At 40.8% G+C, this 72,089-nt stretch overlaps 2 protein-coding genes across 2 annotated transcripts; one reads left to right on the plus strand and one right to left on the minus strand.

The window, feature by feature from the left end:
• Positions 1–12,734: 12,734 nt before the first annotated feature.
• On the minus strand, positions 12,735–42,427 carry LOC128589204 (V-type proton ATPase subunit S1-like protein). Its single transcript, XM_053596144.1, has 7 exons — positions 42,272–42,427; positions 37,097–37,137; positions 36,779–36,837; positions 35,567–35,802; positions 22,877–22,927; positions 19,675–19,915; positions 12,735–13,085 (listed from the first exon to the last, which is right to left on the minus strand). The coding sequence occupies exons 1-7, from the start codon at positions 42,364–42,366 to the stop codon at positions 12,789–12,791; spliced, it is 1,020 nt and encodes a 339-aa protein (XP_053452119.1). The 5' UTR covers positions 42,367–42,427; the 3' UTR covers positions 12,735–12,788.
• Positions 42,428–56,207: 13,780 nt separating this feature from the next.
• RPS23 (ribosomal protein S23) lies at positions 56,208–58,095 on the plus strand. The gene is made up of 4 exons (XM_053587225.1): positions 56,208–56,466; positions 56,923–57,082; positions 57,649–57,769; positions 57,906–58,095. Exons 1-4 carry the CDS (start codon positions 56,463–56,465, stop codon positions 58,050–58,052), a joined length of 432 nt encoding a protein of 143 aa, XP_053443200.1. The 5' UTR covers positions 56,208–56,462; the 3' UTR covers positions 58,053–58,095.
• Positions 58,096–72,089: the final 13,994 nt, after the last annotated feature.

Here is a 72,089-nt window from a genome sequence, read left to right on the forward strand (position 1 = left end):
GTGGATAACTCTTAAATCATAAGGAAAGACAAAATGTCTTCCTGAGAGAGTAGGAAGACTGTTATCCTCTTTTATTATAGAGTGGTTTCCTTTTCCCACAAATAGCTCTAGTCAATATGTTGAGAACAATCTACCCTGTTTCCCCGAAAATAAGACAGTGTCTTATTTTAAGGTGTGCTCCCAAAGATGCGCTAGGTCTTATTTTCAGGGGACATCTTATCTTTCCTGTAAGTAGGTCTTATTTTCGGGGGATGTCTTATTTTAGGGAAACGGGTTAACGACCACAAGATTTGTGAATAAGTCTTTTGAGTCTCCCCTGCTTTCCTGCCGGCCGCTTCCCTACCCCCACGTCTGGCAGACCCAGGCAAAGGAAAGAGAAGGATAACTTGACTACTTGTAGATTCTCTGGCAAAAGGCTTAGTGAAGGACAAAGTTCAATCCAATTTCTAAAATAAATTTTTCAAGCATTATTGGTACAAACTCAGTCTGTTCCCCATTACCACAGATACCGGGAACGAAGTGTAATTTTGCTTCTATTTGATTCCCCATAAGGACAAAAACCACACTTTTAATACCAACACATGCACATTCTAACATTACAGTAAACGTTTTTCTGACGCATTTACTGATTCACGAAAAAAAAAAAGAGAAAGAGAGAGATAAATTGAAACATTTGGCTAAGGCTTAGTTACTTTACTGAGAATCAGTAATATTTCAGAAAGTGGTACAATGTAAAAATTACTAAATCCGTTCTTTAAAGACCCTCAGGTTAGAGTTTGAATTACTAGAAAAAAGAAAGAAATGCAAATTGTTTATTATATTCACATGTACAGTAAATTCAAAAAATTATACTTGTTTTCAAGAACCATATGGGACAGACTTTCTTTTCATCAGGAGTGGTTTTGCTTGTTGTGCCAAGAGCTAAAAAGATGTTTTTAATAAACAAAGCCAGTTTGTTATACAATCTGTCTGGATTTAGCTTGTAAGAGAGATGAAAATCCCCTGGGTAGGAAATAGAGGGTGATGGGGGAGTTGTCTGAAATGATAGAAAAGTAGTACAAAAAACACAGAGATGGTGATCAAAGATTCCAGAGGGAATCATCTAGAATTCATTTGCATAAATCAGTGAGAAACCATTAGGTGTTACTGGGGCTCCTTTTGTAAATGTGACCATGCTCTTTATGAGAGGGAATGTGAAAATGAAAGAAGTGTTGCAAACATGTTTCCTATATACCTAAATTTGGTGCAAGTGAGGAATTCACTTAATGACAGCCTGAGAGGATCTCAGAGAATGTGACTGCTTTTGAATGTGACTTTGAACTGAACCTGACTCAGAAGCGAGGTAAAAAAGAGTTCTAAGGACGGAGAATGATCCTGAGGGGATCACCCATGTGTTTCACTAGAACAGTTTTCAAAAAAGATATATCAAAAACTAATACCACACCATGATGGGGTTTTCAAGCCCATGATGAAATGAGAAAATCAAGGGAAAAGTAGTGCCCTTTTCATAAAGTTAAAGCAATTCATTTTAAGAGCTGGTCTTTTTTTTTTTTTTTTTTTTTTGCAGTTTTTGGCCCGGGCTGGGTTTGAACCCGCCACCTCCAGCATATGGGGCCGACACTCTACTCCTTTGAGCCACAGGCACCACCCTAAGAGCCAATCTTTTATGGTAAGATTATATGTGCCCTTCCTCTACAGGGTGGCCATAAAGTTCGTGTGTAATTTAAACTATTTAAAACTACAGTTTTTTTCCCCAGAATGTTCATTTAATAATGAAATCCTCCATAAACATCAAAAATGAATTATCATTATATTGTAAAGATGATCGATGTAAGTCTTAGAATATGAAAAAAAGAACACGATGCAAAGAGCAGCACAAGTCTCCCCTCTTTCAGAGCCTTGAAAAATAGAAAATCAACACAGAGAAATTAACAGACCTGCCCCGTCCATTCAACAAGATGCACAGCAACTGTTGTTAACAGGGATGGTCCCCAGAGTCACAGTCTTGAAAGGTAATGAGGTGCTTTGATATTTTCACTCGAAAATTTTGTGAAGGCTCATTAATTGTCCTAAAACTATAGTTTTTAAATGACAGAAAGCATATTTCAATTTGATATATGCTTTAATATATTAGGTTAGGCCAGAAGAAATTGCTACTATTCAACTGTTTTGACCTATAAAAGAGGGAATTTACTAGTTTTCAATCTAACATTAAATGATGATGATTTATGGATCTTATGTGACAAAATAAAGATCTAGTAACCATATGTCAGTGCCCAGATTTGTTTTTGAAAACATTTTATTCCCTAATATCCAGAGGAATAATCGTAACTATAGACTTCTACCACAGGGGGTCTTAATTGACAGCCTTCTAGATTTTGACAACTGTAAAATGAAAGGGAAAAATGGAAAACTGGCCCAGAACATTACAGACACTGGGAACTGGCTCCAGGAGAAAGAGAGGCTGGACTTCCTGCATCTTCGGGCACCAGGAACACCACAGACTTGTGAAACGGAGACCTGGGCTGAAAAGGTCTTCCCAACCCCCACCCCAGCCTGTCAGCTCAGGGGGAAAAGGACTTGCTGGCCAGGATCATTCATTTTCCTCCAAAAGAAGAATATAGAAATTGATCCCCCACTGGACAGCAAAGGTAAAAAATCTACTAGGAACTTGATAGGAGAGGAGACGCAGAAACTCAGAGCCAGTCCTCTGATTCTTACAAGAGGCAGATCCAAAGCCAAGAACAAGGTGTTTTCATTGACCTCGCCAATCACTGCTCAAGCGCCCCTGACGGTGCCACAGCAGACCAATCAGATTCTCTCAGACTTGAGTTTGGCTCCGTGGAACGTGAGCTGGGAGGCCCTGCAGAGAACGGGCTGCTGTTTTGGAATAGTCACAAAAAAAACGGTGCTCAGAGAACACAAGAGAGAGAAAAAATGATGCAAGTGAAGAAGTGCTGAGAGCTCTTCTGCCGAAGAGAAAAATATGGAAAGACAACGAAGGCGAGAAAGTCGCTTCTTCCAGACTATTCCAGGGCTGGATCCAGTCCCCCAGGAAGGCCTAGATGAGTCTTGGGATCCATGCCACAGCCCTGAGACTAAGTTTTCTTCGCTTACGTGAACTTGTGGGGTTTCTGAATCTTACAAACAAAAGATCTTTGCGAGTTATAAGGGATCTATTTAGGGAAAGAATAGTATTATAAGCAAAACTGGCTGAGGGTAATAGCAACCTGACTCCTTTAACTGGGACTCATGAATCTGGAAATCCAGGGACACAAACAGGGCAGCCCTCTCACTAGTACCCCCAGGGACTCACTGACAAAGGTTTTGCTTCCCATACCTGCCACTTTAACCTTGGCTGGTTTGGCTTTCCTATTTCCAAAGGAAGAAATGCTTCTACCAAGAAGAAAAACAATTCTATTCAACTAGAAGTTGAGATTGCCACATAGCCACTTTGGGGTCCTCATGCCTGTGAGTTGACGGGCAAATCCAGTGGTTCTCAACTGGGAAATAATTCTTTTGTCTCACAGGGGACATTTGCAATGTCTGGGGACACTTTTGGTCATTACAACTTGGGAAGGGAGTGCTACTAGACACCGTCTGTCTTGTGGATAAAGGTCAAGGGTGCTGCTAATGTCCTACGATGTATGAAACGTCTTTGCCCTCCCCGACTTTACATTCATCCTCCCTTCCCAGATGCGTACCCTTCACACTTCAACATCTACCATCAGACATGAAGACAACAAGCTCACAGAGACTAAGCAGCTTCCATAAGGGTGCATTATAGCAAACCTCTATTTAAAAGTTAATATATGCTTGCATGTTTAAATCTGTACACAGACACACTTATTCATACACACACATTTATACAGACTCATTCCATGGCCCTGAAAGGGCCCCTAGTGTATGTTCTCATGATTGTATATTTTTTGCAAAACTTGTAAAACTAAGCTATTTTGAACATAGGCAACTTTTTGAATTTTTAATTATAATTTGTTTTCACTTTCTTAATAGAAAATGACCTTCATGTTTAGTATATATTTATAATTTTATATCCATTTTCCTAAAGAGGGCCTTCTAAATAAGAAGTGCTTCAAAATCTACATGGGTCTACAAAGCTCCTCCTGCACTTGGGGTCAGTTTGGTGCTGTTTTCCTTGAAAACAAATGGGACAATTCTTTTGCAGCTGGAAGATGAAATAGATGCAAACTACAAACGAACGGAGAAGACCAGCGAGTTCCGAGTTCTTACCATAGGCATTTAAACACTAAGTGAATTTAGACAACTTAGTCTCCATCCTTAATGCAGTAAGGAATTGTCACTGTGAAGAGGGCTGTACTGCCAAATCAGGCTCAGGCTGAATATGCACATCCTCAACAAGAAAAGGATGGAACCGAGGGCACAGCAGCTGAAGAAAGAAGCTGAGGGCTAATTAAGGTCAGGACATTTATCAAAATCTTCAGAAGCATCTTTTCTGGACCCTGCACCCTCCCAAGAGCAGAAAAATTAATAATGCATAAGGAGATTCTCAGATCTCACTGGAATGATTTGTCAAGGTGGAAATGGAATGTGCCTTGTTTGAGGAGAAGGTTGAGACTGTTAGTAGGATTGTAGGTTCATGCCTCATACAAAAGTGGCAACAAACTTTTAAGGCCAGAGACAAATTTTGCTCTGAATGATGCCATGGCTGGATAAAGATGAACACCTTGGGAAACACTTTATCTCTGCAATATAATTGGAAATAAAATTTAGCACCTTAACCAAAAACTGTGATGATATGCATTCTATAGCCAAGTATTTTACAAAGAACAAAAAATTTTTCTTCATGTTTCTAAGCTTTTCTGTGATCACTTTTACTTTGAAGAACAAGCTTGTATCTGTTATGACCTAAACTTACAGATTTTTAAAAACATCTTTTATGTTTTTTTGACATGGTAAAACACTATCTTACACATATAACAGGATGGATGGATGGATAGAGAAAGATCTGTAATTAACCTGGCTGCAGTTTGAGCTGAATGGCGTTTTTTAAAAAAGGAATTCTTATAAGAGAGAAAGGCTCTGTTCTGTAAGAACAATACCAAAGTGAGCATGTTGGTCACGGAGGTTGAGATTCTCAGGGTCCAACCTCCCTAAGAAAGTTCCAATAAAGAAGAATCAAATCATTCTACATAATAGGCCAGGCACAGTGGCTCATGCCTGTAATCCCAGCACTCTGGGAGGCCGAGGCAGCTGGATTGTCTGAGCTCATGGGTTCAAGACCAGCTTGAGCCAGAGCAAGATCCCATCTCTAAAAATAGCCGAGAGTTGTAGTGGATGCCTGTAGACCCAGGTACTAAGGAGGTGAGGCAAAAGGATCACTTCAGCCCAAAAGTTTGAGTTTGCTGTGAGCAATGATGGCACAGCACTCTACCCAGGGTAATAAATTGAGACTCTGTCTCAAAAAAATAGAAAGAAAGAAAAAAATCCATTCTACATAAAAAAGAACATAGACTTTGAAGCCTCTCATTTTGGACTGTGGAGAGAAGGGCCTGTAGGTCCCTAAAACTAGGCAGAAACATAAAGAATTGGGGTGAGGGGAGAATAGGGAGGTCTCCAATATGCTAAAAGTTTAGGGCCAAAAGAGGAACAGGGCCAGTGAGAAATTTCCTGTGACGTGAATAAGCATTAAACTGCCATGAACAGAGAATGGGGGATTATTTCCCACCCTAGGCTGTAATTACCCTGCTATTCCTCCACTTGCAGTCAAAGTCTGTGACACTCTGCCAACTTAAGGCAGTCACTTCAGGAATTGAGAGCAAAAGGGGAAGGTGAGGCCACCAGAGGGTTGACTGAAAACTGCCAGAGGCAAGAAATCAGAACTAGAAGACCCAGCGAGAGTGTGAGTCGCCCACCTCAGGCCTTCCCAGCTCTGTTGGGAGCAGCCTGTTTCTCACAAAGGGCCTCAAGCCACTCTGCTGGGAAAGTCCACAAAAGGTAGAGCCCAGGAAACCAGAGGATTTATGGACATTTAGATGGCCAGCATCAGAGAGACGTGCACATCCACTGAATCTGACCACCTACACTTGCTCTATTTTTCCTCAATAAAAATATCAGAAGGTCCAAACCACATTTTAAATTCCATTTCTTTGGAACCACAGATTTTCCTTTAGGATTATTTGGTTCTTATAAAATGTTGTTGATCTCAGTAGCAAAAGTATCATGTAGCAAACCTTGTAAGTTGTATCATACAAAGAGAAATCTGAAATAAGAGCAAGTCGTTTCAAAGAGTCCCCTAGAAAACTAGGTCGATTTACCTCACTAATTATCTTTCCAGCCCTGAGGTATGAGGTCAGGGGTAGAGGTAGAAGGGACAGCTGTCCAGTGTTCTTCCCAGAAGGTTGTGCTCCTTTGTGTGTCTCCATGGAGGGAGGACAAGAGGCTTCTTTGTCCCTGTCCCCCCACCCGCTCAAGGGAATCCTGTAACACTATTGTGCATCTGAAAACTCAGCTCCCTGGTATGTACAGTTGAACCTTCGTAAGTTAACCACAAGGGACTGTAACAAATTGGCCAACATACAGAGGTGGTCAACATAAGGAACTAGAGCCACTGTACTGATACGTACAAGTAGTGCATGTCCGGTCTATGAAGATAAGGTCAACTTAAGGAGGTGGTCAGGGTAGGGAGATAGTCAACTACGGAGGTTTTACTGTATTCATTTAACCTTTCCCTATAGTCTGTTTCCTTCCTTCTATTCCACAGACTCCCAACTACAAAGGCAATCGACTTAGTGGAGTGCCCAGGCAACTTGTCAGCCATGATTTCCATATGCTGTTTACATAAATTAGTCTTCAAGAACTGCCCTATAATATCACTCTTACATTCTACTGGGCTTTATTGACTAAGAAAGCCCTAGTTCACTAGCTGGGACTTGTCTACAGTTACTAGCTGGGACATGTTTCGACTTCCCTGCTCTTGAGGGAAGATGGGGCTATAGATCTCTGGAAACTGGGATCCAGGATAACAAGGTGTGGGCCTTTCCACGGAGGTGTACTAGGTGTGTGAACATCATTGTCCATCAAGTTGCCCCAAGCAAAACAAACAATACAAATCTCAGAGCCCCTGCCTTCCCCTATGATCTGGTCATTTCTTCCCTCTTATTTAAATCTTATTAAAATTGTTACCTTAAGGCTAGGCGCCTATAGCACAGTGGTTACGGCACCAGCTACATGCACCGAGGCTGGCCCGGGCCAACGAAACAACAATGACAACTGCAACAAAAAAATGGCCGGGTGTTGTGGCAGGTGCCTGTAGTCCCAGCTACTTGGGAGGCTGAGGCAAGAGAATCACTTAAGCCCAAGAGTTTGAGGTTGCTGTGAGCTGTGATGCCACAGCACTCTACCAAGGGTGACATAGTAAGACTCTGTCTCAAAAAAATAAAAATTGTTACCTTAAGTCTTTTCTGAAAAACTGTAAAACTGCTATATGCAAAACAAACAAAGCAACGTATAAATTTCAGTTCGCCTAAACCTCTGTATAAGTCTGTTTCCAATAGGAAACAGATGGCACCCTCCACTTAGGATAATTTAAGGAGAGTTTATTTTAAAAGAGGCCATTTATAAAGCTTCCAGCAGGGCAAAGGAGAACATGAGGGATAGTGCAGTGACCTGGGGCATTATAGTATTGGGGTCAGCATCCCTGAGTCCATGGTGACGAGGGAAGAAGTTACTGAAATGCCCAAGAACATCGTGCAGAGAAGCTGTTTTGAAAGGAACAGAGAACCTCAGAGAAAAGGTGTGCCCAGTCCCCAGTATTCCCTCTGGGAGAGGATCAGGGGAATGAAGGCCCTGAGCTGGCTCCACGCCCTCCTTTCCACAGAGTGTGATGTTCTTCAGTGACCTCCTATTGGGAAGGAATGCAATAAACAATAAATACCGTTAGTTCTTTTCTTACTTGATCTCTCTCCAGCATCTGACATGGTTGGCTGCTCCCTTCATCTTGAAAGACTTTCCCCCACTTCTGGGCGCTATTTCTTCCTGGTTTGCCTTCTTCTTCTCTGATTACACCTACTTGGGCTTCTTTACAGATTTGCCTTCTCATCCTCCTCCGTACAGGACAGCGTTCCTGGGGTCAGCCCAGCCTTCCTTCTTGAGTGATCTCATTTATTTCTCCATCACTACTAACTAGTCTTCACCTTTCCCCATATGCCTATTAATACTTGTCTTAGTGTGGGTTTCCTCGGAAGCAGATCCTGAGACAGAGGGTTAAATGCAAGTAGTTTATCTTGGAGGTGATGCCCGGAAACACTGCTGGGGGAGCATGGAAATGAGACGGGCAAGAGAAGGGAGCCGTGAAGTGAACATTCATTAGCAAGATGCCACCATGGTCAAAAGACCTTAGTCCTTCTTCAGAGCTCCAGGAAAGAGTCTGAAACAGCCTCTAGAGTTACCCCAGGGAAAGGAGAAACGGGCTGGGCTTTTTATACCTAGTTACTGAGAGTCATTGTTTGAGGGCCCCTCCCAGAGAACATTAATTCCTCAGCACTTCCAGCCTGCCAGGAACTTCAAGAGCCCCTGAAGACAGTTACTGGCAGTGAAAAGACGGGCCAGAAGGCACTGAAATGGTTAAGGGCCAAAGAAAACAGGTGGGGCCTGAGCAGCGTCTGCTACATTTCTAAATAGCTGCCTTTTTTTGTCACAGATCCATACACCCAACTGCCTGCTTGGACCTCTCTTAGGATCTGTCCCTGGGGACCTCCGATTCCCATGCTCTGCCTTCAGAGACAGACACCACCATCCATCCTCACAGCCTTCCAAATCACATCCCTCGCAGTCATGCGTGACTTGCCAATTGGTCACTGACCTAGTACTTTCCAAACTCCTACCTCCTACTCCACTGTCTTAGTTTAGGTCTTATTATTTTGTGCCTAAACAATTGCAATAATTTTCTACTTGGCATTCCTATCTCTGTTCTGTTTACACCTTCACACCATGCTCTAAATCCTCCAAGAGGCTGTCCATTGCCTTAAGTCAAGCTCCTGAATCATTAGGTGAGTACTGAGCTCTGGTTCTGTCAGTTTCCAGCTTCTTCTTCACTCCTCAAAATGCCTCCTGTGTGTCCACCCAAATGCACAGTTCTCCATACCAGACCAAGTCCGGTCTGTGTATATGTGTTTCCATGTGACAAATCTGTCCTTCTCCACTCACCTGCCTGGTTAACTCCTACTCATGTCAAATGTTACTTTCATTTGGTTACTTGCCAATTTACTTGCCATTTAGTTCCAGACCTCCCAGATATCTCTTAGTCTACACTTTGGTAGCACTGACAATCACAGAGTAATGGTCCCATACCTATCCACAGGCACAGTGTAGGTTCTTTACCAGAAGATCAGAACATACCAGAAGTGATGCAAAAAGCAGAGACCCAATAGAAACACATAACATTGTTCATGATAATGCACGTTAGACATAAAGACCAAGGACCCTTTCCGAAGCAGATCTTCTTCATTCAAAGAATCTAAGTAATGAACAGATTCAGCTCTAAGAATCCACTATTAGGGCTCAGGTAAGGATTGTTATACCAACCTATAATAGATTAATCATCATAATTATTATACAGATCAAAGCACTTCAGTGGACTGTCCAGTAACGCATGTCATCCATCAGCTTCCTATTAACACATTTAGCCTAATCTGATTAACACTCTGCCCTCAGCCTTTCAAGATTCCTGCGTCGCTACCTGAGCTCTGCCACCCCAGGATCTCAGTATCCCTGTGGAGGCCAGGATTCTGTTTCAAGGGTGACATAGCCTGCCTTCATCTATAGCCCACAGAGGACTGCCACTAGAGTATGTTTCAAAAGTGCGAATGCTGTGTCCCTGTGTCTTCCTTAGTGCTATGACAAAGGGCATGTCCTCTGGGCCTTCACGGAGAAAAATGGTTTTGGGGCGCGAGAGCAGTTCACACATGGTAAACTCATTCCTACATCCCAATTCTCTAAGTTACTAAATTTATTTCTCTACATAATATCAAGAAATTTCTAATCTGTGTCTACTTCATTTTAGCGTATGCCCAAGCGAACTGTTAAACACTCTCAGGTGCTCTAGCCAGCACATTAAATCTAAAATCTCTAGTAAAAGAACCCAAACCAGAAAATTCAGCCCGATCTTAAGTGATATGCCTCACTCCCTGGGCTCACACCTCAGAATCCATTCTCACATATATTCTCCCAAATCTAGTGTTGTTATCAGTCAGCACAATTTTTGCAATTTTTATTTTAGTTTTTCAATTTCATTCCTCCAGACCCAACTCTGCAATTGGTTCCCTGGGACATGCCAGCATGTGCCTCTAGTTACCTAACAGTAATCAGGAAAATTGGTACACACTGGCAAGCTAACCATTTCTGATGAGGTCATCCCTGGGTCTTCAAGCAACACAGAAACAGCTTCATCTCACAGGAGTTGCTTCTACTAATAAGAAAAACTAAGCGAGGTTTGGGACTTTGATATTCTTTTTTTTTTTTTTTTTTTATCTTTTTTTTTTTTTTTTTTTTTTGGTTTTTTGGCCAGGGCTGGGTTTGAACCTGCCACCTCCGGCATATGGGACCGGCGCCCTACTCCTTGAGCCACAGGCGCCGCCCAGGGACTTTGATATTCTTAAAGTTGTCTAAATCCTCCCAGAAGTTCAAGGTTCTTCTATTTTGTAATAAATAACTTTATATCTTTGTTTATATAAGAGACCTGGCAAGGGTATGAATTTCACCTGCAGTGCAGGTCAGCAATTTGCAGGATCAGACCTGTGTCTGATTTTCAACTGTGAGTCCTTTGACAAGAGGTAAGGAATCCCTTTCGATCATTCATAGAAACTCTCCAGAATATGCCTTGAAATGTGAATGTAAAATCTTGAGCTATTATTTTGTTTCTATAAGCCATCCAGCAAAATGAGAAAGAACCAGCCCGCCTCCAGGGTATCTCTATACCTAGGATGCCAGTTTTCCTGGCACCTTCCTGGTTTTGTATTATTATTATCTTGGAATTATTCATGACACTCCCTTTCATTTGCAACCATGTCTCAGAACAATAAACTATGTTTACCCTTCATGTACCTATAACCTATCAGCTATTTATACAACCATTGGCCTCTAAAGGCAACCACAATGAAGATTTGCCCCTGCATGGCGTGGATTATCAGTTTACCTTCTTTATTGCCAACAGAGTTTCCATTGGTTTTAAGCTGAATAGAGTCAGATCACTCTCAATTTCCCATCTTCTTGAGAGTCTATTCCCCGCAGTCATCTTAGTACTAACAACTGCATAAATCAGGAGTCTTAATTGCAGCCTACAGAGTCAGCTGTTTATTGAAACAGAGTGGAATTTACTATAAAGTATTGGGATCTTATGAAATTCTAAGAGAGGTGGAACCACACCTACTTTTGCAGCCAAGAAAAATGAAACCAAAGGAATGCCCAACAAGAGATAGTTCTATCTGAAAACTTGCTGTCCTTATCATCCACTGCTTGCCACCTAAGACAGAACTGGACAGTGGACCCATCACGATAGCAGCTAGAAGATTCGTTTCTCTGTGTGTGGCCACCCACCCCACATTTCCCCCACCTGCCTTCTACGTTTTGTGTAGGAATATCATCTTAGTAGCATCTTGTCCATGTACAGAACCCTTGTTAGGAAAATGCAGTTATTTTTAAGATCCCTTTAACATGGAAGGCATTTTGGAAAAGCTTTAATGAGGATGAGGAGCGAACCATTCTTCTATATGTGGCAAAAACTAAAAAGGATCTTGGGGACTGCATGTAAAAGAAAGTGGTAGTAAGAACTTCAGTGGTGGCTCCAGAATTGCTATTAAGGAAGAGTGTAGGGAACACCATCTCACTGGAAGGGCTGGGGGAGGGGGGAGATTCTCTGAAAGCTGTGCTCTTACCTAGCTCAGATTATTGCCAGTGTACCTAGGAAAGGTGGTGGAGAGCTAAACCAGACAAATGAAACAAACACGAAGGCCTTTAAATTAGGTGTCCTGCCCTAATGGTAGGAGTCCTCCTTAAACAGTTCTGTGAGAGGGAGAAGAAAACTATTTTTTAAAAAACAAAATTGAAACAATTTCTGAAAAATCCAAATTATATTACAAAATAGTTTATATTCTAAACTTCCAGATAACCTTGGGTTTATTATTTCTTTTCTTTCTTTCTTTTTTTTTATTTTTATTTTTTGAGACAGAGTCTATGTCCCACTGGAGTGCGGTGGCGTCACAGCTCACAGCAGCCTCCAACTCTTTAGCTTAAGCAATTCTCTTGCCTCAGCCTCCCAAGTAGCTCGGACTACAGGAGCCTGCCACAACCCCTGACTATTTTTTTATGCAGTTCTCATTGTTGTTCAGCAGGCTGGGACTGGGTTGGAACCCACCAGAGTCAGTGTATGTGGCCAGTGCCCTAGTCGCTGAGCTACAGGTTCCGAGTGTGGGTTTATTATTTCTATAGTTACAACCATATGGGCACAGGCAAAGAGGAGCGAATGTGTTTTTTCACTTCACATTCCATCTCTCTCCCTGTCCTCCCCGCCCCCCCACCCCCACCCCTTTCTGCCCTTTTGCATTCAGTTTGGTTCGGGACAAATCATATTAACTATCTCTGTGGGATCCCTGCGGCTTTGCATTGCCCCAAGTCTAAGTAATCCCGAGGATGCTTTGAAAACGATTCGTTACATATCTGCTTTTTAAAAATCCAACTATTTGGTGGAAACCTTTAATTCACAAGTCAAACAGCTCAGAACAGAAGCAACTCCCGGGCCGAGGGCGTCGCCACTACACGTAGACTTTGCAGCCGAGCGGGCCTGCCAGCTCGTAGCCCTCGGCCCGGCTGCCCCGCAGCAGCTCCTGCTCTGCGGCCCGGGCCCTGGGCGGCGGGGGGTGCGCGGGCGAGCCCATGGCCTCGTAGCGCCGGTCCAGGTAGCGCAGGTAGAGCAGCACGTGCAGGGCGTAGGCCAGCACCAGCAGCAGGATCAGCGAGGTGACCAGACCTATCAGAACAGCCGGAGAGACCGCGGAGGCGCAGTCGCGGGCCTTGGAGAACCGGCCCCCATGGACAGCGAAGCCCTGGATCTGCAGAGGAAGAGAGGCCCGAGCTGAGGGACACGTGCCTCCCCTCTCTGGATCTGCAGAGGAAGAGAGGCGGGAGCTGAGGGACACGCGCCTCCCCTCCAGAGAACTGCAGAGGAAGAGAGGCCCGAGCTGAGGGACACGCGCCTCCCCTCCCTGGATCTGCAGAGGAAGAGAGGCCCGAGCTGAGGGACACGCGCCTCCCCTCCAGAGAACTGCAGAGGAAGAGAGGCCCGAGCTGAGGGACACGCGCCTCCCCTCCCTGGATCTGCAGAGGAAGAGAGGCGGGTGCTGCGGGACGCTGGTCTCAGCTCCCTGGATCTGCAGAGGAAGAGAGGCGGGAGCTGAGGGACACGCGCCTCCCCTCCCTGGATCTGCTCCCCTCATTAGCCAGACTTGATGTACTGTCACCATCTTCGCTGAATCGTTTAAAAACATGATGCGACAAATGTGACTGTGCTTCTGGGGACAGTGAAACTTAATCTGAAGTCAGAACTGATCCAGAAACTTGGGGATGTTGTCATAATTAAGAGACTCGTGAAATTCAACGCTCTGAAACAAAACCTCGTTTCATCTGATCCTCACAAATATTCTCGTTCTTGTGAAACCAGAACTGCTGCAGTGCCTCTAAAATTCAAAGCACACTCAAAATTTTATAAGTGTTGGTATAAATTTCACAAAGATTTTAAGTCTCGGTTCTTCTGCCTTTGATTCTACTGACAGAAATTAGCCAGGAAACATCTTTCAAGCGAGAATATCACAATCTCCCATGAGGTAAAATATAAATAATAATAAACGCTAACACTTAACACTTCTTAAGGCAGTATCAGACACTGCCTTAATTCATTTAGTATGTACAGGAGCCTATGAGTAAATTGCTATTTATCTTTATTTTATGGGTGAGGAAACTGAGGCACAGTTGAAGATGAAGCAACTTGCCCAGAGTTGCACAACAGTAGGTGTTGTGAAGATACAGTTCAAACTGGGCAGTCTACTGTCAGGCTCAGACTCAGCTTCTGACTCCACAGCTCTGGGTGTGTCCTGTCTCTTGTTCCTCCCAACCCTGCCTCGCCATCTTTACTTGACTTTACCATATAGACTTTGTACCATTTTGGAAGCACTATACAAAAGCCCCTCCTTGCGTCTTGCCCAGAGAATAGAAAGAAAAGCTTTCTCACATGCAAATGAAATGGTTTTATTACTTGAAACTAGGAGAGATTCAAATTGATAACTGACCCTTTTGTCTAATGCTGGCCAAGAGCGATTATTTTAAAACAAGAGTCATGACTGAGGGAGGGCAGCCCCCTGTTTAGCTGGCTTTAAAAATATGACACCCTACCCGGCATCACCTCATTCACTCACTTCCTTTTCAAAGACTACATCAGAAAATTGATTTATCCACAGTGCTTTACTGAAAATTAGTTGTGGTGCCCTGAGTGAGCATTTTAACATTTTCTCGGGGCTACCCACCCTGCCACAGATGTTAGTGGCCTTTCTCACCCAGTTGTCTATGCTCTAGATTGTACTCAAAGCAGCTACCAAAGGGACTCTGGTTCTGGCTACTGGGATCCTTGTTCTGCCTTTCCTATGAGGAAGTAGAGTGGCCTCCTCATCAGACTAGTACGTGGGAGACAAGTTCCTCAATCACAAAAGGTGACCTCCTTCAGTGCTGCAACTCCAGCCAAGAAAAATGTACTCAAATCAATTGCCACTTAATTCTTAGCAATTCCAGGTTGAGAACAGGAAGTGTAAAGAATGCCTGAAGGAGATACTGAACATCCATGCCCTGGACTAGAGGTTACAAACATGCTATGTCTCATTATGTGCAGTATATATAAGTATCCTTGGAACCACAGGTGAATTTTGTTTGGTCCAGTGTCTTGAATATCCTGAAAATTTCCTTTAAGAACCCCTATTTCTAGTCTCTATTGAAAAGCCAGAAGATCTAGTACTACTGACCCTGTATTTCTATTAAAAAAAAAAAAAATCTTAAACTGGATAGCCACATGGAGAACAAAATGGGATCCTTATTTCTCACCATACACAAAAATCAACTCAAGATGGATTAAACACTTAAATGGAAGACATGGCACCATAAAAATAATAAGGGAAAATCACATTAATGTACACAGCTATGATTTAATAAAAAAAAATAATAATAAGAGAAAATTAATGTCGGAAAAATTCTTCTAGACATTGGCCTAGACAATGAATTCATGACTAAGATCCCAAAAGCAAATGCAACAAAAACAAAAATAAATAAACAGGACTTAATTAAACTAAAAAGCTTCTGCACAGCAACAGAAACAATCAACAGAGTAAATAGGCAATCTACAGAATGGGAAAGAAATATTTCCAAACTACACATCTGACAAAGAACTAATACCCCAAATCTACAAGGAACTCAAACAAATCAAAAGAAAACAAAACACTATTAAAAAGTGGGCAAAAGACATGAACATTTTTTAAAAGATACAATGGCCCACAAACATGAAAAAATGTTCTGTATCACTAATCATGAGGGAAATTCAAATTAAAACCACAGTCAGATAACACCTTACCCAGTCAGAATAGAATAAAATGTCAAAAACAATACATGATGGCCTGGATGCAGTGAAAAGGAAACCCTGTAGGCAGGAGTGTAGATTATTATAGGCAGCAATGTAGATTAGCACAATCTCTGCGGAAGAGAGTGTGGTGATTTCTCAAAGAACTAAAAGTAGATTCACCATTAGATTCAGCATTTCCACTACAGGGTATCTACCCACAGAAAAGAAATCATAATACCAAAAAGTTCCCTGCAGTTGTGTCACAGTACAATTCAAAACTGCAAAGATAAGGAATCAACCTAAGTGCCCATCAATTGAGGAGTGAAAAAAGAAAATGTGGAACATATATACCATGAACTACTACTGAGCCATTAAAAAAAGAATGTAATGTTTTTTGCAACAACTTGGATGGAACAGGAGGCTATTATCCTAAGTGAAGCAATGCAAGAATGGAAAACCAAATTCTTCACATTCTCATTTACAAGTGGGAGCTAAGAAATGGGTACAGGGACATGAAGAATGGTATCTTGGACATGGAAGACTCAGAAGAAAAACTGTCAGGTGCAATGAATACTATACAGTCATGAGCACTAAACCCAGACATCACCACTGTAAAATCCAGCCTTATAAACAAAAACCTTTTATACCTCTAAATCTACTGAAATTTTAAAAATTGTTTCCAAGACATAAAAATATTTAAATCAGTAAATCTAGGCAAAAAGTAGATAGGTGTTTATTCATTCCTGCAACTTTTCTATAAGTTTACAATTTTTCAAAAATAAATCAAAGAAAGGGTGGCACCTGTGGCTCAAAGGTGTAGGGCGCTGGCCCCGTATGCCAGAGGTGGTGGGTTCAAACTCAGGCCTAGCCAAAACTGCAAAAAAAAATAGATCAAAGAACAAAGTTTTTCATGACTTTGCCACAATTTCCAACTGGCCACCCCATCATTTGCCCAAGGCATCTGAGTTTGCCAGGCATGTGACCTCACTCTATACTTTATTCCTGGAATAAGCTACACCAGCAAAGCTACATAAGTGGAGAGCAGCCATTTGTACACTTAGCTCAGCCAGCATCGCCACCTCCTCTTCTCCCCTGGACTGAGAGTGCATTCTGCCATCTGTTTCCATGAAGAAGGTTTTAACAAGGCCTACCTACCTCTGACACCCAAAGTTGTGTCACTGTAAGGATGCTGCTGAGGATGTATGCAGTGCACAGCACAAAGTATGAATATATGCATCATGAGCAAACTTTCAGCTGTCTTAGCGACCCTGTGAACATGTAACTGAGCATTTCTTTCTTATGCTGACTGCTCTTGAAGCTTCAGGGCCAAATTACTGTGCCACTTCCTACCAGTGCAGACCTGTGGGTTTGTGTACCAGCCTCACTCATGGCTCTAATTGATATTTTCTTCCTTTGTTTTTCTTCACTGTCATGCCTTTGCCCATGATTTTATTTTATTTTTTAGCTGTAAACTATACATAACATAAAATTTACCATCTTAACTATCTTAGATGTACAGTACAGTCCACATTCATATTGTTATACACCCTTCACCACCATCCTCTCCAGAACACTTTCCAACTTATAAACTGAAACTCTTGTGTCCACTAAATACTAACTCTCCATTCGCCTCTCACGTCAGCCTTTAGCAATACTCCTCTACTTTTTGCCTTTGTGAACTTGACTATGTAGGTACCTCATGTAAGTGGAATTGTACAGTATTTGCCCCTTTGTACCTTGCTTATTTTACTTAGCATAACATCTTCAAGGCTTCTTCATGTTGCAGCATATATCCAAATTTCCTTCATTTTTAAGGCTGAATAATATTGCATTGTATATATATGCTAGATTTTGTTGATCTGTCCACCCAGTGATGAACATTTGGGTTGTTTTCACCTTTTGGCTGTTGTGAATAATGCTGCTATGAATATGTATATTCGAGTATCTGTTCGAGTCCCTGCTTTCAATTCTCTGGGCCACATACCTAGAAGAGGAATTGCTGGATCACTTGATAATTTTTTGTTTAATTTTGGGGGAACCACAATACTTTGTTCCAAAGCATTTGCACATTTGCACATTTTACACTTCCACTAGAAATGCACAAAGGTTCCAATTTCTCCACATCCTTGTCACTATTTGTTATTTTCTGTTTGTTTGTTATTGTTTTTAATTTTAATTTTAATTTTAGAGACAGGATCTCACTCTGCTGTTCAGGGTGGAGTGCAGTGGTGCAATCACAGCTCACTGCAACTTCAAACTCAAGGGCTCCTATGTCAATCTCCTGAGTAGCTAAGACTACAGATTTGCATCAGGACACCTACAAATAAATTTGTCTCACTATGTTGCTTAGGCTGCTCTCAAGCTCCTGGCCTCAAGCAGTCCTTATGTCTTGGCCTCCCAAAGCATTGAGATTGGGGCGACACCTGTGGCTCAAAGGGGTAGAGTGCTGGCCTCATATGCCAGAGGTGGTGGGTTCAAACCCAGCCCTGGCCAAAAAAATCAATCAATCAATAAAAATAAATAAATAATAATATGCCAAAGCATTGAGATTACAGGTGTGAGTCACCATACCCAGCCTTGTTGTTATTTATGATAGCCATTCTAACAGGGTTGAAGTGGTTTGCTTGTTGTTACAAGTTGTTTTTCTTGTAGTTTCTGTAAGTCGCTTAAAGTCATTTCTGGAACAAGTAGATATATCAATTAATCAATTCCACCATCCTCATTAGGCAAGATTATATGTAAATTATTCCTTATTTTCATTATTACCTCTTCTCCCTTTTCTGGCTGGACTCTCTTTTTAAAGGGAAAGGTACGCATAGACATACAGAGACACATATAGAATATATAATATATATAACAGATATAAACATTTATATGTGTGTGTGTATGTATATATGTATGTCTACATATGAATATCCTTGGAGCTAAACCATCTAGAATTGAAGTTCTGCCTCTACCATTTACATCACTTTGAAAAAATATGTAATTATCAGAGCTTCAATCACTTCATTTGTAAAATAAGGATAATCACAGTGATCTTATAGCATTATGATGTGTTTTGAAGATTAACTACGTAAAATAACTACAACAGTGCCAACACATAGCAAGAATGTGTAAGCGGTGGTTGTTGCACATGCAACATGATCCTGGTGTTTCTGTACATATTGGTCATGTATTCTTTACATTCTTAAAGATAGCTCAGAAATGGAGAGAAGCTAAGTAACTTACCAGGGTATCTAAGAAGTAATTTGAAACCAAATCTGTCCGACTCCAAGATGCAAACTCCTCCCCACCCAAACTGCCCCCCATCAGCACCACACCTCACCATGTATGTGAACTCCGTGTATAAGGAAAAGATTGTAAAGTGCCCAAGAAAGGATAACACCAAGCCCTGCCAACTCCTTCAGTGAGTTAGAACAAGATAAGCTTTTCCCCAGGTGAACAGGATAGAGGAACTGGGCAGACTGTCTCTCAGCCTGAGAGTCTAGTGGTGAAAAGGAACCTCTCCCACCCCCATGCCTTTCCCTGACTATTGTCAAGAGGATCTCTGGGATATTTTTGACTCCGTGGCTGACGGTTCCAATCCTGAGCCGGTGCCAAAGCTGTCACTCACACTACAAATGTACTTCTTATCTGCCCTGATAGGATCAGTGTTCCATTCCCTGAAGGAAATAAAATAATTGTCTGGCAACGCCTCTCCCCTGAAAGGCCTCTCTGTCCAGGAAGTGTCAGCGAGCGGGTTTCACCCAGAGTCACCAGGGCCTAGGTGGTGGGCATTCCTCACTGATAATGACTAGTGACTGGATAAACCTGAAAGTAAAAGCAAGCATGGTGGGACGTGGGGCCACGGGAGAGGAAATTCTCTATCCAATTCCATTTCACACCATTGAAGGTAAAGGAAAGAGAATGCCATTATTATTTTAAAGGTATCCACTTCTCTTTCCCTGCAACATCAATATTTGTTTCTGGTGTCTTGAAACAAAAACTGCGTTTCTTTGGCACCAAATACGCAGGAGCCTTGGGCCTGTGTTTCAGTTTATTACCTGGAAATCAACAAAAGTGATCTCCCACAGGCCGGGGCCGGTGTCCGGGCGGTTGGGCAGCAGGAGGACGTGGGAGCGCTGCAGGCTGCTGACACGCTGGCAGCGATAGGAATAGCGCGAGGAGGCGTGGATGCCGCTGGCGTTGAAGACTGCCTGGACTGAATTGTTGAAGATAATCTCAACGCGATGCAAGCTAAACCAGCTCTCGATGGACAACTTGTTGTAATTGGTAAGGATGAACCTGAAAGTGGTGATAAAACACCGTTACTTCCAAAGCACTTTTGCATTGACTGACGCAGGACATAGTCTATGAACAGTGCGATGGCGCCCTCTATTGTCCAGTGACAGAACTGGTTTGGGGAGAGGCTCCGCTTTGGTTCCAAAGGACAGCCCTCTGGGTGAGGGGCTGGGAAAGCAAAGGACAGAACAGCCCCCCCAAAGTGAGCAATACAAATTTATAGAAAGGGAAAATCACAGAACGCTCAAGGTTTTTTTTCCTTTCTTAGAATCAGCATTTGATTATCATTACAAGAAAATAATTGAAAAACAGCTTAAATAAGACTGGGCAGTGTGGCTGACGCCTGTCATCCTAGCACTCAGGGAAGCTGAGGTGGCTGGATTTCTTGAGCTCAGACCTGAACAAGAGAAAAACCCCATCTCTACTAAAAATAGAAAAATTAGCAGGGCACATGGTGGTGCCTGTAAGTCCCATAAGTCCCAGCTACAGGGGAGGCTGAGGCAGGAGGATCCCTTGAGTTGGAGTTGGAGGTTGCTGTGAGCTATGATGCCAGGGCACTGTAGCCTGGGGCAACAAAGTGAGACTGTCTCCAAAAAAGAAAAAAAAAACACTTAAATAGATATCAATAAAGAACTAGCTAAATTGTGGCTAAAAATAATTCTTCTACTATGTGTCAGTCACCCTTCTGTGTTATTGGTGTGAATTTTATTTAATCATCACTTCAACACCTTAAGATAGACAGTGTTATTATCCTCATTTCACAGATGAGGAAGCTAAGACACAAAAGGGTTAAATAACTGTGCAAGTCTGCTGGGAGAGTGTGTTGGAACTGGGCTTCTATCCAACCTGTGACACCAGCGTCCTTACTCTCACCCATTTTGGAATGGCATGTTCCCCAGCCATGAAAAAGTTATAATGTACACATGTCACGATCATTTTACCATCATTTAGAAAAATGTGTGACTGCACAGGAAAAAACGTCTGGAAAGATAGAGATTAAAACACTGATAGTGGTTACATATAATACTTGGATTATTGGTGATTTTCGTTTTCTTCTTTTTATAGCTCAATATTTTCTGACTTTTCTGTTTTCAGTGGTTTGTCTTGTTTTAGTTTTCATTCCTTTGGAAGCAGACCCTGAGACAAAGATGTGAATACAAGAAGTATTGGGGAGAATTTAGTCATTCAAAATGTGTAGAGCAGAAAGAAGAGAAATGACAGGAGGGGGACGCAGCCAGAAACAACACTCGTTTAAGCAAGTTTCCACTGTTACCAGGTGAGGGAGCCAGAGAAGAGCGCGTGTTTCTGAGTTATCACAGCTAAGGGAGAGGGAACTGAGGTATTTATACATTTTTTTCAGTCATTGCTGAAGGTCTCCTGGCCTAGCAGTGGGAGGCTGTGGGCCCTTTTAGCCAGGGACAGCTTTTAGGCAAAGGGAGGCTAGCAGTTGGCAAGTTAGGCAGTGGGCTCTAGTGCTCTCAAATGGAAAGGCCCAAGTTGATACAGATGGGTTAGCATCAGTTTCTGCTACATACCTTTAGCATCAGAAAAAATAATCCTAATAGGGTGGTGCCTGTAGCTCAGTGAGTAGGGCACATATACCAGGGGTGGTGGGTTCAAACGCAGCTTCGGCCAAACTGCAACAACAACCAAAAAAATAGCTGGGCGTTGTGGCGGGCGCCTGTGGTCCCAGCTACTTGGGAGGCTGAGGCAAGAAAATACCTAAGCCCAAGAGCTGGAGGTTGCTGTGAGCTGTGACACCATTGCACTCTACTGAGGGCGACAAAATGAAACTCTGTCTCTAAAAAATAATAATAATAATAATAACAATAATCATAATAATAAAGCTATTTTCCTTTTGGTAAAAAGTGCAATCATGGATCAGAAATATTCCCCATTTCTCTATCAAACAGATATGTATATGTGTTTGGTCACCTGTGGGATTCCATTTACTTATAAAGTTTCTCTCAAAGGTGATGGCATGTGTTTTCTAAATTTGATCAAACACTAGTGTTCTGTGATATGTAGATAAGTGTTCTGAGGGAGAAAACTTTCTAGGGTTAAACATAGGGACACTAGGTTAAGTTACAAAGAGCAACAGAATTCCTTACGAACATGTCTTCTTAGAACCTTTAGAGTACAAGTTTATCCTGTGAATATCCAAGAGGAAGAGGTGGTTTGTAGTCATTCCCAATGTCCTACACATACTTGGTCACAGACTCTCTTCATTATGGGATCTTAGAGACATTTTCACAGAGCAGAAGTTTTCCATAGAGCATGGCTTAGGGAGACTGCTCTGAAACATCCTACTGGTTTGTTAAAGGCACAACTATTGTGCCAAGTAATGTTAAAGGCACAACTATTTATCACCACTTAAGGGTTTGTCCTATAGGAAGATAAACACTCTATTTTTATAAAAGAAAAAAAAATAATGATTTCAAATTGCCCCCCCCACCCACCCACCCAGGAGAAGTTCCTAACTGCTTGGATAAAACCACCGTTGGCAGTTGCATCCTTTTAAAACACATACCCAAAAAGCTGCTATGTTGATTGTCCGCAGGGGAAATCAGATAAAAGAGGCTTTTTCTCTGTAATTACATGGTCAGTGTGATTCATTGTGATGAGACATGGAAAATAATATCAAACCAGAGCCCCAGCCCTTGGCACTTCATTTATATTTTATTGTTTGCATAGATAAAAGGATATCCCATTTTCAGGTTGGTGAGTTTTCTGAATCCCTAATTGAGGAGAAGAGAACTACAGGTCTTTGGAAAAGAGCATTGTTACAGGCTCCTGTCATCACACACCACCACCTTTTCAGTGTCCTTAGGTAGATGTAGCATTTGACATGTGACAATGCTTAGGCACAGAGCAGCCCATGATAAAACCCATGGAATGAATAAACTGTAAAGAGCTAACTTGAAGTGCTGAATCTGTGAGACTCCACAGTGGCATTCTACCTACCTTATGTCAAGACCTTTGGGATTTTCAGCATCACCAAACTTCAGAGACAACCTAAAAAAAAAAGAAAAAACCAGAAACAGGGGGTGGAGATAAGATGGCTCGCTGAAGCCAGCTTTCCACAGAGGCTCCTGTACAGAAGGAGAGTTAAAGGACAGAAATTTAGCAAGTAATCTGGTGGATTAGAGCTGCACCAAGATAGAAGGTTGAAGAACACACATCAACCCGGCTGAGGCGAGCTGCGACCCCAAGGATACAAACAAAAGGTACAAAATCCATCACCAAGCAGACAGGAGTCCCCTCCCCCATGAGAACGGCTCGGAGTTCCCCACAAGCAACGAGCAGAGTTCAAACATCCTCCCACTACACTCCACGGAAGAGACCCTCTAAAAACTGGACCTACCTCCCCTACTAGGGTGCCACGTTCTCCTGCCAGGCATAAAACTGTATAAAACTGTATATATTCTCTACGTGCAATTCTGAGCTCCCAGTACTCCCCTCCACTCTCAATCTGACGTCTGGAGGCCTGTCCCCCAGGAGTCCAGATTCTTGGGTGATTTCTCGAGGGGTGTGGACAAGGCTTAGACTGGAGCTGGTCAGTGCTGATTCTGTGGCACAGGAGTGAGGAGAGGACGGTCGGCTGAGAGAGAACCACACCAGAGCAGCGGTGCTCCAAGGCGCACAGCAGTAGCTGTTTTTGGCAACAACAGGGCTCACTCCCGGATATTCCCAAGCCACACCCCCTGTCTCCCTGGGCAATCAGAGGAGGCGGGCATCTTCTCAGGTGGCAACCACTGCGGAACTGATCTGAGACGGAAACGCAGGCCCCGTGAGTAAAGGGTTTGCCTGAGGCGGTACCGGCCTGGGTGGAGTGTGGGGACTAGAAAATGCACGTGCAGAGCTGGGAAATTCCCAGGGCAGGGCTGAACCAGAGGACCACTTTACTGAGCCTAAGACGCACCTCACCCTCAGGAGATCATCAGCCTATAGACAAAGGAAGGCAGGAGACTAGAACTGACAGCTAACTGAATACAAACCTGCAGGAGCAAAGACAGGGCCTGAGGCGCAGGCTCTGGGAACTCAAAACAGCTTCTCTTCTGCAGGGGAATTTAGCAGGAACAGAAACAAATGCCCACAAAGTTATTCTGTTCTGTTCTGTCAGTAACATCAATCAGGGGTAGGGCTAGAACTGAGTGAACACCCCCCAGTCTCCATTAAGCGCCCAAGGTTGTCAGGCCTCATGTCCCCCTGCTGGATAGAGGCAGAGTGCAGCGGCCTGGCTGAGCAGATATAGATTTCCTTGAGATTCAGGCAGGTGCAACCACCTGGAGTATCTGTTAACGAGAGGCAACTGGGTCACAGCCCTGCGGGGCTATCAGTGACTGGGTGTGACAAAGGTGCAAGGTGAGGAATGAGGCATCAACCTTCCAAGACTAATCTATTTGCTGGGTGGGTCCTCCTGAATTCACAGAACACCGGAACAAGTCATATCTGAGTTGTCACCAAACCCCTGTGATCCAGTTACCAGAGACCTTTTAAAATCTCCCACCTGAAACAGGTGCTGACTGGGACAATTGATTTGGACCTTTTGAACTGAGCCAATCACCCGAGGACTATTTAAGTGGTGCCCTGGGTGTGTGGTTGTAGGAAGGTTTGATTTTCCTTTTCCAATTGTTGCTTGTGGGGGGGCGGGGTGACTTAATTGCTGGTATTTCTCCACAGCTGAGACTTCAACCCAGAGTAACTGTTTCACTAGGGTCAGACAGAGACCAGCTGAAAATGAGACAGAACCACTTAGTCCCACCACACCAAACAGGTCCCCAGTTTCTCAGGCCATAGCACTGTACAGGTCTTCAACAAAGCTCCAGGGGAAAAATCAAATGGTGTAAAATAATCATAGGGCAGAATCAGCAGAAAAACTCTGGTAACATGAATAACCAGAATAGATCAACCCCCACCCCCAAGGAAAGATATGGGAGATGTAACTGAAGATTCCCATACACAAACAGCTGGCTGAGATATCAGAAATTGAAGTCAGAATTTGGATTGCAAACAAGATTAATAGAATGGAGGAAAACTTGGAATTAGAAATTCGAGGAGCAATTCAAAAGTCGGAATTAGAAATTCGAGGAGAAATTCAAAAGTTGTCCCAAGAATTTAATGAATTTAAAGACAAAACTACCAAAAATTTTGACACACTGAAAATGCAGCCCTCAAAGATCTAAAAAAATACAGTAGAATCCCTCAGTAACAGAGTGGAGCAAACAGAAGAAAGGATTTCTGACATTGAAGACAAAGCCTTTGAATGCTCCCAAACTCTCAAAGAGGAAGAGAAATGGAGAGCAAAAACGGATCATTCTCTCATAGAGCTCTGGGATAATTCGAAGAAGGCTAATATCCACCTCATTGGAATCCCTGAAACTGATGAAGTGGCCTTGCAAGGCACAGAAGCCCTTCTCCATGAAATTATGAAAGAGAATTTTCCAGACATGCCAAGAGATTCTGAAATTCAGATAGCTGTTTCAGAACCCCAGCATGACTCAATCCAAATAAGACATCCCCCAGGCATATCATAATTAACTTCACTAAAGTTAATAACAAGGAGAATATTCTGAAAGCAGCCAGATGCAAGAAATCCGTTACCTACAAAGGGAAGAATATTAGAATGACTGCAGATCTCTCTGCTGAAACTTTTCAAGCCAGAGAGGGTGGACATTGACTTTTAATCTCCTAAAGCAAAATAACTTTCAACCCCGGATCCTGTATCCAGCTAAACTGAGTTTTATTTATGATACAGAAATTAAATACTTTAATGACATTCATATGTTGAAGACATTTGCCATAACTAAACCAGCTCTTCAGCATATTCTCAGACCTATCCTCCATAATGACCAACGCAATCCTCTACCACAAAAGTAAACTCACTCAGAAACTTTTGATCAAACTCCAACTTCCACAGTGGCGAAAGGATTAAAAATGTCCACTGGACTTTCAAAAAACTGGACACCCAAAATTTTACCAGACTTATCAATATTCTCCATTAATGTGAATGGCTTAAATTGTCCTCTAAAGAGGCACAGGTTAGCTTATTGGATACAAAAACTCAGGCTAGATATTTGCTGCATACAAGAGTCACATCTTACCTTAAAAGATAAATATAGACTAGGGGTGAAAGGATGGTCGTCCATATTTCAGGCAAATGGTAATCAAAACAAAGCAAGTGTTGCAATTCTATTTGCAGAAACAATAGGCTTTAAACCAACAAAGGTAAGGAAGGATAAGAATGGTCACTTCGTATTTGTTAAGGGTAATACTCAGTATGATGAGATTTCAATTATTAATATTTATGCACCCAACCAGAATGCACATCAATTTATAAGAGAAACTCTAACAGACATGAGCAACTTGATTTTCTCCAGCTCCATAATAGTCAGAGATTTCAACACTCCTTTGGCAGTGTTGGATAGATCCTCCAATAAGAAGATGAGCAAAGAAGTTTTAGATTTAAACTTAACCATCCAATATTTGGATTTAGCAGATATCTACAGAACATTTCATACCAAAAAAACTGAATACACATACTTCTCATCAGCCCACAGAACATACTCCAAAATCGATCACATCTTAGGTCACAAGTCTAACCTCCATAAATTTAAAGGAATAGAAATTATTCCTTGCATCTTCTCAGACCACCATGGAATAGAAGTTGAACTCAGTAACAACAGGAATCTGCATACTCATACAAAAACATGGAAGTTAAATAACCTTATGCTGAATGATAGCTGGGTTAGAGAAGAGATTAAGAAGGAAATTTCCAAATTTTTGGAACAAAATGACAAGGAAGACACGAATTATCAGAACCTCTGGGATACCGCAAGAGTAGTCCTAGGAGGGAAAGCCTTACTCAAGAGAACAGAAAGAGAGGAAGTTAACAACTTAATGGGACATCTCAAGTAACTGGAAAAGGAAGAATATTCCAAACCCAAACCCAGTAGAAGAAAAGAAATAACCGAAATTCGAGCAGAATTAAATGAAATTGAAAACAAAAGAATTATATAACAGATCAAAAAGTTCGTTTTTTGAAAAGAACAATAAAATAGATAAACCTTTGGCTAACCTAACCAGGAAAAAAAGAGTAAAATCTCTAATCTCATCAATCAGAAACGACAAAGACGAAATAACAACAGAATCCTCAGAAAGTCAAAAAAATCCTTAATGAATATTACAAAAAACTTTATTCTCAGAAATATGAAAATCTTAAGGAAAATGACCCTTACTTGGAAGCACATCACCTTCCAAGACTTAGCCAGAATCAAGTGGAAATGTTGAACAGGCCAATGTCAAGTTCTGAAATAGCATCAACCATACAAAATCTCCCTAAAAAGAAAAGCCCGGGACCACATGGCTTCACGTCAGAATTCTACCTAACCTAATTCTACCAAACCTTTAAAGAGGAACTAGTACCTATATTACTCAACCTGTTCCAAAATGTAGAAAAAGAAGGAAGACTACCCAACACGTTCCATGAAGCCAACATCACCCTGATCCCCAAACCAGGAAAAGACCCAAGAAAAGAAAATTATAGACCAAAATCACTAATTAATATAGATGCAAAAATATTCAACAAGATCCTAACAAACAGAATCCAGCAACACATCAAACAAATTATACATCATGACCAAGTCGGTTTTATCCCAGGGTCTCAAGGCTGGTTCAATGTACGTAAATCTATAAGTATAATTCAGCACATAAACAAATTAAAAACCAAAGACCATATGATTCTCTCAATTGATGCAGAAAAAGCTTTTGATAATATCCAGCATCCCTTCATGATTAGAACACTTAAGTTTGGTATAGAAGGGGCATTTCTTAAACTGATAGAGTCCATCTACAGTAAACACACAGCCAATATAGTATTGAATGGAGTTAAATTGAAATCATTTCCACTCAGATCAGGAACCAGACAAGGCTGCCCATTGTCTCCATTGCTCTTTAACATTGTAATGGAAGTTTTAGCCATCGCAATTAGGGAAGAAAAGGAGATCAAGGGTATCCATATAGGGTCAGAAGAGATCAAACTTTTGCTCTTCGCAGATGATATGATTGTATATCTGGAAAACACCAGGGATTCTACTACAAAACTCTTAGAAGTGATCAAGGAATACAGCAACATCTCAGGTTACAAAATCAACATTCATAAATTGGTAGCCTTTATATATGACAACAATACTCAAGCTGAAAAAAACAGTTAAGGACTCTATTCCATTCACACTAGTGTCAAAGAAGATGAAATATTTGGGAGTTTATCTAACAAAGGACATGAAAGATCTCTATAAAGAGAACTATGAAACTCTAAGAAAAGAAATAGCTGAAAATGTTAACAAAATGGAAAAACATACCATGCTCATGGCTGGGAAGAATCAAAATTGTTAAAATGTCCATACTAACCAAAGCAATATACAATTTTAATGCAATCCCTATTAAAGCTCCACTTTCATACTTTAAAGATCTTGAAAAAATAATACTTAGTTTTATATGGAATCAGAAAAAACCTCAAATAGCCAAGTCATTACTCAGAAATAAAAACAAAGCGGGAGGAATTACGCTACCAGACCTCAGACTATACTATAAACCGACAGTGATCAAAACAGCATGGTACTGGCACAAAAACAGAGAGGTAGATGTCTGGAACAGAATAGAGAACCAAGAGATGTATCCAGCTACTTACTGTTATTTGATCTTTGACAAGCCAATTAAAAACATTCAGTGGAGAAAAGATTCCCTATTTAACAAACGGTGCTGGGTGAACTGGCTGGCAACCTCAAAATGGATCATAGACCTGAATATAACACCTCGAACAAAGTGCAATATGTATAGAAGAAACTTAGAGGTAGGCAATGGTTTCTTGAACAAAATACAAAAGCATGAACCATAAAAGAAAAAATTGATAAATTGAACTTTATTAAAATCTAAAACTCTTACTCTTCAGAAGACACTGTTAAGAAAACAAAAAATGGGGCAACGCCTGTGGCTCAAGGAGTAGGGCACTGGTCCCATATGCTGGAGGTGGCGGGTTCAAACCTAGCCCTGGCCAAAAACCACAAAAAAAAAAAAAAAGAAAGAAAACAAAACAAAAAATGGTCAGTGCAATGGCTTACACCTATAATTGAAGCATTATACACAAAGTATATGTAACACAACTCAATAAGAAGACAATCCAACTTCAAAATAGTCAGAAGTGACTGGGTACGGTTGCTCACGTCTGTAATCCTAGGACTTTGGGAGGCCAAGACAGGAGGAGAAGAGGATCACTTGAAGCCAGGAGTTCAACACTGGCTTGGGCAGCCTAGTAAGAGCTCATCTCTACAAAAATATATTTTTAAAAAATTAAAAACAAAACAAAAAAAAATTAGCTGTCCATAGTGGCATATGCCTTTTAGTCCCAGATCTTCAGGAGGCTGAGGCAGGAGGATCACTTGATCCCAGGGCTTTAAAGTTGCAGTAAGCTATGATAACACCACTGCACTCTAGCCTGGGTGAGAGAATGAGAAAAGGAAGGTAGATATGCAAATAGCAAATAAGTACATGAAAAGATGCTCAGCATCATTAAAAATTGGAAAAAGTCAAAGAAAACCACAGTAAGATAGCACAGTACAATAATCAGAATGGTTGAAATATTTTTAGCTGACTCTTAAGCTTTTAATACCTACATTTATTCGTATTTTCCTGAGAGTAAACACAAGATTTCCTGGAGCAGAGACAATTATTATTTACTCATGGGAATAACCTTGTTGGTTCCCCTCTTCACCTAATTCTTCTCCCTAGGCAACATGGTAAGAGTCAGATGTCATTCTACCCATACTGTAATTTGTAAAACAGATGAGGAACACCAAAATTATGAATCTGGGAGTTTATTTGGGGATAGACAGTGGTTCCCTCATCACCTCCAGAGAACAGGAGAGAAACATTTTCTGCCTTAATGTCAATAAATTGTCTTTGGGAAGAGAAGAAGGACAATCTCCAGCAAATAAGCAGAAAAGTTTAATTAGCCTTTGAGTTGGAGCAAATAGCCCACCATAAAGGACACAAATGCCTAAAGGTTTTAATATCTATGGTATGTAAATAAATGTCTTTAAGGAGAAGATAAGACCCACTCTGAGTTTCTAACCCCTGGAATGTCTCCATGATCCCAAGTTTCATTATCCCTTAACATAGAAACTCATTTCTCCAAAGAGGTAAATCTCTCACTAACTCCAAGGCTTAGCTTATAACCCAGGTGCAAGTAAAATTTATTCAGAAATTACTAAATATGCCTAAGCATAAAAATGTTTTCTCTACAGTCTCACTTCTACAATATAAAGCATTAGTGAGGATTTGAAGCAACTGGAACTCACATACAATGCTGGTGGGAAGGGAAAATTATGGAACCACTTTAAAAAACAATTTGGCAGTTTCTTAAAAAGTTAAACATACACATACCATTTGATCCAGCCTTTCTACTTCCAAATAGAATAACACCTAATATATATGAAATTACCTCCTGCCACAAAGACTTGTGCATGAATATTCACATTGACTTTATTTGGAAACTTACACAAAAATTTAGAGGAAAGGCAAATTTCCATCCAAAAGTGTATGGAGAAATAAGTTGTGGTATATCCATACAATGGAATACTACTCACCAGTGAAAAGGATCATACCACTGATATATATAGGCAATAACATGGAAGCCTATCAAAATAATTATGCTAAGTGAAAGAAACCAGAGTAAAAAATAATGCACACTACGTGGTTATATTTATAGACAATTCTAGAACATGCAGACTATGATAGAAAGGATCAGTGGTTATATGGAGAGGTGGGAGTAGCTAGAGGAATAGATTACAAAGTTACACAAGGAAACTTTGGGTCATGATAAAAAATGTTTGTTATCTTGATTGTGAGTGATGGTTTCATAGGCATACACATATGTCAAAACTGGTCAAATTATATGCTTTAAATACATGCAGTTTACTGTACTTCATTCCTATTTCAATAAAAATGAAAAATAGGAATGATTAGAAGCTAAATAATTGAAATAAGAAAATGTGAGAAATTTAAATACACAAAGGATGATGCTGCTGTGCCATCATCATGTACAGAAGTTACAACACCTTGGTAAACACCTTAAAATGAAAGAAAACAAAAGTAGATATTTATAAAATGTCCAGTTACAAAGTTGAAAAATATTAATGCCACACGTACATAATCTGATTAATTTGGTCACACTTAATCAAGAAACAGAAATATCAAGGATTGGGCTATAATTTATCCCTATACTATTCATAGGGAATGGAGTGATCATTGCAAAATAACCTTACAAATAAGATTGCTAAGAAAAATATTTTTATTTCCTAATATTATAAACTTAGAAACCTTAGAAGCACTCATTTACAAACAACAGAAGTGTTCTATAAATAAGATCGTTTACTCATTAAGGTAAGTCTTCTTCCTTAACAATAATGTGGTAGTCTGCTACAAATTACTAAAAATACTTTAAAGAAACAAATACTTAAAAAATACATTTCTCAAATAGTATTTTATAAATCTGACTAGTCAGTTATTCTAACAGAAACATCCCTCATTTTTCCAAGGAATCAGAACAGCTTGCTTACCCATAAATTGGATGTATAGTTAATGAACTAAACCTTGAAGCAGAGCCACTTGACCCCAGCTAGTTTCTATCTCCTCTCCCAAGGGAACAGCCTCAGCATTTCTGAGAGCTTTTCTCAAAGAGCTTTTCTCCTTTGGTCTTGGTTTCAGTGGAAGTTTATTGATATGCTCTGCTTGGGGGTAAAGAACATGAGGCCTGATTTCATCAAAGTAACATTAGCAGTCCTTCAGTGCGGATCTTTCAAGTGCCAGGCACTGTACCATCAATTGGGAGTACAAAGGAGAAACACAACCTACAAGAGTTTTCTTCACATGATCAGGCACCCTACTCTCACGTGTAAATTCAGGTGATAATTTAAAATATACACAGGTCCTGGGATTATGCTCTATTTACAGGGCTTTCACTACTTAACAAGACTTCCATAGCAAATCTGTGTGCCAACAATTTGCCCCTCCCTGTACATTTTCTTTCCAAGAGCTAAAACGTGGTCATCTCTTTTTAATCCGTGCTTTTGATCTTACATGGTTATGCCTTAGCTTGGATTCCTTCCTTCAGTAATTCCCATCCTAGTCCTTAAGAACACATGGCCAGCACAGCAAGGGCAGCTCACTAATCCATACTATTCACAGGAATCAAGGACACTAAGTCTCAGCACCTGGTTCTTGGATGCCTCACATTCCCATGAAGCCTCTAGCTCCCCTCTCTTGGTGGTGGTAGGGGGTGAGGTCCATTCAGGACACCTGCAACTCACCCCAGCAGGACTCCGGCTGGTAGATGGTACACAGCCAGAGCTGGCACTCAAGTAGAATTCTAGGGCGGTAACCTGGTCCCGCCAAAATGTTAGTTTAGCCTGGTGCGGTGGCTCACGCCTATAATCCCAGCACTGTGGGAGGCTGAGGAGGGAGAATCGCTTGAGCTCAGGAGTTCAAGACTCGCCTGAGCGACAGTGAGACCCAGACTCATGAAAAAAATGGAAAAACCCAGCCAGGCGCTGCAGCGAGCGCCTGTAATCCCAGCGGCTTCCGGAGGCTGAGGCAGCGGGGTGCCCGCAGCCCGAGTCTGAGGTTGTGGTGAGCTACCACGCCCACTGCACTCTGCTCAGGGGCATAGGGTGGGACCCTGTCTCAACAACAACAACAACAAAAAAAATGTTAGTTTATGTAATTTGTATGCTGGGAAAATGGGAGCTTCCCAAGATAATCAGACACCATTTCACTCTAGTTATCATTTGTATGTTAGCAAAGAGAATTGGACAAGTTCTCAAGTGTGTATGCACACATCTCATTCAATTTTCACAACTCTATGAGATAAGGCCAAGAGGGAGGAGGTAAAACATCATTTTAAAAGACACTTTAGACTCCAGATCTGTTAATGTACATGCTGTATGAGTTTAGCAAGTTTCCTAAACCTCTTTGAGCCTTGACTTCCTGGAACACCTGGACCAGAAAGGCTCACGGTGCCTGTGATTCAGAGAGTTACCAGGCTCTGTTGTGCAAGACATAATTAAGGCCTGGGACAGACATGAGGCCTGTGAAGACCTTGCACAACAGAGCCTGGCCCATGGTCAACGCTCAAGGCCTGTTAGTTACAGTGAGTAGATGCCACTATCTCATTCCCACAGATGATGATCCTACAGTGAATGGACACCCCGTCTCCTTCCCACAGATGATGATCCTACAGTGAATGGATGCCCCCGTCTCCTTCCCACAGATGATCCTACAGTGAATGGACACCCCCGTCTCCTTCCCACAGATGATGATCCTACAGTGAATGGACACCCCCGTCTCATTCCCACAGATGATGATCCTACAGTGAATGGACGCCCCCGTCTCCTTCCCACAGATGATCCTACAGTGAATGGACACCCCCGTCTCCTTCCCACAAATGATGATCCTACAGTGAATGGACGCCTCCGTCTCCTTCCCACAGATGATGATCCTACAGTGAATGGACGCCCCTGTCTCCTTCCCACAGATGATCCTACAGTGAATGGACACCCCCATCTCCTTCCCACAGATGATGATCCTACAGTGAATGGACGCCCCCGTCTCCTTCCCACAGATGATGATCCTACAGTGAATGGACGCCCCCGTCTCCTTCCCACAGATGATGATCCTACAGCGAGTGGACGCCCCTGCCTCCTTCCCACAGATGATGATCCTACAGTGAACGGACGCCCCCGTCTCCTTCCCACAGATGATGATCCTACAGTGAATGGACGCCTCGTCTCCTTCCCACAGATGATGATCCTACAGTGAGTGGATGCCCCCGTCTCCTTCCCATAGATGATAATCCTACAGGTCTTGTCGTAAAGTCACAGAGCTCACTGGCAGAACTGGGCCGAGCAGCCAAGTTTTCATTCTTCTCATCTCTAAGTTCCCAGTGAACACTAAGGTCTCTAAAAGCCACTGGAAAAAGCTATGGTGCCCTGATTTCCCCACAAATACCCTAGGGTAGGGACAAATGGAACCAAGACAAGCCAGTCAGCCTTGGACTGGCAAGAATATCCCGAGGCTACTGGCACTTTCCATGCAACTGACCACAAATAAAAAGCCCTGCAGGAAGCTAATTAGTGCCTAAGGAAAAAGTCCTGAGTTCTCAGCAGTGCTAGAATTGCTCTGATAGTCTTTGATAGTTATGCTATAACAGGATAAACAAATCTGGGAACACCCTGAATGTTTTCACTTGCAATTCTCTAAATCTCCAATAAGAGATGATAATTCTTAATAGCAAGATATTTACTAAGACTTGTAATATGATTTTTAAGTGTATATTCATATAATTCATTTTTACACATTATCAAGAATTTTTAAATGAAAAGTAAAGTTCAGGAATAAAAAGGTGTTTCTAGCCAAAATATATAAAGTATAAAAAGAATACACACACAGACACTCTCTTTCTCTCACCCACACGCACGCGCGCGCACACACACACGTATGTTATGGTATACACAAAGCATCCTACCCATCTACACCAAGCCAGAACAAATGCAGAGAATCTTCCAAAAGCATTTATTATACCAACAAATGTTGAGAAGAAGGTTTATAGAAAGCAAATGCCAGATTCCCTCCCTCTGGACCCAAATGAAAAAAAGCAAAAATATTTGCTTGGATAACTGAAAAGCAAACAAAGACATTAGAAATTGATTTGCTCCTTTGAAAGGGATATTTGTTTAATTTGCTCATCTCAAATGAAAACTGATTATTCTAATTATTTTCTATCATCCAAAAAATTCTCTGAAATTTGGCTATTCAAAGGTACCCTGGCACATTTGCAAACAGACAGTGTTTCACAATTTCAGAAACCCCCTGAAGAGTCAAACATTTGTCCTGTGGCCAGGCAAGGTGGCTCAACACCTGGAATCCTAGTACTCCGGGAAGCCGAGGTAGGTGGATCACCTGAGCTCAGGAGTTCGAGACCAGCCTGAGTAAGAGCAAAATTCTCTACTAAAAAACAGAAAAACTAGCTGGGCATTGTGATGGGTGCCTGTAGTCCCTGCTAATCTGGAGGCTAAGACAAGAGGTTGCTTGAGCCCAGAAATATGAGGTCGTTGTGAGCGATGATGCCATGGATCTCTAAACAGGGCACAAAGACTCACTCTGTCTCAAAAAAAAAAAAAAAATTTTTTGTCCTGGCTAGTATTTGACTCACTAGACACGTATGACGCCGCTGGGATACGTAATTCCTTCCCCTGTGGGACAAAAGTATTTTGACGCCTAATATTTGAAGTGAAGACTAAGCCGGGATTTCTTTTCTCTTTTTTCAGAATGAATTTGCAAACCCTCATTTTCTATAACTTATTATAATAGTTAGTCAAAGGGTTCAGAAGAAAATTAACAGAAACTATATAACAATTTTTTAAAAGTAGATTTCTGACTTGTCCTTACATTGTAGACATTAAACACTTCCTCAAAGATGTGTGTCAGGGTCAAATACAAAGGAGCCCACTTATTTTTTCTGAAATGATAAAAAACTAGATCTGCACAGTTAACAGATTGCAATAGCCCTACGGGTGTCTTCAAGCAGAGACATGAACTTACGAGGCACTTTCTTCACTGCAATTCGAGTTGCTCGTATCCACTGTTGCCTTCCGACCAAATGTCTCATCTGTAAGGTCCAGCCAGGTCTGATTTTTAAATTTAATTGTGATTCTTTTGGCCCAGAAGAGAATGCAGGGAATTCCATCGGTGGAGACATTAACCGGGCTGTGATGGCTGAATGCATTCTGAGGTTCTTTTTCTAAATGCTCTTCTTTGCTCAGATTGTAGTTGGGAGCCTAATTAACGAAATAAAATGAACTTAAGAAATGAATTTGTATCCCCGGGTACAAAAGGTTTCCTAGAAATAAAAGAATTAATTCACATGCTGTAATGGTAAATACATATCATTATAGATGTATTAAAACCCATACAACCTGCAATTCAAAGACTGAACCAATTACACCAGTATAAATACAGATAAAAAAAAAATTAGTTAACAGAGAGCAGCAACCCAGGTGTATCTTTAACCAAAGATAAACTGTTACTCTAGCGATCCTGTTCAAAAACCAACAAAAGTAAAACTGAGTATCTTAATGTCTCAGAGTATCTTAATCTTCTCAGATAGACGATTCCATGATAGACCATGCACTTGCTCCTGTAATACCTGGACTTTGGGAAGCCCAGGTGAGAGGATTGCTTGATACCAGGAGTTTAAGACCAGCCTGGGTAACACAGTAAGACCCCATTTCTACATAAAATAAGAAAAATTAGCCAGGCGTGGCAACATGCACCTATAGGCCCAGCTACTCAGGAGGCTGAGTCTGGAAGATCACTTGAGCACAGGAGTTTGAGGTTACAATGAGCTATGGTTGAGCCACTGCACTCTAGGCCAGGCAACAAAGCAAGATCCCTGTCTCAAAGGAAAAAAAGATTTTGTAATACATTTGCCACCCAAATCTCAAGCAAGAATATGTTGTTATAATTATTATATACACAGTAGAACCTCTATACTTGACCCTCTCCCTGCACTGGCCACCTCCCTCCTTAAGTTGACCTAATTTTCATACAGTAGACAAGCAGTACTTGTACATATCAATACAGCAGGCCTAGTTCCTTATGTTAACCACCTCTGTATGTTGAACAGTTTGTTACAGTCCCTAGGGTCAACTTATAGAGGTTCTACTATATTTTCACAGTAGCTCTGATGTGATTTAAATGTGTTTAAATTTTTCTTCAGGTAGATGAAAATCTAGTATCCTGCTATAGTCATACCTGTGTGATTGGCATTGTGAAATTCTGGATTGGTTTCATATCTTCTTTCTTCTGTTGATCTGTCAAATAAATAATGATGTATTTACCAAAGGTAAATGGCATCAATTGATTAGTGTAATTGAGGAACTGTAATATGCTCAGCCCTGTGAAAGAGATCAGGCTTGGACCTCTTCGGTCTCATAATTCAGAATACATTAACTTAAAGGATCTTCACATGAGGGACTCCTGGCACCAACACTATTGGTCAGAGAAGTCTACCACAGAATAAGCCCTTCTTCAATCCCCCTGGAGAATCATGAAGCCAATTTTGAGTCTTACCACTCTTTATAACCACTTCTTTTCTCGAAGATGTTGGAGAACTGAAATAAGGAAAAAACAAAAAAAATCAAAAAATGCCGAATAATATCTACAATTCACATTTTACATGCAATTTTAAAAAGGATAGTTCCACTTGTTACATCTCAGAGTAGAGGAGCAGAACATTAGCAGAACATAGCTTTGAATAAAATAAAAAAAATAAAGAAAAATTTAAAGAAGAAAAATTATTTTAAATCAACTCAGATCCTTATTTTCATTAAATAGTAGAAGAGCCTATTTGCCAAGCAGTATGCTAGACACTGAGGTTTAATGAATAACAAATAATAATCAAATAATGAAGTATAATAAAATATTTTACAATAAAATTTTATACCACATGTGTTAACATATTAAAGCCAAAATATCCAACCTTAAAAAAGTAAGACACACTCAATGGCCAAAAATATATTTCTGAAAATCATAAGGAGATAAATTATGATATATAACCTTCTAGTACACACACAAACACAAATTACACATACACACCACACACACATATAATTTTACTTTTTAATAAAACTCAAAAATAGATTTTTGTGAACATACTATTTTGGAGCCCACAATGTTTTTAATTTTAAAATAATCACAGTTATTTCTCATGTTATTATATATCTTTTTGATACATTTTTTGAATGGCGTGTGACATTACATCATAAAAATATAATGTACTTCACCGAATTTCTACTCTTAGATATTTAAGTTGTTTCCAATTTTATAGTGTTATAACAATTCTTCAGTCAACATCATTTTGGATTATTTGTTCATACCCATGAAAAGTTCCTTAACATAAATTTCTTAAAGTTAAATTTAAATAGCAATTTAACTCTAGAAGACATACACATTTTTTATCATGGAATATTTGAAACATACAAAATATAAACAGAAAAATATAATAAGCTTCCCCCCGCCCCCCATTTCCCTGTACCCATCATTCAGCTTTAGTGATTATCAGGTCATAACCAATCTTGTTTTACCTATAAATTTACCTATTTCCCTTCTGTGACATAACTTTGAGGAAAATATGACAAAATATAATAATAGCAGAATTACATCTAGAAAAATTAGTAATTCTTTAACATTAAATATTCTATCAGTTTTTAAAACTCTAATTGTGTCAAAAATGTCCTAAAGGGGCAGCACCTGTGGCTCAGTGAGTAGGGCGCCAGCCCCATATGGCGAGGGTGGCGGGTTCAAACCCAGCCCCGGCCAAACTGCAACCAAAAAATAGCCGGGCATTGTGGCAGGTGCCTGTAGTCCCAGCTGCTCGGGAGGCTGAGGCAAGAGAATCGCGTAAGCCCAAGAGTTAAGAGGTTGCTGTGAGCCGTGTGACGCCATGGCACTCTACCCGAGGGCGGTACAGTGAGACTCTGTCTCTACAAAAAAAAAAAAAAAAAATGTCCTAAAGATTTTAATTGTTTATTGCACATTTTAAGATTTTTGTAGGTTGTACCTGTAGAATATAAGAATGTAAGTCAAATGCTATACTTAACAATTTCTATCTAAGGCCTCTACATATCACTGTCATATAAATTCACCATTTTTAGAATTATAGAAAGATATATATTATTACACGTCCTGATACGTATGCAAAGCATGATTGTAGCTGAAGAGTTACTATATCGATATCAAAGTGCTTTAGAATTAATTATATGTAACCAATTACAAATTAAAAGCACCATTCACTTTGTAATAGAATCTCTATTATTTAATGAAAATTTCTGAAGATGACAAATTAGTGACTATGACACCCACTAGTTGCTATTAATAAATTCAAGCATGCATGCAATTATTCATTAATTTTTATCAACTTTATTGAGGTAAAATTTATGCATAATAAATTGTATTTATGCAAATTATTATTTTAAGAGTTTGGGCACAGACACATGCCCAGGACACCCCCACTACCACAGTAAAGATACAGTGTGTTTACATCACCCGCAAAAGCTCCCCCCATGCATTTTTGCAGTGTAGGGATTGTTCCTCCACCCCCGATCCAGGTAACTACAGACTTACTTCCATTACTTTAGATTAGTTTGCATTTGGTCTCTTTTCCTTTTTTCCCTCTAGTTTGCCTTTCCTGGAATTGTATATAAATAAAAGCATATGGCATGTATTCCTTAGAGTATGACTTCTTTCAGTCTTACTGTAACGATTTTGAAATATATGTATGCCATGACACGTATCAGTAGTTCATTTAATTTTATTGCTCAGAAATATTTCACTGTATGAATATACAACATTTTATTTGTCTATGCATACATTGATGGACATTTAGGGTGCTTCCCGTTTGAAGCTACCACAAATGTAGATTTAAGAAACATTAGTTTGTGGCAATATATTTTTGTTTTCTCTTGAACACATACCTGGGAGCAGAACAACCAAGTCATGCAAGTTTTACTTTTCTTAAAACTACCAATGAGTTTCAGCGTATGAGCTTTCCTGTGGCTCAACATTCTTGCCAACATTGGTTATTATCAATCCATTTAAATTTAGCCATTTTAGCCATTCCAGTAGTGTGAGTTGCTACCTCATTGTCTTTTTAATTTTCATTTCCCTACAGACTAATGAAATTGAGAGTCTTTTCTTATACCTACTGACCATTCATGTATTTTCTTTTGTGAAGTGTGTGTTTAAATCTGTGGCTCATTTTAAAAATGAAACTCATTGACCTCCTGTGATGGAGTTGTAAGGCTTCTTATAAGTTCTGTATACAAGTCCTGGGTCAGATATATGCAAATATTTTCTTCCATTTTATGTCTTCCATTTTTGTTTTCTTAATGGTGGTTTTCAAAAACCAAAAGTTTTAATTTTCATAAATTCCAATGTATTCATTTTTTTCTCTTATAGCTTATGCTCTTTGTGTCTAAAAGAAGTATTTGCCTAACACAAGATGATAGGATTTTGTTGTGTTTTTTTCTAGAAGTTTTAAAATTTTAGCTTTTACAGTTAGGTCTGTGATCCATTGAGTTGACCTTTGTGAGCTCAAACACTTGTAACATTTTGGAGCCAAGGATTAAAAAATATATATTCTATTAGCTTTCAGAAATAAAAAACAAGAATCAAGCAAGGATTCAGAAAATGTCTCTCTCATGCCCTTTCATGGAAACTAAATGAGGACATTGCTCCTACAAAATAAGAGAGAGAACCAAGAAAGAGGAAGAGAGGGTTTAACAAACCGTGGCTCTCACTGGAAGAGCAGCGAAGTGAACCCAGGAATAATGAGAAACGCCAGTTAAGAAAATTAAATGTACATTGTTCAGACCTTTTTCCCATAAAGAGATCTTTGCAAATACCTGAAAAGTAATCAAGAGCCTCAGTTTTGTAGCAGCCGGGGGCCCTGTGAAGGCGAATGTGACCGTGAAGCTCCTTCACAGCCCTGCTCAGGACCAAGTCCACATACCCACCACAGCCTGTAGCCATACCAGCCTCACTTCACTGCTTCCCTTTTCTCTCTGTTCCAGATGCACTGGCATTCTTCAGTTCGCTGAAAGCTTCATGGTCCCTTCTTCCCTCACAAGAGTCTTCGCACATGCTGTTCCCTCCACCTGGAATGTCCTCCATCCTCCTAGTTATTTTGTACAGTTTCTGTAGGTCACAGTTCAAATATCACGACCTCGGGAACAGGATCCCTAACTTCTCCAGCTAGCTCACATCCCCGTTGTACAAGCTCTTTGCCTCCTATACTTTTCTTTCACAATATATTTCGAGGTTACTTTGAATAATATGTATCATTTGCTTAATGAGCCCACTGGACTTAGTTCCCCGGGCAGGGACCAGGCCTGTCGTGCTCACTATTGTAGACCCAGTACCTAGCACAGTGCTCAGCAATTTAAAAATACCAAGTAGGTTTCAAATGTATTACATGCATGAATGAAATAACAAATTGATGAACAAACTCTGAAATCAAAGTGAAAAATGTGAGACCACACATGATTTATTTTTTCAGTTTGAGAATAAACCCAATTTGAGAAAGGACTGTGCAAGGAAGAACAGTAACCCCTATTCTCTGTTTAGCAAACATCAGCTTAAAATGTAATCACTGTTCCTAGAGACTTAAGAATCTTGAACAGCTGCACAGAGTTGAAAGATACTTTAATTGCACATCTATTATTTGAAAGAACATTCACAAAACAGAAACTGTTATTTCTTTCATAATAAGCATGCCCTATTATTAGACTCACATAATCATTGATTTATATGACCTCTAAGATCTGAAACATATGAAGCTAAGATTGTTTAAAACCATTAATGGCAATCGACCGTACCTTAAAAACATAATTTAGATTTTTATAATTTTTGGTGTACATATTTTCAGTAGAATACATAAGTCATTTCCGTATAACCTAGGTAGGGAAACATTACTAAGATTTAACTACCTAAGGAATATAAATCACTCACTAATTAAAGTGAACCTGAAGGAAAGTATCACTTGATTTGGAAACAGTGAGATAAAAAATAAAAAATTCCCGTACTTCTAGCTTTCATCACCCTGGTGAATTAAGGATTCTTTAACACAAGTTTCACCAGATTATCCTGCTCGTCCGTTATGCTCACACTAAATTCCCCGATGCATTGTTGAGATGGCATGTAATAATGAATTGGGAGGCATGACATAAAAGCATTTGCTGTTCAGATTCTGAACATTTTTTATAGATAAATCTCTGTATGTTCCTTATATGGTATTGAAAGAAGGCAAAGGGATAACAGAAATAGAAATTTTGCTTGTTAATTTTAAATCACATACAGTTACCATCTCCTACCACTTAAAATGATTGAACGTCTTTTCTTCGGGGGACATGTTATGTATTTCTGAGGTTTTTAATTTCTTCTTTCTCTCTTCTCACATGACGATGCCAGGAGAAACTGTGAAATTCACATTTACTTGGAAATATAAAAGAAATCTGAACACTGATTTGAGGAGTCATTATCCTATAGATATCTTCTTTGATCCATAATACAAAAGTTTCTTGGATATTTTGAACAAATAACTCCCCTTATAATAATGATTATATTTTTATCTCTTAATTGTAAACTCTCGCTCAACAATTTCAGTAGCTAACTAACTATAGAGCCCAACTTAAAATGCTACACTGAAGTTCCCAAATGCATTGCATTAAAAGATGTGCAATTACTCACCTTACATTCTTCCTGGCAAATAGCTGGTCCAAGGTTAGCGAAAATCCCATACATAAAAAAATAAGTGAAAAACTAAAAAGGATTTTTCTTCCCATCAAGAAATGAATCCGTGTCTTCAAACGAGGCACATCTGTTAATTCACTGATACAACCAGAGCAGAAGCTGTACTTTTCATGCCAAGTGACTGACAGCATATTCAACCAATAAAAGCACAGCTTTCCTGGATGTATTATATCAGGGGAGGGTGGAGGAAGAGGCCTGACACTCCTTAATGTAGAGTATTTAGAGTGAAACCAGAGTGAAACCAGTATTTAGATGCTTAATTATTCATCTCATTGAATTATTATTAGGGAGGAGAGTTTTAGAGAAACTATGCTTGCCAGTTAAACTCTTTTTAGAAATTTGCATTGCTTTGGTAGTGTCATATAACTCTTAAAAAGACTCTCATAAGTTATCAAATTCTCCTCATATACTATATATTATGAAGTATATATTTTTCCATGCATTTTTCTGGTGAATAATGAATAAAAATCTCCAGAACTTCCTTAAACTTATATTTACGTCCTAGTTCACAGTTCCCTACTGAATTCCTGACTCTCCATTTGCAGAGAACGGTGAGGAGCCCCGGCTGCACCCCCAAGAGCTGTCTGACACAGGCAACTTGTTCTCCCTCCTGAGACTTGTTGCCTCATCTGCAGAGTGGGGACAAAAGTACTTGAAGAATCCTTGTGAAGATTAAATGCCATCAGATAAAAGCGTCTTCTTACTTCAGTGTTTAGCTAAGTAAAGCCCTCACTGTTGTTCTTCCCTGCGGGGACTCTACTCCCACTCCCTCCGCTAAAAAGCCTGAAAAACAAAACAAACAACAAAATCCCTAAGAGTTTTCTTACAGGTTAAGGAAATGAAATTAAAATGCTACAATAAAGAAAATTCTCCAAAGTGAAAGCATCAGCATTTTTGGGACTTAACGAAACTTGATCTCTTAAAGTACTCACTAGAAGGGTGTATTTGTAAGAGAAATTTCAGAGAGATGACGAATTAAAGGAAAGTGGGGTCTTGTCCCCAGGACGCATTCCCCTTCCTCACCCTCCGCTTTGCATACACACCATGTTTTCCAAACGCAGCTTCAGCAGCCCCTGTAGAAAATGAGAAGAGGAGTGTAAGCCCAGTGACTAAAGGAAGCAGGGAATGCAGAAATCAGGAAGAAAGTTGTGAAAAAAAAGTATAAAATAAACAACCTGGCCAGGCATGGTGGCTCATGCTCTGGGAGCTGGAGACTAGGCTAAGCAAGAGCAAGACCCCATCTCTACTAAAAATGGAAACAATAGCCAGCTATGGTGGTGGACACCTATAGTCCCCGCCTGAACCTGGGAGTTTGACGTTACTATGAGCTAGGCTGAGGCCACAGCACTCCAGCCTGGGAAATAGAGTAAGACCCTATCTCCAAACATGAAGAAAGGCACTGGCCTTCAATACCGCGTCTTCCTCGTAACGCCTCCACACACTTCCTTCTCTCCTGTCCTTTCATTTCACCCAACTTCTACTCTTCTCCTCTCCCTTTCATCTCTCTGCCCCTCTGTCCTTTTCCTGATGCTATGGAATTTCAAGCAAACCAGACAAGATTTACTTGGACTTAGTAGGTTGGCAGATAAATTACGGGACATCCAGTTTGGATTGATACCAATTCAAATGTCAGAAAAACAACAAACACTTTTAATGTAAGTGTATGCTGTTCAATATTTCAGATATGCTACGTTTTAAAAGTTATTTATTATTTATATGAAAACTAAATTTAACTGGGTAGCCTATATTCTAATTTATTAAATCAGGCAATCTTAGTCTTAGGGACTTTCTGCTACTCAAACCATAAAGTGCACATGAATCATATGGAATTCTGTTAAGAAGCAAATTCTAATCCCATAGGTCTGGAGAGAGGTGTGGGATTTTCTACTCCTAACAAGCTCCTAGCTGATGTGAATGACACTCACCCAAGAGCTGTCCTTTGAGTAGCAAAGATCCAGAACAGTATTTTTCAGGAGAAATGTAGTGAGGGCTACATACGTAATTTAAAATTTTCTATTCATTACATTGAAGGAAGTAAAAATAAACAGGTGAATTAACTCAATAACATTTTTATTAACCTACCTAAAATATTATCGTTTCCAACATAATCGATTTTAAGGATCGATAGGGATATACTTTACGTTCCTTTCCTGTTCTAAGTCTGAACTCCAGCACATAATTGACACTGACACTACATCTCAGTTCAAACAAGTCAAATTTCAAGTGTTCCGTAGCCACATGTGACCGGCAGCCATTGAACAGGGCAGCGCAGGTTCAGAATATCTCCTCCGGCTGCCAGAGCAATGCCTGGCCATCTCCCATGCTAGTGGTGACCATGCCCACTCCTCAGGAGGAGGTGAGAGCTGAAACCCTTGACAATCTGGCATGGAGGCATTCACCGTTCTGTGAACCCTGAGAACCAGGGTTAGTCCCTCAGCAGTTATCACATAAGAACTTTCATGGAAATATGCTTGGATTACATTTTTAGACACACACACACATAATTGTAAACATTAAATCAAGTTATCATTTTAATATACTTTATGTCTCATAATCCTAAAATTTTAACATAACATTCTTTTTGTTTAAATTTTCTCCCGCTAGGTTAAGAATATTCAAGGCATAATAATTAGTAGCTAGTAGGCTTCACACATGCATTTTAGAATAGAAGTCACACTTAAGATGTGATTGTCTGAGAATAACTCATCTTGTGACTTTGGAGAGGAAAAACAGTGATTAAAAAATGCTAATTGGATATCTTAAAGAATGCAAAGCCTTAGGATATATCACCTGTCTGGCATTGTACCTGCCTGCTCAAATTACTGAGGAGTCTCTGTCAAGAACTGTGAGACTTACAAGTTAGCCTGTCAGTTTTATGGATGCCGACAGAAGACACAAGACTCCTGAGTCAGAGACACAGGACTTTATTGCTCACTACACAGCAAGTGGGGTGAGCGTTAGTATGATTGCATCAGTTCCCCTTGCCCAGGCAGCAGTGCAGGTAGGCCCAGGAGGACACTTGCACGCACAGGGAGTTTCGTTTCAGAAGAGAGACCCTGAGCTTACAGAGCCCCAATCTTACTAACAATAATAATAATAACCTTTAACGAGGGCCGACCCACCTTGGCTCTGAAGGGAAACACTACCTCTACATTCCAAGGATATAAACAAACTTGCCCTTTGTTATAAAAGGAAACACAATTTCCACCTTCCAAGGCTGTTTGCTGTACAAACATCTTGAAAACACTATTCTAGAACAAAGAGTAGTTAGTGACTCATTCACAATTTACACAGAAAATGGAAATTTTTCCCTCAGTGGTTTCCAGGAGAGAACAGGAAGCTATGCATCCATGATGCTACCTTCTTTGCAACTGAAACGAACTTGGGTTTGCTTTGTTTCCTGATTTACTATATGTTATGAAAGGAAATATAACCTGAAAACTTGAATATCAAAATCTGTGTTCCCATAATCATATATGACCATAAAAAACTGTTTCCATAGAGAAAAAAAAATAGATCTAACTTAAGAATTCTAATATTTACCTTAAGGAACATCTACCAAGTTGCTCTATTCATTCAATGCCTACAGACCAAAAACTGCATTAAGTCAAAGGCTTAAATCTACCCCCAAAAGCCCTACATAATATCAACCCTGCTCATCTGTCTCACCATCTGATACCAGCTTGTCCTGCTGACCATGTTCTGGACACTCTGGCTTGCACTTGGCCTCTCAACACCCTCCACATACCACGCTGTAGTGTGCCTCAGTGCCTTTGCACGTACTGTTCTCTCTGTGGGGATCACGTCACACCTTACTGTCCCTGCATTCTATTCATTTTCATCATAACATAATCACAATTTGCCCTGCGACTTTTTTTTTCCTTATATATGCTATGTTTCTTATTAGAAAGCATGCTCCTTGAGGGCAGGTACTATGTCTATTTGAGCAATATTCACTGAGAGCCTAAATTGGAGCTCAAGAAAATGTGTAGAATGAATAATGAACCTATCGAAAATGCTACATAATTATGGCATTTAAATATAATATAGGATATTTTCCATTCATGCCCACAGCCTGAGTCTTTAGACAATCAAAACTGGAAAATCAATTAATTCAAGTATTTCATAGAAGTCCCTCTTAAAAATGGAAATGGAGGCCGGGTTGTGACTCATGCCTATAATCCTAGCACTCTGGGAGGCGGAGGTGGATTGCTTGAGCTCACAAGTTTGAGACCAGCCTTGAGCAAAAGCGAGACCTGGCCTGGCTCAACTTTTATGTTAACAAAGTTGTTAGTTGTTTTTCAGTTGCCATGGCCCCCCAGGTTGACGCTCTTGACCTGATCATGCCCAGATGAAGCAAGCATGCAACCATGGGTGGAACCTGTTTAACTCAAGGAACAGGGACTGAATTAAGAAGCAGACAGACACCTCATGGCAGGATCTAGGATTCAATCAGATTCAGCCCTGGTGTTACTCCATGGCAGGATCCACAGTACACTTCCCGACACCATCAAAATATCCTATCAGATCACCCTCAGACTATAGAAAAATACAGCCAACTCCCTTGCCCAGGGCACTATCCCTGCTTTGGGAACTATCTCCAGTGCATTCATTACTTGTGCCAAGTAACAAAACCCCTTTGTTAGAACCAACGGGGCTGTCTATTGACTTCATACCTGCCAAGTGAACAGACCCCTCCATTCGGGAGGTAGTGCTACCGATTCACTAGCAAAATACCATAGTGCATATTCCCTGCTCCTTGGGGGAAGGGGATGTGTATAACTTTTTATCAAGTTCAGAGCTTAATCGTTGGCATGATTTCTCAATTTTCATCAAATCAATTTCTGAGTTGATTAGATCAAGATAGTAAATCAAATGATTTTAAGTGCTTTTAATTTAAATGCTAATGTTTCTTACTTTAAGTTTCCCTTCGACTCCTTGGAACCTGGATAATACACCGGATTACTAGCACATTTACCTTCTGGGCTGCTCAAACTAAAGTGAGACAGGAGGCTTGCTCTTGAAATAAATTTGTGCATTTGACAAATATTGATTGTCACTGTGCTGGATTCTTTACCAGGCATACAAGACAAAAAAAAAAAAAAAAATCAGTCCTTAACCCCGAGAAGCTCCCTGCCCAGCAATGTGCAGACACGGGAACACCTTTGGGGTGTTCACACAGCAAACCAGTGACCTTGTTTGAGGTCTGCCCACCCTCCACCCCAAGCATGCCTGATTAAATGAAAGGGACAGAGAGGCAAATACATGATAGATAAAGAAACAAGAGATTTTGGTATGAGCTTCTACTATTTGCAGTGCAAAAGAGCTTTCGTTGGAAGGAAATTGCCAAACGTTATCTTTAGTGTGGCAATAGAGGCGTGAACTTGGAAGGGACTCTTGAGGCTCACAGACCTGGGTCCCCAGGAAGAAAAGGCCTCCATGGCCCTCAGAAATGCTCTTACCAGACACCTGTAGGCTCCCACCTTGACAGAGACAGGAATCAGAGTTTTAATTCACTCAGTGAATTAATGAACCTCAGTGTGAGAGTATATGCTGGTGAGGTTGCCCTACCCACCTTGACAGAGACAGGAATCAGAGTTTTAATTCACTCAGTGAATTAATGAACCTCAGTGTGAGAGTGTATGCTGGTGAGGTTGCCCTACACGCCAGGCCACCATTTATAACAAGAGCAAAATGGCTTCTTCAGGGAGAAATAAACCAGCACAGCTAGTTTCAAAGGGAGTATTATATATAGCTACAGAAGAACCCCCATAGTTGACCCCCTCAGTAGACCCCCTCCCTACATTGACCTCCAACTTAAGTTGACCTAATTTTCATAGATAGGACATACACCACATGTACAGTTCAGTAGGCCTTGTTCCATATGGCGACCGTCTCTGTATATTGACCAGTTTGTTACAGTCCTTTGGGTGGTCAACATACAGAGGTGCTACTGTACTTGGTAACAAATTCAAGATATTACTTTCTAAATAATTAACAAAATTTGAAAACTCCAACTTAAAACCCATCTAAGTAATTTTTTTTTTCTTTTTTTTTTTTTTTGTAGAGACAGAGTCTCACTGTACCACCCTCGGTAGAGTGCCGTGGCCTCACACAGCTCACAGCAACCTCCAACTCTTGGGCTTAAGCGATTCTCTTGCCTCAGCCTCCCGAGTAGCTGGGACTACAGGTGCCCGCCACAACGCCCGGCTATTTTTTGGTTGCAGTTTGGCCGGGGCCGGGTTTGAACCCGCCACCCTCGGTATATGGGGCCGGCGCCTTACCGACTGATTTTTATTTGTTGTAGAGACAAGGTCTTACTCTATCACTCAGGCTGGGGTGTAGTGGTGCAATCATAACTCACCATAAACTTGAACCTCTAGACTCAAGTGATTCTCCTGCCTCAGCCTCCCAAAGTGTTGGAATTAGCATGAGCCACCATGCTCAGCCCCCACATCTAAGTAAGTTTTAAAATTCATTTGCACCCAAGCACATTATTCCATTATATGTGACATGACCCTATCTATGAAGGGGTTATAGATCCATTCATTTCAGTTATCCTCATTATCAGTAAAGACTGCTAGAACCAATGACATCAAGAAGCAATGTTTTACATCAGTAGGAAAATTACTACTGTCCTCCTGTGTAGCTATATAAACCCAGAACTTCCTCACTTCTTTTCTTCCTCTCTTCCTAGATTTCCTTCCTTTTCTCTTTTGTTCTTTTTTCTTTCAAGTCAAGAAAAATATCTTATTTCACATTAAAGTCTTTTAAGTAGTATGATCTTAATAAAATTTCCAAAATGTTGAATATTTACTTTAATAGCTTTGATATTTACATAATTATTTATATATTATCACATTTGAATAATCTAGAAATAATCCTGATGAATCTTCACTTTACTATGGTAAGTGAGGGGTAATAGTGTAACCCTCTGCCACACCCCATGACCAAAGAGCAACTGGGCCCACCTGAACTCATAGCACAGATCTGGTCCACTCAATTCTGAAATCCCTCCAGGGAAGGAGATTGTAACACAATATTCCACTGCAGTGAGGAAAATTATCTTTCTTTTCCTAGCAAGAAAAATTATCTTTCTTTTCTTAAAGCTCAAAGGTCCCTGCTAAAATAGAAGCCTATTTTCCTTTGGTTCTCAGCCAAGCTCAAGAACACCTGGAGAATAACTTTTTATATGCATATGAAAATTTTAGTTCCCTTCCAGGAATTTTACAAAGGGTATCAAAGAACGGCTTTGTCAATTCCCCCTAGATCCTACACAGAGGTTTAATTATAATGGCAGGATTTTAATGATCAGTTCTGAATATTAGTAAGATCATATGGCAACACACACTTATTTCTTTAGAATAGATGTGAGAAGAAATAATCACTGCACCAGACAGCTAGAACGAAAGGAGAAAAAGTTCCATTCATTCTGGATAAAGGAAAAATTGTGTTTAATGATTTAATCAGGGAAATCAAGCACTCAACGTTTGTCACTAGCAGTTCCGCAGAGCATGGACTGATCCGTTTTACTTCCTGCTTCTTCATTCTCACTTAAAGCTGCTACTTTAACTTGTCACATTTCCATAGCAACTGCTCCCTCAGTTTTTATAGGTAAAGCACAAGGAATCATTTCTAACCCACCTAAATGTTCCGATATCAATTATCAACAAAAAGCTTTTGCCAGGAAGATGAGGCCCAATGGAAAGAAGTAGCACCCAAACACAATGTTTACAAGAGGAAAGGCTCTATATTTCAGCCAGCGGAGCTTATGGTATAGAAGAATTCAAAATGGCCACACTCCCCAGCTGGCTTGGTCTTTCCCTCTTTTCTCCAGTCAAAAAAGTTCCAACCCATCAGTACCTTTCCCATTGGTCAGTTTGAATCAAGTGGGAGACGCTGTTCCAGGCCCCACAGAAGTACAGGATTTCACAGAAGTGGAAATTTCCAAGTTCCAGGAAGTTAAGTCTACAAATTCCCAAGAGCTGAGTCACCATGGAGAGGACCCTGCAGGTGTATCCTTGTGGGCTCCTTGAGAAGACCTGTTCTCCTGGATCTCACCCTTCTCTCAGCTAATTCTGCCCAGTGTGGTATGAAGAATCAGCAGCATCTCATCAACTCTTCTAATTTATGAAGACTGACCTAATTTATGAAGACTCATTTTCTTTTTAGGTTTGGGGGGTGTCTCTGAGAGAAATCAAAGAAAGATGTCCCTCCACCCTACCTGAGCACTGAACAGGGGTGAGACAAGCAGAGCCCCAAATACTGTACAACCTGCATTGCTGTGAAAGGCCAGGATGGAGGACAAAGCTTCGAGTGTGAGCAAAATGACTGTAACTGAGCCTCTCCCCCAGAAGACAGACATGCAGCTTATTGTGAGTGAAAATAAAATCTTAAGCCACCCAACCAATGGAATGGATACCCTCTTGGCCGAGAGGACCCAGAACAACCTTAAAGCTGAGTTTCTGGGTATGAGGAGAAGGCAGCCAGGTCTCATCATGCCCCCCCGGCTCCCCAACCCTTTTGGAGTTACTCTTTGTAACAAGTTACCAAACCATTACAGGACCTGAGGCCATGCAGGACAGAGGTTAAACCGTACCTGTGGGATTATCAATTTACTTAAAAGATCTCTGGAGTCTCAGTAGTCCACTGGCTTGTGACAGATTATCAGACTTCCTTAACTTTAAACCTCCCTAGCCTTTAGACAAAGGTTCATTTCTTTTAAATAATTATAATTCAAAACATCTTTAAAGCCCCCTATAACCTGTAAGCCCCTACTTCAGAATGTCCTGCCTTCTCGGGTCAAACCAATGTCTGCCTCCCATGTTTTGATTTATGACTTTATACCTAATTATGTATAAAACCAAATTGTAACTCAACCATCGCAGGACCGCTTGCCCAAGGTCCCTAGGATGTGGCTCTCCGGGCCATGGTCACACGTATTCCTAACTATGACATCTAAATATAACATCTCTCTATCTCCACAGCTCCTCTTTAAAATATGTTAGAGTCGGGATTCTTTTCCACTGACACTACCTTGGTAGCGAAGTAAAACACATTCTCCCTGGGAAGGCTGAGAATCAAAAAAGAAAAAGGGAAAAGCTGAACTTGCCCAGACTATTTTTTTCTAAATTTATCACAGATATCAAACCTCACTGGGCATGGAATGAGTAAAGTGACATACAGAAACCAGGAGTTCACTAGCTGAACTCTTTCTACTTGAAAGAAACCAAATAGGATTCTTTTGTGACAAAGTTCTCTTTATTTTCAGAGACCCCTAAGAACCCAAAAATATCAGGTTGCAACTTATAATAAAAAATACATTTGTCTTAACACCACAACTCCCCAGTATTCCTGGTGTTTTGCTGGCTAGAAAACTGTCTTCCATCTATTTCGTGCCTTATTAAAATTCATTAATATTTTTTCTAAACTTAAAAATTTTATCTTATGGCTTGGCGCCTGTAGCACAATGGTTTCAGTGCCAGCCAAATACACCGAGGCTGGCAAGTTTGAACCTGGCCTGGGCCAGCTAAACAACAATGACAATTATAACAAAAACTAGCTGGGTGTTGTGGCCAGCGCCTGTAGTCCTAGCTACTTGGGAGGCCAAGGCAAGAGAATTGTGTAAGCCCAAGAGTCTGAGGTTGCTGTGAGCTGTGATGTCATGCACTCTACCGAGGGTGACATAGTGAGACTCTGTCTCAAAAAAAAAAAAATTCTATCTTATAACTAATGTGAAAACCAATAAACATGTTCTGGTTAAGCAAGTTAACATCTTTAAGTTTCTGTTTCTTCTTTGTAAAGTAAGGCTAATAATAACCCCTACCACATAGGAGTTGTTTTGAGGATTGAAAGAAATAATGCACATGAAATTCTTAGTAGTCCTATGCCTGACATCAAAATAACACTCGCTGCATCTTCAAGATGATGGTGATGATAAGAGGTCAATGCTTTTGCCCCTTCCTTCCTGCTGTAACTCCAAAATATATCCTAAATACAATATCTCTCCAACTCTAAAGCTACCACCTACAGTCTCTCACCTGGACTATTGTAACAGCCCCCTCCTTGGATAACCTGAGACCTTTCTACAGTGATTCCTCCACAGTAGGCACAGTGAGTGTTTGAAAGCCGTAGATCAGATCTTGCCACTCTCTTACTGGAAGCCCTCCCAGGCTTTCACAATCAGAATAAAGTCCTAACCCCACAGGTGGAACTTGAGCTGGCCCCGCCCACACCTCCATCTTACCTTCCTCCACTTTTCCACCAGCTCAATATCCTCCAGCTACCAGGGCCTTCTCTCTTTTCCTATAATTTTTTAAACTGATTCTTTTTGAGGGGCTCTTTGAGGGAAATGTAGGGTCCAATATAAAAGGGTATTCTCTTTTTCAGGCTCCAAATTAAATAATCAACACACTAAGAAATAAAAATTAAATCTTTTTTTTCTTTTCTTACCTATAGTAAGCATAATCTTGGCTCATAACATTCTCTGACCATTGTTTCACCCCATGTATGTGGTTTTTGTCCTATTTATAATAATGTAAGGAATAAGCCCACTACCAAAAGTAAGCCATAACCCAACATCCAAACATAATTCTTACCTCCCCCACCTAATGTTACTATTGTCCTGAACACAGGATGAAAAGACCAGAATAAAGCCATCAACCACCCTGAGCTAATTAACATCTATAGAACATTCCACCCAGTATGAAAGGAATATACTTTCTCTGCAAGCATACATGAAAATTTTACCAAAAGTGAATGGGGCCATAAAGCCAACCTCAACACATTTTTCAAAAATTTGAAATAAAAAAAACTATTTTCTTAGACAATAACAGAATTAAACTGGAAATCAATAACAGATATTTAGAAAATTCTCAAATATTTGAAAATAAGTAACACATGCGTAAATCCAAGGGTCAAAAAGGAAATGAAGAGGTAAATTAGTAAATATTTTGAATTAAGATAACACATAACATCCCAAAACTCATGGCATATAGCTCGAGCAGTGCTTAAAGGGATAGTTATACCATTAAATATATCAGAAAAGGTTTCAAATTAATGACTACAATAAATTTCTATAATTTTATGTTGCCTTATCATCCATTTTGAATGTAAGTTGGACCCTCTCATACCAGAGCTAGGCTTAGTTACATTTGACAGTTTCCATTCTTTACCTCTTTCCAGCCTCAATGTGGTCGATCCAGACAGCTCCCTTATACAACCACCTGCTATTGGCCAGTTCCCTATGGGACAGCTAGATACAATGAACTTGATTCATCCATTGACCCCCTGCACAGACACGTCATGGGCTGCACAGACATGTCACAGAGACCCCCTCTCAGTCACAGCTGATAACACAGAACTCTTGCCTGCTTGCTTTAAACCCACAATTAGAACTCCCCATGGGAAACCCGCTTGAGTAATGCCCTGGACCCTAACAGAGGCTTCCGCCCCATAGGTCCTCCATCTCTCCTGTGCTCCCCACTCACTGGTGAGCATGTGTACCCCAGATGACCTCGCAAGGTCTGCTGACCTCTTCTCTCTGGGATCTATAAAGTCATAACATTGCCTCTGTTGTTCCATGTGCTTTTTCACCTGGCTGACTCAGCTGAACCTACTTTTTTCTTTCCCGTTCTCAACTCTCCTAGAGAGTAGCTATTTTGGTACAAATAAACTGGACACAGGTCAGAAAAGAACCACAAGGTGTCTGCCAACAAAACAAGTTTCCTATGAGAGGGACAACTGGTCATAGGTCAGACACTTAGGCATTAGGCCATCTACCAGGTAAAGTATCCTGGGAAAAGCACACTGTAAATATCCACACCCACCTCCCGTAGGGCCCCATCAGGGCAGGACTATCATTGATAGCCACTCTCTGGAGAAAGACTTCAAGTTCAAATTAGAAAACATGCCTAACAGACATCTTAAATGTTAACACATCTAAAACAGAACTCTTAATCTTCATTTACCACTCAGTAAATAACTGAGACTCCAGGGCATTACATAAGTCACCCAAGTGTTCAGGTCAAAAATCAAGACCTCATAATTAACTCCTCTCTCACCTGGACTATTGCAACACCTTCCCAACTGTCCCTTCATGTATTTTTTCTCCTCATACCAGCCAGCCTTACTTCATAAAAATACAGATCCTATCCTCTTTCTCCTCTGCTCAAGACTTTACAATGGCCCTCAAACATCAGTACAGCCTGTGGTCTATACTACAGGCTCTACAAATCTCCTGTAGGGCAACATACAGTTGCTCTGTTCACTGAACTTTAAATTCTCCTTACTGAGAAGCCCCCTTCCTGGAAGGCTCTGTCCCGATGTGTACTTGTCCAACTGCTTTGTCTCTAACCTCTTAGCTCAAAGGCTTTGTGTTTGTTTTTTGAGATTGAATATCATTCTGTCACTCTGGGTAGAGCTGTGGCATTATGGTAGCTCACACCAACCTCAAATTCTTGGCCTAAGTGAACCTGTTGCCTCAGCCTTTGGAGTAGATGGCAGGCGCCCCTAGGACACCTGCATGGCTAGTTTTTTCTATTTTTAGTAGAGACGGGTCACGGCTCTTGCTCAGGCTCCTCTCCAACTCTGGAACTTAAGTGATCCACGGTCTTGGCCTCCCAGGGTGCTAGGATTACAGGTGTGAGCCACCCTGCCTCGCTTCCCAGCTCAAATGTAATCTCATATGGCTATCTTCTTAAACTATGCTATCCAAGTACCACCCATCCCCAAATCCTATTAAACTACCCAATTGTATATTTTTCTTTGCAGTGTTTATCATTGTGTAAAATTATGTTTTATTATTTTTAAATGCACTTATATATAGCATCTGTCCCTTTAAACTTCAAATATAAACTTTGCAAGAACAGAAACTTCCACTATATAAACTTCCATATATTAACGTCTTCTCTGTTGCAGACACTCCTGTAGGTATCCAGAATGTGGGATCTAGCTGCAAAGAGTGGAAGTTTCAGGGTGGTGCCTGTGGCTCATTGAGAAGGGCACCAGCCCCAAATATGGAAGGTGGTGGGTTCAAACCCAGCCCCGGCCAAACTGCAACAACAACAACAACAACAACAAATAGGCAGGCGCCTGTAGTACCAGCTATTCGGGAGGCTAAGCCCAAGAGCTGGAGGTTGCTGTGAGCTGTGACACTAAGGCACTCTACCGAGGATGACAAAAAAATGTGGAAGTTTCTCTTCTTGCAAAGTTTATATTCGAAGTTTAAAGGGACAGACGCTATATATAAGTACATTTAAAAATAATAAAAAAGATAATTTTACATAATGATAAACGCCATAGAGCATGTCAAAGAAACCAACAATCCAGAAAACCTTCTTATCTAGTTCATTTTATAAGAGAAAATTGAGGTCAAAAACTAATTAAACTACTCTCTGAAAGCCGCACAACCAGTAAAATCGCAGCTTCAGGATTTAGGGCCAAGTTGACTCCAAATAACAGGTTTTTATGTATTTACTTATTTATTTTTTAAGACTAGTCAAGTGCAGTAGTGAGAAGGGGGGACAAGAGTAGACCTGCGTCCACCAAGGAATCTGTAACTGAACAATCAAGTGAGATAACACACTACCTTCGGACCAGCCAAATACTGGGTTTTTAATTGTACACTACACCGTCTCACTAAATTTTACAATCTACTATGCTAATTGTGAGCCTGAGTCTAACTTCCCAAATTCCATTCACAGGGAACCGCCGCAACGCCACACCAGCCACTCGGCATAATCCCCAGCCCAGCGACCCCTCCTTCCGGACCTGGCTCCGCCGTGCCCCACCCCCGTGACTCTGCAGAGAGCGTCTGCGCTGTGAACGGGTCTCGCGCAAAGCATTCTGGGATTTGTAGTTTACGTCCTACCTGCGTCCAGTAGGCACATGAAATAAGCCACTATGGAAGTTAGATATCTCGGAATTTAGTGCGAATTAAATAAGGCGTAGATTCTGTCTCAGTATAGTGTTGCAAAAGCGTCTTTTCAAAGGCGCGACTCCAACCTCGGATCAGGCTCTGCGCAGACAGCTGCGCGGGGTCCTTGGCTGGGCGGGGCCTGCTCGCGGTGGCTTGTGGCTCCTTCCTGTGCCGCCTCTCTCTTTCGCGTAGGCCCGCGGTGCCAGCAGGATGGGTGAGCTCTCCTGACCTGTCCTGGGGCACCGCACGCGGGACCTGGGTTCTCAGGGACGGGCGGGGGGAAGGGAGCAGAATGTCACGGGGAGGCCCGATTTGGGAGTGCTGGCGGGACGCTGCTCCCGAAGGCACAGGGTCAGGCGCAGAAGGGGCCCACGCGACTCTGCTGCCGCCGGGGACGCGGTACCGAGGGACCCTGGGAGGCCGCTGCCGCCACCCAGGCATTGGTGTTAAGGCTTATCCTTTGGGAAAGCGCACCCGCCGGAGCTCCTGTGCCTCCCTTTAACGTTTGTTAGTTGTTTTAGGGGAAAGTTTAGCCCACCGACCAAGTTACGGTGTAAAAGCCATGTACGGTTTAAGGGTATAGTCCAGATGACGCTAGTGTGTTTCGAGATATAAAACATAAAGTTAGAGTTTTTTTTTTGTGAAGGAACTAAAATGCTTTGATTTCTAGGCAAGTGTCGTGGGCTCCGAACTGCTAGGAAGCTCCGTAGTCACAGACGAGACCAGAAGTGGCATGATAAACAGTACAAGAAGGCCCATCTGGGCACAGCCCTGAAGGCCAACCCTTTTGGAGGTGCTTCCCATGCAAAGGGGATTGTGTTGGAAAAAGTGTGAGTTAAAGTTCGTTACTTCCTTCTAGGTTTCTTTTACTATGGCAACTCGAGACAACGTAGTGAATTCTTGTTTTGAAAGGAGTAATTCTAGGGTTTTGTGTAACAATGTTTGGCCATTTAGGGCTAAAAAAAGCACTGCTGCGTTTGAAAGTTGTTAAAGTTAGTACTTGGAAATTAGGTAACTGGAGTTTTTTAATATAACCATTAACCTGGGAGGAATTAAAGCAATGACGAAATAAGGGATATAAATGAAGATATTAAAAACAAAATGCACGTGTGAACTATCATAGGGTTTTTAATTATTTTTTTTTTTTTTTGGAGCAAATTAAGGTAAAGAGATGGGACTTGTGTCAGAAGTGACTTGAAATCATACAGTTAAGATTGAGATGCAGATTTGCTATTTGACTGTATAGATAACTGTAAGAGTCTGGAAATTTTCCTCGTTCTAATGAAACTAAAATTGAAAAGGTAGACGTGATCTCTAACAAGTTGTGTGCTTCAGGTAGTAAAAGGCATTGGTTTTCAGAAAGCCAGTTAATTTTGCAATGCTATTGATGTTTCAGAGGAGTTGAAGCCAAACAGCCAAATTCTGCCATCAGGAAGTGTGTCAGGGTCCAGCTGATCAAGAATGGCAAGAAAATCACGGCGTTTGTACCCAACGATGGTTGCTTGAACTTTATTGAGGTGAGTGTTTATTCATCTTAATCTCTTGAATTTCTGTATTGTTGGGGTGTTTTTTATCCAATAAATGTGAGTTTCCTCATATGAATATTTTTGTGATTCGCTGACACCAGGAGTAAATTTTTTCATTTTATTCCAGGAAAACGATGAAGTTTTGGTTGCTGGATTTGGTCGAAAAGGTCATGCTGTTGGTGATATTCCTGGAGTCCGCTTTAAGGTTGTCAAAGTAGCTAATGTCTCTCTTTTGGCCCTTTACAAAGGCAAGAAAGAACGACCAAGATCATAAATTTTGATGAAAACACAGTTAATAAATTTTCACATGCCAAAAACGTGTGTGTCATTTTCCTCGTCACAACAGATGCACTGCGTGTACTTCATCAATTTTAGAATTTAGGGAGAAACTTTCTTTCAGGATTCTGGGATTTTAGAACAAACTTAGATATTTAAACTTAAGTTTATAGTGAGCTTTTGTGGTAGAAGTATGGATATTTTTTTGATTTTTTTGTTTTCCATGTCTAGTAATCCACTGAATAGTTATTAAGTTTTATTGTACAAGGCACCCTTGAAAATGGTACATTCTTGGCCATCTTTGGAAGACCCAGGATGACAAACGGTACCCTCAAAGTTGCTCACTGTTGCAGTGTTTTGAGTTTTTCAAGGTTGGGAGCTATGTTCTGTTTCCTACACTATTTTGGAAAATATAGGTGCTGGATGAGTTGTTGAGGTGGAGTTGATGTTAAGTATATGCCAGTCAAATGGAGGAATAGAAAAAGATAATGCAATACCAAAGAGACCAGGTATATGGCAAGGTGCATCTCTTTAAGCTCTCTTTCATGAGATTGTAACATTTTTGACCTTAAGACTTGCTTGAAGGCACAAGGGAAAAGAAATGGAAGGGCAGGTACAGAACACTGTTAGACAATTGTTGAAGCTGGATGTTGAACACATGGGGGTTTCCTGTGCATATTTAAGTTTTTTCATGAGTATGTGTGGTATATATTAAGATGATTGCCTCATTAAATCTACAAGGAATTCCTATTGACTGTTAATTAGCTGATTAGAGCCTAACATTAAGAAATGTTTAGGATCTTTGAAAAACTTGTTTGGTTGATTATATCCCGTGGCATTGGACAGCCCGTGTGTGTCTGGTCCCTGGCCACTCTGGCTCAACCTGCCATTCTGTGTTTCCCTTTCTCCAGTAATGCTGGTCTCAGTTGCTCTAGCATGAATTCCCCAGCCTGCCTGGGGTTCCCTGTTAACCGTTAGGGCACCTCCATGTTTCCTGCTGCTCTTTCAGAACTCTGCTGTTTACAAACTGAAAGACAGGCGCTCCCAGGACCTAACGCGTAACCTCTGTCATAAATGGTGCAAGTCTTTATCTTTACCCGCGGGCGGTAAGATTGGCTCCTGCCAGTCACTGCTAAGCACGTGTAGTTGCGGGGTGAGTACTGGATGAGCCAGTCCTCAGGGCTGACCCAGTGCTTTCGAGTGGGCCTTAGCTGACCCAGAGCTCTGCGACTGGGGGAGGTTTAGGGCACCAGACCGGAACCAGGAACTGAGTCCGGGATTGTGCCTTGCCGCAGGATTCAGGCGCAGGGCAGGCAGCCCTTTGCGGGGCGGTGGGGTCCTTGTCGCGGGGCGCGCACTTGACTGCAGGAGCTGCGGCAGCTCTCCGGGTATGGGGGTGCAGGGCGGCGCAGCGCCCACCCGCTCGTCCCCCGGGCCCTGTCGCTGACGTTCCGGAGACGTCACCCAAACCTGTGAAGAACACGCCCGGGAGTTGAAGGCGCCTTCCTCGGGACTTGTAGTTGTGGTCTCTCGACCTCATCCTGGCGCCCTTTAGCTTGCTAAGCAGTCCTCTGGCCGAGGCTGCCAGGTTGACCCTTAAATGCCCCCTGGGCGCCTCAAATCCAATAGTGTCTGAAACTTGTTAGTTTCTTACGCTTCTCCTGCCCTGTCCTGCTTCCCTCACTGCCTTGTGGCCGAGGACCCTTCATTCATACGTGTATCCAATGTCAAACACGTGACTGGCGCGCTGCTGTGCCCACCTGGACAAACGCAGGTTCACAGTGAGATGAATGACCTGCTCGCTGTGGGCACAGAATTTAGGCTAAATCCCAGCACCGTGTGAGTAGAGAAAAACTGATTCTAGAATACCTCCAGAAGGCAAAGCAACTAAACTAGCCAAAACAATATTGAAAATGGAGAATAAAGGTGCAGGAATCGCAAAACTTGATTTTGAGGTTCAATTTATAGCTACAGTAATTAAAACTGTTATTGGAGGGCAAGAATAAAGAAATAGGATAGAGAATCCATAAATAAACATGCAAAAGTATGGCCCACTGATTTTTTTTTCTTTTTTTTTTTTATTGTTGGGGATTCATTGAGGGTACAATAAGCCAGGTTACATTGATTGCAATTGTTAGGCAATGTCCCTCTTGCAATCATGTCTTGCCCCCATAAAGTGTGACACACACCAAAGCCCCACCCAACAATTCAACCTACGCCCTAAACCACACATGTTCCTGGAGGTTTACGCCAAGGGCACATTCCATGAAGGAAAAAAAAATGGATAAACTTCATCAAAATTAAAAACTTTTGCTCTGTGAAAAATCCTATTAAGATGAAAAGACAGACCACAGACTGGGAGAAAATACTTTTAAATCACATATCCAACAAAGGACTTAACATCCAGAATAGATGAACTCTCTAAAGTGAGAAAACCCCATTGTAAAATGGACAAATAAACATCTCTTCACCCAGGAGATGGCTAATATGCACATGAAAAGATGATCCACATCATTAACCACTAGGAAAATGCAAATTAAAACCACAAAAAGTATCGTTATGCACCTATCAGAAGGACTAAAATTAAATAAACTGGAAATACCAAGTGTACTGATGAGAGTGTGGAGCAACTGGATCTCTCAGAAATTGTCTGTGGGATATAAAATGGTACAGTCACTCTGGAAGAGTTGGGCAGATTCTTACAAAGTTAGATACTTAACAATGTGACCCAGTAATGGTACTCCTATGTAATTATACAGAAATGAAAATATATACCCACAAAAAAACCTGTACACAAATGCTCACAGCAGCTTTATTTGTGATAGCCAAGAAATGGAAACAACCTAAATGCCCTTCAGTGTGCAAATAGATAAACTGTAGCGTATCCATAAATGAAATACTACTTAGCCATAAAAGCAAAGAAACTATTGTTACACACAATACTTCTGTGAATCTCCATGCTATTATACTGAGTACAGAAAGCCAACCACAATTACCCTGATTTGATTACTACACAGGTACAGTCAGGTATGCCTATATCAAAACATCCTGTACACCCTATAAATATTAACTCTTATGTACCCATAATTTTAAAATTTAGGGGGAAAAAAGCAACCTTGAAAGGTTGTATCTTGTATGATTTAATTTACTTAAGACTCATGAAACGACAAAATTACAGAAGTGGAGAAGAGATCAGGGGTCACCAGGGATGAAGAATGGGGGAGAGTCTGACTAGATAAGGGCAGCATCAGGGAGTTTCTTGGTGGAGATGAAACACTTCCGTGTCTTGTTTGTGCTGGTGTTTACACAAATCAATACTTATGATGAAATTTCATAGCACTATACATACACAAAAAAATGCATATAAAAATTGGTGAACAGAATAAGGTCTGTGGTTCAGTTAACAGTGTTGTACTAATGTTAATTTCCTGATTTGGAAAATATATTCTGATTATGAAAGATATTATCATTTGTGGAAGCTAGGTGAAGAGTATACACAAACTACTATTTTCGCAAGTTCTTGTGAGTCTTAAATTCTTTATAAATAATAAAATGAGTGTGTGTATGTATACTTTGTGAATGGGTAATTTAATATGTTTAATTTGTGTTACCTTTATTTGCCTAGAATAGCCCAAATAAATTGGGATTTTTAGAGCACAATAAATCACTTCTGTGATTCCCAAGCCCAGGGAACATCAGAATTCCTCTGAGACATCCTTTTTAGGATATTCCAGGAGAAATCTGTCTTATTTGACAAACACTTAGGTAGTTCATATGGGCCCATTTCCAGTTTTCTCTACTTGTGGGAACTACTGCCCTTATCCAGCCACGTCATCTTATAAGTCAGATGCACAAAGGTAGATCTTAAGTATTTTAGAAACTATTTGCCCAGCATAGATGAGATCAGAACAATAGTCTGTCCTCTAAATGAAATTGCTCCTGCTAGAAAGCCACAAAACAATGAACACTGCCTTATAGCTAGCTACTTTGCAGGTTCAGATGTAAATTTATGCTGAATATTTAATAAGAGTGTTTTGTATCTTGGGAAGTGGGATGATGTAACATGATTAGTAAATTTTTTGTATGTATTAATCTGGGAATATTGAAACACTCCAGTTACTGATGTTCTGAAAACAATTTAAAACTCTATTAGGGAAACACACCATGCCTCAAATAAATGTGGATTTTTTTCTTTCATTTTCCGACGGGGCTGAGACACCATTGTAATTTGACAGCTATACAAATTTGAATGTGTATCTTTGTGCCTATTACATTCCTGGATTTCATTCTAGAAAAATATCTCATAGGATTTGGTCATAATACTCACACTTGAAATCTGTGGGAAGCTTGTCAAAATAGCTAATATTTCTTTATTAGCTTTGCACGAAGTCAAGGAAAGATACTAAGATAATACATTGCCATATTACAATAAAAATTTCACTTAATAGCAACTTATATAATTTTTATTTTAACCTATAAAATACTTAAATGGATCATTGAAGTATTAACTCACGTTCTGTAGTTGGGAGATTGTCTTCACAGGTTGTACGGAACATTCTTACTTTCTAGCACAAACCATGTCCTTACTATTTGATAAAATTATGTTATATTTTTTAGTATGCAGGCAAGAGAAATGCATTTAAAAGCTTAGTAATTGTTGGGTGGTGCCTGTGGCTCAAGGAGTAGGGTGCCTGTCCCATATGCTGGAGGTGGTGGGTTCAAACCCAGCCAAAAAAAAAAAGCTTAGTAATTGTCACAGTAATGTCACCACAGGAGTTCTAGAGCAAAGCATTAAGAGAGTTAATAATATTTTTAAGCATAAATTGTCTGACAACAGAAAGAGTGTTTAGAGTGACACTTTTGAAGGTGACCATGAGTGACGGATGGCCCGTATTTTCAGATGTGCTCATGCTCAGTCACCACCACTCAGGAGCTCCGTTAATTTCTGAAGACACAAACAACATCTTAAAGGCTTCTTCAGAAACTAAGGGAGCCACTCGCAGCCCTCAGAACTTCAGCCAGGCAGAATGAGCACTACTGCAAATCCCTTCCTGAATGCACTCTGCTTTCAAAGGGTAATTCTGATGCTAAGGAGAACTCTTTCTGGAGCGGAAGGAGAGGAAATCCACATCCTCACTCACAGTCAGATCTTCCAGCCAGGCAAGTACCAAGCTCCCTCTGCAGGGCCTTTACAGTGATCTGCTTGATTATTTGTGGTAAAAAGTTACTGACATGAATTCTGTTCTCTAATCTAGCAGTCCAGGGACCAGTTTCATAGATGATTTTTCCCTGGACAGATGGGGAAAGGAAAGGAGAGAAGGACAGAGGCGGTGCTGTGAGCAATGGGGAGCTGTGAAGTCCTGGCTTGCTCTGCCGAGCAGCCGCCTGCATGCAGTGAGTGAAGCCTGGTTCCTCACAGGCCTTGGACCAAAACTGATCAGTTGGCTGGGCCCAGGGGTTGGGGACAGAGCTCTAATCTATTCACAGGGTGAGAGTTTTGTTTGTTTAAGTCTAGCTTTCTAAAATTCTTTCACCATAATAAATCAGAAATAGAACAAGGGGTTGTGTTACTTGGCTGGGTCAAAAGTGTAGGACATACAGGCATACCCAAATTTTCAAAGTGTATATGTTAATAATATATTTTTGTGTGATTCTATTTAAAAACATTTCTTTTGTACTTATGGCTACATAATAGTTGTATTTATTTTGATATAGGCATACAATGTGAAATGATATATTAATGCTTTCTTACTTTTTAGCCATCAGCTAATGTTTAAATCTGTGCAATAATGGGCAGAACAGTCCACCACACTGTAAATAATTTTTCATTTCAATCACAGCTGAGAACAGTAGCAAGAATAGTTACTTTTTGAAACATGTTTGTCCATTAACACCTACTTTGGAAATATTGGTATGAAATAGGCAGTTATATCTTTTTTCTCCAATAGCTTTAGAAATGTATTGATGGAGTTTATAAAAGGGTTTTTTTCTGTATAGTCTGACAGCTTCAGGTTGCTCTGTCCTTTGGGTGTCTGCAGGTAAGCACGACCACTTTTCCCTTCTCAGGTTCCTATTAGGCTCCAAGTTGTACTTCTCTAGGCTTTTAATTCCTGTGTGTAATAGTTGATTTTATTCGTCTGTATTTTACACATTTTCTTATCTTTATAATTAGGCACTTTTTCTCTTTTTTCCCCTGTCACTATATCCCTCTTCCTTCTGTGTTTGTGCGTATATGTGCGTAATAGAAAAAAGCCATTGAAAATAAGATTTATGGGCCAGGATTTGTCCCATAGATGGATTTTAGAGGGTCTGGGAACTTTATGAAACTGTATGCAGATTTCATGTATATGTGTACACATACACATAAATTTTTCTGAAAATGGGTTCTATACATTTTTTCAGATTTTCAAAGGAGTTCCTAACCCAAGAAACTAGCTATTTAAACCTGCACAACAGTAATCAGATTTGATCACATATTACATAAATTTTAAAATTTTAATCACAGCTGAGAACAACGAAGAGATGTTACCTGAAGATTGATATGGCTTATGGAATGTCCCCAGTTTGGTGAGGTTCTGTGGATGATCCAGTCTATAGAACCTGCAAAATGCATATTTTACATTCTGCTTTATTGCACTGGCTGACCTAATTATGTTCATTTTAGAGAAAAAAGGTTTTCCAGTTGTTGGTAAAGGTAGAATTAGAAAAAGGGATAAATCTCCAGCCCTCAGGAATAAAGCTGAGGACAAAAATCCAAAGATGTTTTTAATGTCTGAAAATGGAGCAAAAATGGAAAGTATAAAATGAAAGTGTTCACTATGCACCTGTGAAAGCAAATGACATAATGTCTGTGATTTGCTTTAAAGTGTTTGAGCAAATAAATTAAGAAGAAAAGGATTAACTGAAACAAATATGGAAAAATTTGGCAGTTGTTGATTCTGATTTGTAGGCATGTGAGAGTTCATTGTACTATTTTCTCTACTTTTACGTATGTTTGAAATTTCCCATAATAATTTTTAAAAATTACATACACAGCTTAATTGTTTAACTGCCACACTGTGGACTTATACTAGCACCAGTACATGAACAATAAGCTTTTATAGGAGTAAAAACTAGACCTAGCACACTGAGAAATACAGAACGTGTTGAGAAGAAACAAAGCCGAGAATTCATGTAAATTTTAACAAGACAAAAAGAGAAAACTGGTCAGTTCAGTAATAAAAGCTAAGTAAAAATTATTTTCAAAGACCCAATGAAATGGTAAGCACAGACGGCTGCAGGGAAGGTAAACGGGGAGAGCCTTACTGGTGAACAGGTTAGTGCCATGATTTGACAGCCTTTGCTCTGTTCATTCCCTTAGCAACGGTGTAAGCTAAAGAAACAAAACCGTGAGCACATATTTCTGCATACATTTCTCGTGGTCTGACATTCAGAAAGCTCTCCGGGGAGGGTTTTGTCTGCCCCATTGAGCACTCTACCCCTCGACCAGATCCCAAGCATGCGTACGAAATGAACGTATGTTAGTAAACAATGAGGAATTAGAAATCACCAAAAGTCAAACAATAGGAGAATGATTTGGTACATTTTGATATAGAAGAAATCCTAGTTAGTTATATTAAGTTGTATTTTCAAAGGATATTAAATGACATAAGAAAATGTTTTCAGATATAATGTTAAGTGGAGACTGGCGCAGTGGTTCATGCCTGTAATCCCAGCACTCTGGGAGACTGAAGTGGGAAGATCACTTGACCTCAGGCATTTAAGACCAGCCTGAGCAAAAGCAAGACTCTGTCTCTACTAAAAATAGAAAAGTTGTCAGGGCACTGTGGCAGGCAGCCGTAGTCCCAGCTCCTTGGGAAGCTGAGGATCGCTTGAGCCCAAGAGTTTGAGGTTGCTGTGAGCTATGATGATGCCATAGCACCCTAACCAGGGTGACAAGAGTGAGACTCTGTCTCAAAATATATATATTTGTATATATATAAATACAAATATATATAACATTAAGTGGAAACAATAGGAATAAAAGCACATGCAGGATAATGCTAATTAAATCTATTTAAACTAGTACAGTGCAGTTATCTGAGTGATGGTGGAGGCATCAGTGATTTCTAAACATTTTCCTTTACATTCTTTTATGTTTCCCAAATGATTGGCGAGGACTCACATTTTTTTTAAAAAATGAAATTTTACTTTCACATTCTATGGACGAGTACCTGCAGCATCACAAAAAGAGCCAAGTCTTTGATCACCTCCAGGCCAAGTTCCCACGCTCCATCCTCAGAGGTAATCTTCCTTACAAATTTGATGTGCCTCTTCCTAGACTACTTTTTATATTTTTCATGCATATAAGGTATACGCACCAATAGAAAATATGTGGTATTCGTGCACTGACTATATAAATAGTATCAAGCTGCATGCACAGTCCTTTCTTCTGTTTTGTGCTGCTATAACAGAATACTATAGACGGGGTCATTTATAAGGGAGAAAAATCATTGGCTCACGGTTCTGGAGGCTGGGAACTCTAAGATCGAGGGGTCACATCTGGCACCAGCCTTCTTACTGCATCATAACATGGGTGAAGACATCAATGGGTTTGAAACACTTCCGGGGCATGAATCCATTCATGAGGGCAGAGCTCCCATGGCCTCGTCACCTCTTAAAGGTTCCAATTTCTGTTACAACAGTCCCTGTGTTTCCAACACGTGCTTTTTGGGGGACACATTCAAATCATAGCTTATCGTTAGCATCTAGTTTGGGGGTAACTATCACGTTCTCATGAACAGATTATATTTTCTGAACAATCTGTTCATGAGATCTTCCTCTCCCACCCCCTTTTTTTTGAGATCTTCCCATTCTGATACATAGAGACTGAATTCATTCCCCTTAGCTGCTATATAGTATAGTTTATTTAGCCATTTACCTATGGAAAAGCAGGAAAGGGCCCATGTACTCTTCTTTGAACTCCTTGAAGGAGGTGGCTGAGGAGACAACATTCCACTTTGCTGCTGGCGTTGAGAAGAAGAAATCATCTCAAAGGACAGGGTGAGTGGCACTTTTTTTTTTTTTTTTCAGTAAACAATGCTAAAACGTATCCAAAAAAAATTTTTTTTTATTAAATCAGCTGTGTACATCAATGGGGTACGATGTGCTGGTTTTATATACAATTTGAAATATTTTCATCAAACTGGTTAACATAGCCTTCACGGCATTTTATTAGTTATTGTGTTAAGACTTTTATATTCTACATTTAGTAAATTTCACATGTACCCTTGTAAGAAGCACCGTAGGTGTAGTCCACCCATTACCCTCCCTCCACCCATCCTCCTCCCTCCCCTCCGCTCCCTACCCCCTTTCCCCATATTCTTGGGCTATAATTGGGTTATAGCTTTCATATGAAAGCTATAAATTGGTTTCATAGTAGGGCTGAGTACATTGGATATTTTTCTTCCATTTTTGAGATACTTTGCTAAGAATGTTTCAGCTCCATCCATGTAAACAGGAATGAGGTAAAGTTTCCATCTTTCTTTAAGGCTGCATAATATTCCATGGTGTACATATACCACAATTTATTAATCCATTAGTAGGTTGATGGGCACTTGGGCTTCTTCCATGACTTAGCAATTATGTTGGGCTGCAATAAACATTCTGGTACAAATATCTTTTGTTATAATGTGATTTTTGGTTTTCTGGATATATACCTAGTAGAGGAATTGTAGGATCAAATGGCAGGTCTATTTTTAGATCCCTAAGTATTCTCTAAACATCTTTCCAAAAGAAATGTATTAGTTTACATCCCACCAGCAGTGTAGAAGTGTTCCTTTTTCTCCACATCCATGCCAACATCTCTGGTTTTGAGGTTTTGTAATGTGGCTAATCTTACTGGAGTTAGATGACATCTCAAAGTAGTTTTGATTTGCATTTCTCTCGTGATTAAGGATGATGAGCAATTTTTCATGTGTCTGTAGGCTGTGCACCTGTCTTCTTCAGAGAAGTTTCTCTTCAAGTCCCTTGCTCACCCTGAATTGGGATCACTTGTTCTTTTCTTGCTAATACGTTTGAGTTCTCTGTGGATTCTTGTTATTAAACCTTTGTTGGAGACATAACCTGAAAATATCTTCTCCCATTCTGAAGGCTGTCTGCTTGCTTTACTTACTGTGTTTTTGGCTGTGCAGAAGCTTTTTAGTTTGATCAGATCCCAGTAATGTATTTTTGGTGTTGCTTCAATTGCCTGGGGGGGTCCTCCTCATAAAATATTAGCCCAGATCGATTTCTTCATGTGTTTTCCCTGCACTTTCTTCTAGTATTTTTATAGTTTCATGTCTTAAGTTTAAATCTTTAATCCAGTGAGAGTCTATCTTAGTTAATGGTGAAAGGTGTGGGTCCAGTTTCAGTGTTCTAGAGTTTGCCAGCCAGTTCACCCAGCACCATTTGTTAAATAAGGAATGAGTGGCACATCTTAAAAGAAGAATGCAAGTTCATACCTTGATACCTCCAGAAAGGAGGGCAAGGGATCCAGTCCAGGCCTCAGCAGGGACTCCCAGTTTAGAACCCAAGACATAATCAAGTCAGGATAAGCGTCTTCTCGTTCTCTCCACACCAAGTTCTGGTTCTCAAAATGGCTCTGACATTGTTCTTTTTTGTTTGTTGTTTGTTTTTGAGACTGAATCTCACTTTGTTACCCTGTGTAGAGTGTTATGGTGTCATAGTTCACAGCAACCTCAAACTCTTGGGCTTGAGCAATCCTCTTGCCTCAGCCTTCCAAGTAGTTGAGGCTACAGGCCCCCGCCATGATGCCCAGCTAGTTTTTTCTATTTTTAGTAGAAACAGGGTTCCATTCTTGCTAAGGCTGGTCTTGAACCCATGAACTCAAGCAATCCACCTGCCTTGGTCTCCCAGAGTGCTAGGATTACAGGCATGAGCACCACACGTGGCCTGTTCTCTTTTTCTTTCCTCTGTCACCATCCTAACTAAGGAATTCATTCCCTCACTAGTGCATTAGCTTCTTGGCCTCTATCCAGTTTCTATTCCTCTTAATCCACTCAACATACCACTGCCAGATGAGTCCTTCTCAAACAACTCCACACAGCCACTTTCAGTGTTCAAGCTTCCAAGCTGCCCTGTTGGGCCCTATTCAGTTCCCCTTTGGCCTTCCATACCTCTCCGTTTCAATGCTCTTAGCCCTCTAGTCTCTCACCAAATTCCTCTTTGTCCTTCAAGGCCTACTTCCTCTGGGATTCTTCCCATGGGATCATTAATCACCCACATATTTAAACATTCAACAAAATATCTTGAGTGCTACCAAGTACCAGGCACCATGCAAAAGCCTAAGCTCCAGCACACACCTGTAAATGACAAGGCACCAAGACCTTTAGTTACCTGCACTATGATTTCTCATTAATTTATCAGAGCATGCTTTGTCAAATTTCTACTTCATAGTTATAAAAAAGCAGTGACTTCTGGATATTGGAAAGCTTCAAAGTAATCTAAGAAAGCATCGCACAGCTACAGGTTTTCTTTATTACTATGTAGAATTGATTTTTATGCAGGACACACACCCATTGTATAGGATACGTGCAACATGACCACTAGATGTCACTACTGGCAACGCAAACATTAAAGCATGCGCTTGGCGTCCAGGACTGCTTTGAAGAACACTACCAAACTGAAGGATGTGAAAACACTTTTATAGATGAGGCCTTAAAAATCCAGAGGAGTAGCTTTGGAGACCTGTGTACACAGGAAAGTATCCCAGTGCCATGAACACAATTCATGGTTAAGAACTTCCCATATCCTTTTAGAATAGCCTCAGTAACCTACTGGTTAGCAGCCTAAGGAGAAAATCAGAGGGTCTTAGGAATAGAAGGGAGCTCGTTGTCCATTAGTTTTCAGATCTGCAGCTGTTCCCTGGAGTTAGAAGTACAGTCAATATCACAACGCAGCGTGTGCATCCACACACACACACAGACACAGCTTTCATATATGTGAGTGTGTGTGTGTATATATATGTTAAACCAGTTTCAAAAACAACAAATGCCCTTACTATATACAATGTACTTTGATTATTATTATCTTTTATTTTTAGACAGAGTCTCCCTGTTTCCTAGGCTATAGTGTCAAGGCCTCAGCCCAGCTCACTGCAACCTCAAACTCCTCAGTTCAGCCGATCCTCCTGCCTCAGCCTCTGGAGTAGCTGGGACAGCTGCCTGCTACAGTGCCCAGCTAATTTTTTTTTATTTTTTTGAGACAGAGTCTCACTTTGTCACCCTCGGTAGAGTGCTATGGCGTCATAGCTCACAGCAACATCAGACTCTTGGACTCAAGTGATTCTCTTGCCTTAGGTTCCTGAGTAGCTAGGACTACAGGTGCCTACCACAACGCCAGGCTATTTTTAGAGACCAGGCCTCCCTCTGGCTCAGGCTGGTCTTGAACCTGTGAGGCTCAGGCAACCCACCTGCCTCAGCCTCCCAGAGTGCTAGAATTACAGGTGTGAGCCACTGTACTCAGCCCCCACCTAATTTTTCTATTTTTAGTCGAGATGGAGTCTTACTCTTGCTCAGGATGGTCTCAAACTCCTGAGCTCAAGCAACCCTTCTGCCTCAGCTACCAAGAGTGCTGGGATTACACGTGTGAGCCACTGCACTTGGCCCCATTTTGACTTTTTTAAATGTATTCTACTTTATTAAAAAAAATACTGGTCATAAACCAATATATTAATTTTACTTAACCTAAGACACTTCCCTAAGTAATCATTAGAAAACAGAGGCTCAGAGAGGTACAGTGATTTTCCCTGGGGAACACAGTAGCCAAGATTTAAGGCTTTTTAGTACACTGGCAGGTTTCGTTTTGGAAGGCCTTTAGCAAAAATTTAAAAGATTCTCCCCCAGTCTCCTCCTGTGGCTGGTACGTTATGGTGAAAAACAAAACAAAAGAACAACGAAGTGCATGTGTAATTATTTCTATGCAGCAATCATTTTAAAAACGTAGGTTCCATGTCATCAATTCAACTTCTCTCCTTTTATCCCTTAGGGTTTTCAGGCCAAATATAAATGTTCACTGTAGCAATAAAGGCTCTTCCAGACCTGGCCCCCACCCTGTTAGCTTCATTCTTCGCCACTTACCCATATGCACCTTTGAGCTTTTTTCTCTGCTCTTTTTTGGGGGGACGGGGGTGAGACAGAGTCTCACTCTGTCACCCTAGGCAGAATACCATGGCATCATCGTAGCTCACAGCAATCGCAAACTTTTGGGCTTAAGAGATCCTTTTGCCTCAGCCTCCAAGAAGCTGAACTACAGGCACCCACCACAATGCTGGCTAATTTTTTTTTTTTTTTTGAGACAGACCCTCAAGCTGTCACCCTGGGTAGAGTGCTGTGGCATCACAGCTCACAGCATCCTCCAACTCCTGGGCTTAAGCAATTCTCTTGCCTCATCCTCCCAAGTAGCTGGGACTACAGGTACCGGCCACAATGCCCAGCTATTTTTTGGTTGTAGTTGTCATTGTTGTTTGGCAGGCCTGGGCTGGGTTCGAAGCTGCCAGCTCTGGTGTATGTGGCTGGCACCTTAGCCACTTGAGCTATAGACGCCGAGCCTAATTTTTCTATTTTTATAGACAGGGGGGTCTCTCTCTTGCTCAGGCTGGTCTGAAACCCGTGAGCTCAGGCAATCCACTCACCTCAACCTCCCAGAGTGCTAGGATTACAGGTGCCTAGTTTTTCCTACACTCTTGACCTAGCTAAATCATAAGTTTTTCAAGACCCCCCTCCCCTTCCTCTTCTGCAAAGCCTCTGTGGCACATCTCCCCATGTCTGCCCCAGCACACATCCTAGTGGCCCCACGTCTTCCTCTGGTTTGCCTTCTCCAGGGGACTGTGGCATCTTATGAGCCAGGGTTGTCCACCCATCTGCTATGGCACCCAGCCTCTTGCTCAGCCCGTAAGAGGAACTTGAAAAATATCTGTCGAAGCAAATATTTTCATGTTCTTACTCTCAAATTTTAATACTAAAAAAACTTCTTTGGAATATCTTCTCTCAGAACT

Source organism: Nycticebus coucang, chromosome 1, assembly GCF_027406575.1.
Source record: "Nycticebus coucang isolate mNycCou1 chromosome 1, mNycCou1.pri, whole genome shotgun sequence".
Taxonomy (NCBI): domain Eukaryota; kingdom Metazoa; phylum Chordata; class Mammalia; order Primates; family Lorisidae; genus Nycticebus; species Nycticebus coucang.

Excerpts from the sequence above, each read along its gene's own strand:
- LOC128589204 (XM_053596144.1), bottom strand. The coding sequence starts at position 42,366 with ATGGGAAGAAAAATCCTTTTTAGTTTTTCACTTATTTTTTTATGTATG. Across the intron at positions 36,838-37,096 it reads AGAAGTGGTTATAAAGAGTG|ATCAACAGAAGAAAGAAGAT; the intron begins GTAAGACTCAAA and ends TTTATTTGACAG. Across the intron at positions 35,803-36,778 it reads TCACAATGCCAATCACACAG|GCTCCCAACTACAATCTGAG; the intron begins GTATGACTATAG and ends TTCGTTAATTAG.
- RPS23 (XM_053587225.1), top strand. Across the intron at positions 57,083-57,648 it reads GGGATTGTGTTGGAAAAAGT|AGGAGTTGAAGCCAAACAGC; the intron begins GTGAGTTAAAGT and ends TTGATGTTTCAG. Across the intron at positions 57,770-57,905 it reads GTTGCTTGAACTTTATTGAG|GAAAACGATGAAGTTTTGGT; the intron begins GTGAGTGTTTAT and ends ATTTTATTCCAG.